Source organism: Scomber japonicus, chromosome 21 (genome assembly GCF_027409825.1).
Source record: "Scomber japonicus isolate fScoJap1 chromosome 21, fScoJap1.pri, whole genome shotgun sequence".
Taxonomy (NCBI): Eukaryota; Metazoa; Chordata; class Actinopteri; order Scombriformes; family Scombridae; genus Scomber; species Scomber japonicus.
In genome coordinates, this window is record NC_070598.1 from 27,630,356 (window position 1) to 27,702,444 (window position 72,089).

General features: G+C 41.8%; 1 protein-coding gene and 1 pseudogene across 1 annotated transcript; one reads left to right on the top strand and one right to left on the bottom strand.

Annotated features, from left to right (window-relative positions):
• Window positions 1-17,808: 17,808 nt before the first annotated feature.
• On the bottom strand, window positions 17,809-19,511 carry LOC128382522 (putative nuclease HARBI1; annotated as a pseudogene).
• An 841-nt stretch (window positions 19,512-20,352) lies between these two features.
• On the top strand, window positions 20,353-26,523 carry LOC128382382 (neurogenic differentiation factor 6-A-like). The gene is made up of 2 exons (XM_053342374.1): window positions 20,353-20,573; window positions 25,545-26,523. The coding sequence occupies exons 1-2, from the start codon at window positions 20,353-20,355 to the stop codon at window positions 26,521-26,523; spliced, it is 1,200 nt and encodes a 399-aa protein (XP_053198349.1).
• The last annotated feature ends 45,566 nt before the right edge of the window (window positions 26,524-72,089 follow it).

Sequence of the window (72,089 nt, forward strand, 5' to 3'; positions counted from 1 at the left end):
GTAGTAGTCCAACCACTTGCATTTTCGCGATTTGTTTTTAATGATTTTTTTTTTATTTTTATGATTTTTCCCTCCATCCTGTTTCCTACTCGCGCCCGCCCCCCCCCCCCCCCCCCCCGGAGAGTGTTCGCGCCCCCCCCCCCACCGATTGAGAAACACTGCTTTAGGTTATTTATTGCTGTATATATAGTTTTACCAATTTGTTTTTGATTTGTTTAAGTTTGTAATGAAAATTTCTCATTTTTTCAATAAAATATGTTTATTCAGAGAAACAGTGCACTGCTTTTTACCATAAAATAGCATATTAGGAATGCTAAAATAAGTAGGTAGTATTCTGGCAATATTTATTTATCAAGAAGCACAAAGCCGATACATTGTCTTTCTCTAGTTTCAGTCATCTGCAGACGGACTCCGTGCTGTCTCAAGCGTGAGATGGCACAGCGAGCCCAGAGCAGAGGAAATAGTCAGATTATATACATTATCTAGTGAAAGCATGACCTTGTTCAATCATTACAACAATAGAAGCACAATAGTCACGTCATAATGTGTGTACAATCAGGACAATGTTGGTCAGCAGATTATGACACACACATACACATAATCATATGACATAGTTGCTCATTTGTATCAGAGAAGATGAATAATAAGATTTCTCATTACAGTAGAAAAACAATACCAAACCAAAATATGGTATAGTGGTAAAGGTTTATTTATAAGACATATAAATATATAACTTGACTAAGCTGCTCTGTACTTTTCAGTCTTTTAGTCTGTAAATGATGAGAAGCAGCTTGTGACACAAAATGTCACATGACAACGACCATGGTCATGGTTGCGAGGCTCTGGAAACTGGACTTCACTGGTCTTCAGTGTGGAATGCTGGAACTGAGGAGAGCATTATATATATAAAAAAAATAATTAGTGTATTTCAACCTTAATCTAACTTGGAGTGTAGCATGTAGCCCACAGGGAAAAATAAATAAACTGGCATTGTACTTACCAAGACCTCTCCTGACTTGGGTGTGCAGGAGCTCCTCAATAGTTGGTGCCGGCACAGGGGGAAGCAGGCCGTACCTTCTGGGGTCATTGGGTCGAAGTGTCCTCTGTCTGGGCATCCCCTTGCCAGCTAATCTCTTGCGAAGAATCATAGTTTGCAGTTCTGGGATGTAGCCATATGTCTTAGATGCCTTCACAGTGTACAGCATATACCTTCGAGCATTTTTCTTGTACAGTCTCCTGTACCTGAAATGGTTAGAAGTGGTGAGGGGAGTGAAGAAGACATTTACATTACAAGGGCCATGTTTCATAGTGTTGTAATGAGGATGTAACCTGGTAAATGTTACAAACAATATTATGTAGAAATTATCAAGTGACTTACTGTTTGCTCCCATCATATTTGCACAACTCCGGCCGGTCCTTGTGATAATTATAGTCCATTGCTGCAAGGAGCGTCCTGGCCTCAAAGACAGGAGGGCTAAATGCTGTACGCTTGTTGGCATTGTTGTAACTTTGATCGATTACCTAAACTCAGTAATCTAAAATATGAGACGGAGAACAGAAGTCGTCGAACAGCCAACTGGGATCTTTATTGCAGATTCTCGATACAAACAACAAGATAGACCACGAACGGTAAAACAGCAAAACAGCCCCGAGGCGCGCCCTTACAGACCCTTTATACCATTGATTGCGTATGGTGTCGTGCGTCATTGTGTTCGTGCATCAGGTCAAGTTGACCTGGCATGTTCAGGCTAATTCTCAGTTTCCTGGAATTCTATTCTTAAGTGTTGGTGGCCAGATTTCCCTGGAATATTAGATATGGTGAAAAACAACTCCTTATTAGGAGTTTGATGGAATAAACATAATGGCCTGTTGAGCAATGTTGAGCAATCTCCTAACCTTTCGCCTCTGCTGGTGTTTTCCACGTTCTCCTTTCTTGATACACACAAATGTAGGATTTGCTCCTACATAATTCCTCCTCTTTATGATTTTATCATAAATGTTCGCCTGAGGTTATATATGATAAATGTGGTTATATATGTGTGGATATTACGGATATATGGTGATGTGAGTACAACCTGTGTTCCTCACTAATGTAGATATATGATGTGAATTTCCTAACATGAACATGGTACACATAAAAACACATATATGAAGTATAATAATATATGGCTTAGCATGATTATATGGCACACATGAAATACTGGAACACATTTCAACATCTGTCCCACATGATGAAGGCGAAAAACCTGATCGGCTGTCGAATCAGGAAAATTCCCCCATCGCTCCCGTCCCAAGGGCAGCCTATACTTTGACAGATGTTCAAATATGCTATTAATGAATTAGCAACATAACTTCAACTGAACTGTAACATGAATCCTTGTAGCTTTAGTGGGGTTGCCGGGCTCATTTGTTATTGTGCAGCCCAAGGCACACATTCAATATACCAAATACAACTCAAAAATGTAAAAATGAATATGGGATGTAGAACATAAATCACACACAGTTGATTACATGACATCATGATAGTGACAATGACAATGATATTGTATACTAATCATAGTCTCTTGTTATATGTGTGGTATGTGGTTATAGTGTATCTCTTTTCGTCCAAAGAGTACGTCAGCCATTGTCCATTTTCCTCATTTTACCTCACGGTTCATCCTCCTCATCCGAAGCGTCCTTCATATAGTCAGGAGTTGGGAATAAGTCCGGTATTCCCTCCCCCCTTTGCGTCAGAAGGATTCTGCGCACAAGTTGTTCAGGCGGCAACATACTTAGCATTTTTGCTCCATGCATGTCCGCTGCGAGGTTCAGCTTCTCGTCCATAGCTCTCATACACCATCTCTTCAGGATAGGCACGATGCAACATGTCAATAAGAAAACCAGAATCAGTACTATCAGGGCACTCATCCCTATTTTAGCCAAAACGGCTCCCCATTTTCCAAATAGGTTGTCTAGCCCATCCCACTTAATGCTTCCACCCTTACCAGCATTGTCAGTCACCTCAGATTTTAGCATTTCAAGCTTTTTCATAGCAACAGAAAATGTTCCGTCAGCTGCAGTGTTATTTTAAATATATGTACAGCATATGCGTCTGAAAATGTTGGCATGGGTTTCAACACAGTGTGGATTGGGAATTTTGTGGTTGCATCATACTTATCTTGGGCATGGTCATGCGTAGTCTCCTGGACCGGCTGTAACTCCGGTGGACGTTTGTTCAGCCATGCCTCCAGAGTCGGGCTTTGGCTCCTTGGTGCAGTTTCCTTTGTCCCCAGGTTGCCTGGTGATTGCAACACTAGGCTGCACATTACTCTCGCAAATAACCACATCATTTTCGTCATTGTTTTTCAGTTTTATACTGCCCTTTGTCTCTTGCTGGACCTTGGTGCAGTGGTTCAGATGATACCACGTCGTGCTTCCTTCGATCTGGACCGCTGTCGGAGTTGCTCTCACCACGGTGTATGGCCCTTCCCTTTCTTGGCTCGTGCCCCTTCCTCCGGAAGACCTTTATGTACACCTGGTCGCCTGGAATCACTTGTCTCTCGACCACCTGGTCCTCTGGCTCTTTTGCTTTTTCCTGCAAGTATATAGATCTATGGATGGCAGTTAATTGGTTCACATAGTCAGACATTTCAATTTGCAGTTGTTCAAGGTTTGGTCCCTTGAAAGGAGTTCTCAGGTTTGAACAGGGCATAGCCCGCCCTGTTAGCATTTCATGCGGTGTTAGATGCGTGTTTCTGTGAGTTTGCATGCGGTAGCTCATTAGTGCGAGTGGCAATGCATCCACCCAGTTAAGCTTTGTGCTAGCACAGATCTTACTGATTTTTGCTTTCAGGGTTCCGTTGATTCTTTCAACGATACATTAAAATATGATTTTGGAAGGCCTCCAGATCAGAAGTGGACCTGTGGGTGGTGGGTGACAAGAGATATTTTTGGGGATTTTGAAAAACTATTGTAGCTACAGTATGTATACATACTCAGTAGAAAGTCTCATCAAATTACCTAAATTTCAGGTATTTGTGGACCTCATTAAGCCACCTCTTGTTTCTGACAATGGTCTTCAGAGCCTCATGTGCCATCGAGCCTCTCACGAGCCACTGTTGACTTCCATCACATTCTAAGTCTGCATGCTGGCAGCCTCCCAGCACCGACTTGTGCTCATTTGCAACATGGTGTAGAAGTCCAAGCCAAAGCTCCTACAAATAATATATAACTATAATGTACAGACAAAATCATGCACATTGTACATAATCCAGTGCTGATGATGGTATTTGTAAGTATTGTATTCTTAGTGGGTTCACCTCATTGACCACAATGACATCTCAGGCTACCTGTGGTAAACTTTAATCAATAAGGTAATATCTAACATCAAGGAGCCATTATTGTCATTATTCCCTTTGCCAACAAGCTGTGTGTAATTAAACAGCATGTTAGTGTCATACATTATTGTTTTTCGATTGAGTTGACATAAAGCATGGCAAATATTTTCAAAACAATGACAACTTACAAGGAACTCTTGGTAAACGTCAGCCGTTTTGCAGCACCACCAAAAGTGGTTGACAACATCTTTGAGCCAAAAGCTCAAACTGGACTGACCCTTGACCTGTGCAGCCTGGGATAGACATAACAGTCATTATTACATACCTCAAACTAGGGTAGGTTGTCATGCAGAAAATAAAGCCATAATAATGACAGCTGAACTTACAGCATGGATCCTTTTTGCCAAATTCTTGGCCCCATGCCACATATCAAGGCTGTGCTGCAGCCCAAGGTCCTTGTACTTTCCTTTGTCTGATTTAGAGAAATAAAATGTACAGAACAATAAATACAACTTCCCAATACAAACTAATTCTAAGAGTAACAATCCTAACATACAATTTCAGTGCCAACTTACTCATTAGGGCGGAAATCTGGACATGGGCATCAGTGCAGACCTCCACTAGCTTCACCTCACTCAGAAGACTGTCGACTGTCCGCACAAATGCCTCTCTTTCCATGATCACAGAATTTCGCCCCGTCTCCCTTTTGTCCACAGTGATGACAGAGATTATTTCCCTGGAATCATTCTCCATTGCTGTATATGTACAGTACTGGGCGCAATGTCCAGGGCTGTCCATTCTTCCATCCGCTATTTAAATAGTTAAGAAGAATCAATGATTTTCACAGAACATCAAATTTGCGTATGGACATATTACTGTAGCCTAAAAGAACAACAAATGTGTACATTACCTACTATCACCACATCTCTGTCTTTTAGGCGATGTATAGCCTCAGCCCTCCTCTCCTCCCAACACTCCTTTATGGTGTCAACACAGTATGCGTCCTGAATCATGAAGAAGGAACTACGGTCCACCATCCCCATGTTCATAAATTGAAACAAAAGAGATACTTTTCCGTAGTTGTTTCCTGAGAGCAGGATGTTGCTGGCCAACATGAAGTCCCCTGCCAGCATCCCATATTTCACAGTGGGCTGTGAGCACCATCTCCACACAGCATGGCCAACAGGACAAGTCTGACAATAAAGGGGACACAACTTACTTTGCATGATCAAATACAAACATAGAATTGCTCCCAATAAGTACATCAACTACTTTAGAAGCTTAATTGAGTGTCACAAAACCATTGTCAATGCATTAGCACTGCCTCCAACTCAAATCTACACTTGTTTGCAATGTAGTGCGATTACAACACCTACCCATTCTATGATGCTTGCTGTACCCCTGTGAGTAATGGAGACGTCAAAGGGAGGACGGCACTGACACTCCACTTGGCTGACACCACATGTGTATGGGCACTTTTGGACTGGCAGCACAAGGAATGTTGCTAGCTGCTTCAGACAGACCTCATATGTGATGGAGGCATGTTTCCCAATTAGGTCATCTTCCGTTATGACCTCCAATGTATCAGGAAAATGAGGTTGTTGAGGTGGAGGTAGGTCAACTGATGAATGCTCTATATCCGGGATGTCATGCACTGTGTCACTGGCATCTATTACAGGCAGACTGTCTAGGCATGGTGGTGCCTGCAATGCTCCACCCATCCTAAAGACATGACAGATATATTTCTGATTTATACATTACCTATTAATACTAAACTTATATGACACACATGGTGCTGCAGCAGTCATAAGTAGATAGTAGTTTACCCATGTAGATGCATTTAGTGGCTATTCTCTGTGGATGTCTTTCTTTATGTGTGTATGTATTTCAAATGAATTAATGTCCAAGGAAGTATTGTGAGTAATCTGTGAAGCAGTAGCTATGAGAGCGAAATGGTAACATACCAAATACAAATACGAGGGACATAGTCCTCATCTTGACTGTCATCAGCTTCAATCTCCTCATCATTGCTAACACCTCCACCATCATCCCAATCAATTCTGTAAAATTTGATAGAAAACAATGTTGGTTAATACACATCAGCACATCTTGTTACACACTATACAGTGAAACCCAGTGGAACTTACACACTATTCATCAGGTCATTTATCTCCTGCTCATCCATGATCTGGTTTCCAGCATCCTGGATGCTCATGTCCTGTAGCCTAAAAGAAAACAATTTGGCTGTCACACTATAGACTGGTGTACATCAGTACATGTTCAACATCATTTCTTGTCTTTAATCAAATTAGGAACCTTTAGAGGCTTTATCTACCTTTCCTCTAGAACCTCAGTGGCATCCATGGTGGTCTCACTCTCCAGTCTTTCCTCGATAGGCGGCATGTCCTCTCTATGAATAGTGCAGGTGTTTTAGACTACAAGAAATGTTTCAAAATAATGGAAATTAAACAATATGACACTGATCACTGACCGAATTGAAAGTGTTTCAGATGATGGAATACTAGAAAGTGAGGGCGCCGTGAAGTAATGCTTCTTCCACTTTTTCTTACTGGGGGTTGAGGTGCTGGGACCATCATAGCTGAAGAAACAAGCATTTTTTCATACCTACAAAATCTACAACAACCAACACATTTACCACAGAGAGTATATATCGCGGGGTAAATCATTCCTTTTTCTTTTTGACCAGGAAATAGAAAATAGTTTGTATTTAAATTTATTTTAATTCTATTATTATTTCTATTGAAATAACCACTCCTTTTTTTACATTAATGTTAAGCATTATTCTTGTTTTTTTACTCTGATACATTTTATTACACTTACAGTATCATAACCAGTGTAGCTGTCACAGTTGTCACCTTGTTCACTGCCTCTGTTGGACATTGTGTACTCTTTAAAACAGTTTTATCTGTGCTGTTGAACGTAACTGCTGTGGAATAATCCAAACATAACGTATTATTGATCTGATTCACTGGCTTCTTACTGTCACCGCTCCTTCCCTCTTCATCCTCTCTACCTCACTCACCGCTCTCTCCCTCTTCATCCTCTCTACCTCACTCACCGCTCCCTCCCTCTTCATCCTCTCTACCTCACTCACCGCTCCCTCCCTCTTCATCCTCTCTACCTCACTCACCGCTCCCTCCCTCTTCATTCTCTCTACCTCACTCACCGCTCCTTCCCTCTTCATCCTCTCTACCTCACTCACCGCTCCCTCCCTCTTCATTCTCTCTACCTCACTCACCGCTCCTTCCCTCTTCATCCTCTCTACCTCACTCACCGCTCCCTCCCTCTTCATTCTCTCTACCTCACTCACCGCTCCCTCCCTCTTCATCCTCTCTACCTCACTCACCGCTCCTTCCCTCTTCATCCTCTCTACCTCACTCACCGCTCCCTCCCTCTTCATCCTCTCTACCTCACTCACCGCTCCCTCCCTCTTCATTCTCTCTACCTCACTCCACCACAGTTAACACAACATCGTCTTGTAGCCGCTCTCTAACGGAGCTACTCTGTCCTCCATTCAGTGTTTTGAACTTATAAATAACACGGAGAGCAAAGGACAGCGTAACCGTCACTCACACACACACACACACACACTCTCTCTCTCTCTCTCTCTCTCTCTCTCTAACACACACACACAGGAGTTGTCTGACTCCGTAATTTAGATGCAGTAATGGCCTGCTTGTTTCCAGCATCATTTTAATTAGGCTATGTATAGATATTTGGAAATTGACAGTCCAATTGAAGGAAATCCGTGGTAGCGACGGAGAACTTGAATACCTGCACAATTACCTGGTCAACTCATATAACATACTATCAAAGATACTTTATAATCCAACTGTCTCGGGTATTAAATGAACGAGCATGCTTATAACGTTATTTGACTACAGAGAATATTTGAAATGTCCGTGCCTACATTGAGTAGCATTAAGTTAGCCAAACTTAGCTTACCTGTCCAGGAGAAAATTAGTAACTTCAGCGTCGTTCTCCACCTTTCAAACGAATCTCCTATACATACTCTTGTTTTATTTCTCGCCTTGTCCCGACGAATTTCGGAGTCGTGGCGAGGCTTTTTTGGTTTTATATCACACATTTTCTGCTCCTATCTGCAAGGCTGCGACTCAATGGCAACTGGCAATTGGCAACCTGGCTGCTGAAACACTACTGACTTGGTGATTGGTAGCTAGGTGGTGGGTGGCGTATCAGGCCAAAACACAGAATGACAACATAAACATGACTTGAGGGCTGCAACTGAGCTTTTCAAATGTGAATATTCTGGCTGGACTACTACTGTCAGTGATATCAGTGTTTGAAATGAACATGATTCCTTAATGTCTGGTGACATTTTAGGGCCATTTTATGATTACTTGGAATATATTTGTTACATACTGCTACTTTAACCTTGTTGCAGCTTCTACCTGTTGAGAAGATCTCAGAAGTATGAGATGAGGAGAGGACCAGGCAGGGGCGCAACTACCTACTTTCTGAGGGGTATGCAGATACATTGCAGGCGCCCCCCCGGCACCCCCGGCACCCCCGCCTGAATTTTTTTTTAATGGTTATGTAACCCAGCTGTAATTTCAGTCACTTTATGTTATTGTATTAGTATTATTTGTGTTTGTATTATTTGTATGATTTGAGTGAAATGCCCCTTTAAGGGTTAAGACGACATCACAGTCATGAGATTTACGATAGTGCCCCTAGTGAGCATCGCCAGCTCAGATGTGTGTCCTGAGTCTTTCTCTCCATCCTCACACCTGAATGACATGAACTTTGTGTTAAGGAGGTTTCAAAAATACAGCAGTCAAACCACATGGACCTAACCCTAACCCTGTCCTTATTGGATATCAGTTACTGATTGGACGCTGCATCTGATCTGACTTATCAGATACATCACAACAGCACTGTAGTGTTATATCCGAGTGAAGACATTAAACTCAAGTGTATCACTCCCAAGTTCTATAATTTATCTGTTTTATGATTCACCATCTAGTTAAAAAAAAGATAACTGTCTGAACAACAAAATAACCACAAACCAGTTCCTTTATTTTTCTTGTCATGATCTGTTATATTATAAATACTGATCAGTACACAGTAACCTGTTGTTTTACTAGTAGTAGCTTTAGCTAACCTGAATGTTTACAAGCCTCCTCTTGATACACTGACATAACTTACATACTGTCTTTCAACCACTTTGAAAAGCTTTTTTTCATCCCTGCAAAATCTTTCTCTTTCTCCCTCTTCCGTTTTCCGTTTTCCGTTGTGTGCCCCCGAGAGCTTTATTTTCTGTCTCTCCATGTCATTAGGTCCTGCTGTCATCAAATGAAAACACTCCTGCTCTAGCGCGTGCTCGAGGGGGCGCGCACCGGCGCGCATAGTGTGGAGGCGCTCCGGTGCCTTCACCTCTCTCCCCGGAGGGGAGGCGATTATCGGAGGGGCAGGGGAGGGAGGCGGAGGGGCGCCTAATCAGTGACGTGCCTCTGTTATTGATCATATCATTTACTACACATGCACAAACGCTGTTAAATACAGAAAATGCAGACTCGAAATAATTTTACCCCCATCGCTTTGGCGCCCCCTCCATTGTGGCGCCCCTATGCGCCGCATATAGTGCATACCCACTTTTTGCGCCACTGGGACCAGGTTAACCTCAGGTCTCTACACTGAGACTGAAGTAGGAGGAGCGGAGGAATCTAGCGCAGCTGTGGAAGCCTAATGATGCCAAAAGTAAAATAAATCTCACTACCAAATTATAACACAATTTATATGTTGTTCTACTTGTGTATTTATGTGATACAGGATTTGTGCAATTTACTTTTATTTCTGTTTTTTTATTAGCAATATGTTATAATTTGATAATTAGATTCTTTATTTAATTTATATTTATATATTAGAATTGTTTCTACTCTTTATAATTTACTTTTTAGTATTTGTGATTGTATCTAACCTTTGTATTTATGGTTGTTATTTCCATAAATACCAAAATGATCCATCTGTAAAATATCTATAAACCTTTTACAGTGCTGCATACTGCATATGATAATTATATATTTAGAAAATAGAACTAAAGTGATTCATTACAAGATGATTAGTTAAAACATTTCAATTCAATTTCAATTTTGTGAATTTCAAATAAAAGAACAGTCATTTATTTCCTCATTGAAGTTTTCTTAAAAATAGAGTTAAAATCTCGTCTCGTCTCGTGAACCCAATATTGTGTCTCGTCTCGTGAGCTGAGTAGTAATCACAGATAAGAGTGGAAGGTCATTGTTCTGTCTCTGACAGCAGTACACTGAGACAATATGTTTGTGGATTTAAATTTCTCATGTTTATTGAGTTAATTTGTGTTTATTGATATTGTGTTACAGAGTTCTATTCATCTAGGCCACCTACTATCTGTACATCATAACTAAAACAAAAAAGAAGACTCTGGCCACCAGAGGGTACCGGGCACCCTAGGAACCCCCCTAAACTTTGCCACTGTCTAGGAAGTAAAACATCTAGATTATAGGCCATAATAATGTCATTAACTAACAGTGATTTGTTGACTAGTGATCTGATATTGAGTAGAGCTAACCTTGTGGAGATAACAGGAGACACTGGTATACTTTGAGGTTGACAAGCTATACTCAAAAAAATCATACAATAAATTGGCAGATTTACTTGAACCCTTTTTATTTTTCACCAGTTTAACCATTTTTCTGTTACCTGTCATCACAGGGACTGAACTCCATAGGGCCCCGATTTCTCATTAGTCATATCAGTGTTGCAGCTTGGACCGGCACATATCAGTCAGACTCACAGATGTGATGATTCAAGGGAGGTGGGGGGGCTCACCGACTTTTGGTTGATGGTTGTTTCCGGCTATATGGAATGGGAAAGTTAAGGTGAGAAAATATGGGATTTGGCGTGGTGTGAGCTGGATTCCTTTATCGACAAGGTTCTTCATCCTGTCCAGTAGAGGGGAGTCCAGACTGAATCGAGAGAGTGAGGGACTGGGTGTGCTCTTGGGGGGGGGGGGGGGGGGACTCCAATCAAAATCCATCTGCCTTAAAGAGGTGCCTGCATTCCCAAAAAATGTAGAGATAGTCAATAAAGTTCACTGATTGAGCAGCACACGTATCTTTCAGCCATCTGTTGAGCATCATCAGCCTGCTGAATCTCCTCGCTGAACTGTCGGTAGAGGTCCACACTGAAAAACACCTCAGTTGTTGACTATAAAACGGGACATTATTTCAATGCAGGAGCCATGTAGAATCTTCATACTGACATGTTATTCTCCAGGTCAGAACCTTTCCAACTACAGTATGTATTTGGTTTAGTGCTATGACAAACTTTTCATTTTCTCATTTCACATGCCATGGTAGTTTCTTTGAAGGGCCGAATATATAAAATGAAACTTTTTTTCTTTGTTTTAGTGGAAATAATGACCAAAATGAGCTTCAGAGATTACAATACTGCTGACAACAGAGGGCATAAAACAAGCTTGGAGGAAGTCCTGAAGTGTTTGGGTTAGGGTTGAAAAGAACAATCTGTTCTCATTCCCATTAAATATTGATTAATGTACAGGGAAGACAGTTTAACATTCAGGAGTTACTTTCATTACTGACTTGAGAGAAACTTCAAACAGAGGAGCTTTGCTTTCACCTCCAACAGCAGCAGCAGCTATTTGAGTGCTTTGGAAAGCATGTGTACACAGTGGTGTAAAACGTTATTGTACAGTATATTACAGTTTTAGAGGCTAGATAACCGGGGGTTGCACAGTTAGCAGCTTTGTTACTTCCAGCTGACATCCGGCTAATTTGAGCACCAAATACAACATTGGGCCTTACAGTATTCTTAATGGTAGCGCAACAAAATGCACACACACTCCAACCAAAATTGGCACAGAAAAATCAGGATCTGTGAATGAATGGTGATTCTTGCAGGAGCTGTTGTCCACAGCTGCTTTATAATGTATGAAAAGCTTCTCCTATAGTTCATTAAATCCCTGAAGCACATGAATCAAGGACTGACATGATAATATATATGGAGCATTATAGATGCAACTTCACTTTACTTAAAGCATACATTGATAACAATATGATCCTTCATGGAGTATTATAGCATCCTATGGGTCCTTATAACAGTTGATTGTTGAGGTGTGTGTATAGAGGGGTATAATAGTCATAATGTATTATAAGGCCCATCAGTCAGCCTGTAGTTTATAAACAGTCAAGAGCACTCATAAGACCCTTGGATTTATACGTCATTATAAGCTAGATTTATAGTTATTCATAACTGTTGGGGGAAAGAATCCAGGAAATCACATTGTTGCATTTTTAATGAATTAATTGGTAAATTCCTCGGTAAAATAAGTATTTGGTCACCTACAAATAAGCAAGATTTCTGGCTCATACAGACCTGTAACTTCTTCTTTAAGAGGCTCCTCTGTCCTCCACTCGTTACCTGTATTAATGGCACCTGTTTGAACTCGTTATCAGTATAAAAGACACCTGTCCACAACCTCAAACAGTCACACTCCAAACTCCACTATGGCCAAGACCAAAGAGCTGTCAAAGGACACCAGAAACAAAATTGCAGACCTGCACCAGGCTGGGAAGCCTGAATGTGCAATAGGTAAGCAGCTTGGTGTGAAGAAATCAACTGTGGGAGCAATTATTAGAAAATGGAAGACATACAAGACCACTGATAATCTCCCTCGATCTGGGGCTCCACGCAAGATCTCACCCCGTGGGGTCAAAATGATCACAAGAACGGTGAGCAAAAATCCCAGAACCACACGGGGGGACCTAGTGAATGACCTGCAGAGAGCTGGGACCAAAGTAACAAAGGCTACCATCAGTAACACACTACGCCGCCAGGGACTCAAATCCTGCAGTGCCAGACGTGTCCCCCCTGCTTAAGCCAGTACATGTCCAGGCCCATCTGAAGTTTGCTAGAGAGCATTTGGGTGATCCAGAAGAGGATTGGGAGAATGTCATATGGTCAGATGAAACCAAAATAGAACTTTTTGGTAAAAACTCAACTTGTCGTGTTTGGAGGAGAAAGAATGCTGAGTTACATCCAAAGAACACCATACCTACTGTGATGCATGGGGGTGGAAACATCATGCTTTGGGGCTGTTTTTCTGCAAAGGGACCAGGACGACTGATCCGTGTAAAGGAAAGAATGAATGGGGCCATGTATCGTGAGATTGAGTGAAAACCTCCTTCCATCAGCAAGGGCATTGAAGATGAAAAGTGGCTGGGTCTTTCAGCATGACAATGATCCCAAACACACCGCCCGGGCAACGAAGGAGTGACTTCGTAAGAAGCATTTCAAGGTCCTGGAGTGGCCTAGCCAGTCTCCAGATCTCAACCCCATAGAAAATCTTTGGAGAGAGTTGAAAGTCCTTGTTGCCCAGCGACAGCCCCAAAACATCACTGCTCTAGAGGAGATCTGCATGGAGGAATGGGCCAAAATACCAGCAACAGTGTGTGAAAACCTTGTGAAGACTTACAGAAAACGTTTGTCCTCTGTCATTGCCAACAAAGGGTTTATAAGTATTGAGATGAACTTTTGTTATTGACCAAATACTTATTTTCCAAAGCAAATAAATTCTTTAAAAATTAGACAATGTGATTTTCTGGATTTTTTTTTTCTCATTTTGTCTCTCTAGTTGACGTATACCTACAGTATGATGAAAATTACAGGCCTGTCATCTTTTTAAGTGGGAGAACTTGCACAATTGGTGGCTGACTAAATACTTTTTTGCCCCACTGTAGAACATATGAAAATGAAAGGACATAATATTCACATTGTGGTGATCCATTTCAGCATGGCTGTGCCTGCATGCTGACATTCAGAGTCTTCCAGCTGATACTCTGACTTGAATGAATTCAGATGCTGAACTTTATCCCTGCTTCGCATTGTTCCAGACTGTGGCTAAAGGCTTCTCAGAGGAGGCTGCCATGTGCACAGCTTGTATGTGGGTGGCATGTACAGGCGTCCATGGGAATCTGTACGAGAGTGGGCAGGGTGCAGGGGGCCAAGTCCATGACTAATCAGCACCCTGAACAGGCTGCCAGATGGGCATTTTGGATCATCTGTAAAGCAGGAAGACAGCCAATGGCCAACCAATAGCACCAAGAGCAAAGAACAACAAAGAAAAAACTGTGGAATTTTTTGTTGGTTTTTAATTGATAAGATGTTGGTATTTCTTGAATAAATGCAGTAATTAACAATTATTGTTAAAATAAGTGTTAAAATATCATTTTAAATTCAAAGTACAAAAATAATTTAGCTTTCCACAAAGGAAAATAAATCACGTCTATGAGAAATGATGCTGTGTTAAGGAGGCAAGTGCAACATAAGATGGTGGGCAGTGGCGCAAAAAGTGGGTATGCACTATATGCGGCGCATAGGGGCGCCACAATGGAGGGGGCGCCAAAGCGATGGGGGTAAAATTATTTCGAGTCTGCATTTTCTGTATTTAACAGCGTTTGTGCATGTATAGTAAATGATATGATCAATAACAGAGGCACGTCACTGATTAGGCGCCCCTCCGGTAATCCCCTCCCCTCCGGGGAGAGAGGTGAAGGCACCGGAGCGCCTCTCCACACTATGCGCGCCGGTGCGCGCCCCCTCGAGTACGCGCTAGAGCAGGAGTGTTTTCATTTGATGACAGGGACCTAATGACATGGAGAGACAGAAAATAAAGCTCTCGGGGGCACAAAACAGAAAACGGAAAACGGAAGAGGGAGAAAGAGAAAGATTTTGCAGGGATGAAAAAAAGCTTTTCAAAGTGGTTGAAAGACAGTAGGTAAGTTATGTCAGTGTATCAAGAGGAGGCTTATAAACATTCAGGTTAGCTAAAGCTACTACTAGTAAAACAACAGGTTACTGTTGTCTGATCAGTATTTACAATATAACAGATCATGACAAGAAAAATAAAGGAACTGGTTTGTGGTTATTTTGTTGTTCAGACAGTTATCTTTTTTTTTAACTAGATGGTGAACCATAAAACAGATAAATTATAGAACTTGGGATACACTTGGGTTTAATGTCTTCACTCTGATATAACACTACAGTGCTGTTGTGATGTATTTGATAAGTCAGATCAGATGCAGCGTCCAATCAGTAACTGATATCCAATAAGGACAGGGTTAGGGTTAGGTCCATGTGGTTTGACTGCTTGCTGTATTTTTGAAACCTCCTTAACACAAAGTTCATGTCATTCAGGTGTGAGGATGGAGAGAAAGAATCAGGACACACATCTGAACTGGCGATGCTCACTAGGGGCACTATCGTAAATCTCATGACTGTGATGTCGTCTTAAGGGGCATTTCACTCAAATCATACAAATAATACAAACACAAATAATAGTAATACAATAACATAAAGTGACTGAAATTACAGCTGGGTTACATAACCATTAAAAAAAAAAATTCAGGCAGGGGTGCGGGGGGGGGGGGGGGGGGGGGGGGGGGGCGCCTGCAATGTATCTGCATACCCCTCAGAAAGTAGGTAGTTGCGCCCCTGATGGTGGGACTTGAGCTTTAGCCAATCTGAATGTAAATTTGGGTTTAGTGTTATGGTTACTGATAGAGATTTTAATTATGCAGCCCATACATCAATGGAGAGAGTAGATAGGAGTCCAGGATGTCTTGTATTGAAAAGGTTACTTGATCAAGGAGAAGTGAATGAATGATCAGTACATGTTATGTTCTGATGCTTCCTTCAATTCTGAAGTTTCTCTCCTGCGGGGATAGACTTTAAACCACACAGATAATGCCCAAGGTTGAGCCATGCCCCTATATGGGCAGATCCAACACATCTACAATATACAGAATTTAGTGTACTGGTCTATAGACAAAACATTGCTTAGACCTCACTCAGGACCTTTGTCCTACATCCAACACTATATCAAACCTCTGACTCCAGTTGCCTCTACCCCGTTCAGGGAAAACAGTCAAACACATATCTGACCTCGGCCGCTAAAGCAACACTATCAGAATGCCTCCTGTTTTCCCCAAAAGGAGCAGACTCACTGCTTACCACTATCTCAAAGGGAGACAGTGTCTAACCCTATCATTTGGTGAGGACTTGCTATGACCGCAAAGCCTAGTTTGACCCAGTGCATATTAATGATGGAAAAGTCCCTAACAGTTACTTTCTGGATTAGGTCAGAAACTAAGATGATACCACTGGTTTTCACTGGTTCATAACACTAGTTCAGGTATTTTACCTACTGCTACTACCTATGAATGGCTTGTATATGATACAACATAGCACTCCCCTGCCTGTACAAAAACATGGCAGTTAACATAATCCAGGTTGCAATTATGGTTGCTTAAAAATGTGTTTAGCAACACCATTGTCTTGTATGGAAATATTATTTTAGTGAGACAGGGCGCTTTTAGACATAGTGTAAAGAATTATTTATTGCTACCATACAGGGAAGTGTGGTTGTGTATGGTATATAAATTGACCCTAAAAATAACTCAATGGACGATAATAAAGTTAATGCAGCACCCCATCCCAACCCCGGTCTTATGCAATCTAGCCAATGTCACAACAGCGATCCTAAATCAGTAAAATCAATCTGTCATATATTTCAGCTGTGGTTAGTGACAATACATTTAAACTTGTCTTCCACATCTTATGTAGCCCTTTCAGGTGGAGGCCGTTGACGAAGAAACACTGTCTGTGTGCTCGGAAAGACCATCACTGGTACAACGTGGTCCTTATTTTCTAATGTTATGCACTTAACAATTTGCCTTTCTTGACACAGGTGGAGGACAATGTGGTGGATGCTGGTGTATCTGTCTCACTAATGGTGGCAGCCTGCTTGTTGTATTAAGAAGTGTGCCATAGTGCTCCCTGTCCTAATAAGCAATTGCTATGCTTATTTTACAGGAAGAGGGAAACCCTCCTGAGCCTGTGGCCTCCACCTCCAGACAAGCCACCTCGAGACCATCAAGAGATGTAATGAACTTTAATTTAATGAGGGTAGTCTGTGTGACATTGGCATTAGTGTAAAGCGAGCCATGAAAAGTGGCTATGCATATATGCTGAAGCAACTGTATGTATTTAATTTGTTACAGGTCGGAGCAGACTCTGTGAGAGGGCTTTACAAGCGCAAATTGGAGCTCAACATTGAATATGAAAAAATAAAAATAAAAATCGCAAATCAAGAGCTGGAGAAACTTGAACATGAAAAGAAGGTAATTCAGTGATGTAAGCTCATTTATTTTCAGGCATGATGAAACAATTGGGTTCGTACACATTTACAATGTCACATTCAAGCACTTTTCAGACCTTGAGAACACAAGATTTAAATTCAAGCATTTTCAAGGATTTCAAGGATTTTCACCTGAATGAAACTAAAATGTATCCTCTTTTTCAGGAACGGGAGAAAAGGAAATTAATATAACCTATATTTCCCTGAAATAAATATAAATAACTGAAATACAAAAGACCACGTCCTTCTTCAAATAAAAAACTGCCTTATAATGGCCTCTTTCACGGCCACACCTGCAGGATAATCAAGGGTGATGGGGTCCACCACATCAGGGGGAGGAGGGGGGTCAACGGGAGGGCTCCTCTCCTTCGTCAAGGCAGCAATGTTGTGCAGCACAACGCATGCTGAACTGATTTTGTATGCCCTGTCAGGGGCCCTCTAAGGCAGTTAAACCGGGCTTTAATTATCCCAAAGGTCATCTCTATCCTGACCCTGGTTTTTGCAAGGGCCACATTGAACCGTGTTTGTGGCCCTGCACCAGGGTCAGGATAGGGGGTCATTAAAAAGGGCTGGCAGGCATAGCCCCTGTCGCCCAATAGCACTCTACTGCACAGCGCTACAGATAAAAAGGAATAGCCTTGATAAGTACCACAAATTATGAACATGATTAAAATATTAAATGTACAGTTGTCTTACCCTGCTCAAGTTTGTGGCACAGTGCAGACTCCCTGAAGATCTGGGAGTCATGTACAGACCCTGGCCACTTGGCCACAAGGCTGGTGACCATCATCAGATAGTCACATGTCATCTGCAGAAGCATTTAGGGTTAGTCAATGTACACTTGAAAAGACTTGAATACAGTTCAACAGTGACAACAGTATTGTGTGGGCCTCTTTGTATATGTGGACTGTTTAATTATGGTTCAAAATGATAAGACATATTATTGATAATGAAGTAACTGAATGTGAAATGTTGGTACATTACAAATAGTTCTTTATTGTGTGATCTACCTGAATGTTGAGGCTGTGAATGTTTTTTCGATTCACGAAGTCCGCCTCATTTTCCCCCAGAGGTGCACAAATAGGTAATAGGTGCCATAGATTGCACACACATCCCCAATGTGTGTGCAATCTATGGCACCTATTACCCTAGGGAACCCTGTGAAAGGGACATGCTGCATTCAGTATACAGCTGAATAAGTGTACATTATGTGTATTTTACATAGCTTATATTATCTTACCTGCTATCGCATAAAACCCCTCTTTGATGGATTGTAAGGGCAGGTGGCTGGGGAACACAACAAAAGAATCCAACAGTTTGGTCAGGGCACCTGCCACTTTATGTATGGCAGCGCAACATGTGTTTTTGCCGAGGTTTTCGGCATCACTAAAGGCGTGCATATAAGTACCTACGACAGAAAGAATGAATGAATGAATGAATGAATGAATTTCGTGTCTCATTTTACGACCTATCCCAGGTGGGATTATAAAAACTATAAGCATAATTAAACGAAAAGGCTAAATCAGTACAACCACTTTTCGTCACCCGGGGTGAGGGTATGAGGACAGAGGATGTCACGTGCAGTTTGTTAGGCCAACTGAAACGTGCTGTTAATTGTGATGTTGGCCTATGAAAAATACATTTGATTGATTGATTGATTAATTGATTGATTGATTGATTAGCCTACCTGTGGCAAAAAACCTCAGTGCAATGCAGACAGTCTGAGGTACGGTCAGCACCCGACTACGATGAGTGACATTCGTCACATATGGCTCCAGCAGTTCACAAATGTAGCGCAGGCCAGCTGACGTGAATCTGTACCTTTCGTACAGGATGTCATCGGGGACATCAAAGGGATCACATCTGTCCCTGAACACTCTCTCTCTCCTGAGCACTCCTCTCACGATCCGCGCACCAACGTCCACAGGATCTTCTAAGAATGGGCAGGTCATTTTCTAAGAGAGCTGATTGGTCAGGAGGTGGTGCTTTTGTACTCATTGATCTCTTATCCAGAACATAACCTGCTCCGGAGCAGGTTAGCCGTTCAGCATAAGTTACCATGGTGATTTTCCCCCGGTAAGAAGTGAACCAGCTTCGTAGTACGGAAAACCCAGAGTTAACCCTGAAGTTACCTCGATAAGAGAAAATCCAGCTTTGTAGTACAGGCCTCAGATCAGCACTACACGCACACCACCCACATCCAACAACAACAACAACAACACACACACACACACACACACACACACACACACACACACACACACACACACACACACTCCTATACTAATTGCCACTGTTTGGCGTCCACTTCTCAATCCCAACTCTGGCACTAAACATTTATGTTGGTAATTTGTAGATATTACAGTACAATCTTCCAATCTACAAATTAAAAGCAGTGCATGTGGTTTGGCAGAGGCATATTTTGAGTTATGGTATTGTGCTGGTTTTGTGTCACATCCTGTTGTAGCTCATGTCTTATTTTGAAGTTGTTCTCCCTTTGTGTATGTTGTTAGTTTTACTTTCTGTATTTCCCTGCCTTAGTTGATTACCTCATGTGTTTCACCTGTCTTGTTTCACTCACCTGTGTGTCCTGTTTAGTTATTACCCCATGTCGAAATAGGTTTTGGTTTTCAGTTCAGTCTTTGTCCGAGTCTCTGTTTGTGCTGTGTTTTGTCCTGTGTTTTGCTAGTGTTTATCTGTTGAGTTGTTTTTTCCTGGTTTGGTCAATAAAGTGCCCATTTTGTCTCGAGACTATCTGTGGTACTCACTGTGACAGAAGACTTGGACCTTATTATGGACCCAGCGGACAAGAACCCATTCTGGGGAACCCGCCTGGCTCTGGGAGGACCTCGGAGCTTTATGAAGGGGACCAGAGCAAGTCCCCAGCTACCTCGCTGCCGGGCCAAGCCTCAGCCAGAGCCTCACCCCCAGACACCTCACTACTGGGTCTTTTCCCGACAGATGTGCAACCACCTCCTGCTCCTGCTGATATGCAGCTATCCCCTGTCCCAGCTGTATTGTGGTCAATACCTTATCAATTTAAACCAATATGTTTCTTGGATTCTTTGTTCTTTATAATATACTGTATAAAAAAGATCTCTGTACCCTCAGTCAGTACTGAAGTGATGACTCCCAGTGTTTACTACACAGACAAAAAGTCTTGTTAGATTCCTGTCTTCTCATGTTGAGCGTCCAGCCTGCCTGGATCACCTGAGCAAAACTTAACACAGACAAACAGATATGTAAAGTATTATCATTATTATGTGTTACCACCTCCTTCACAGACTTCTTTTAAAATGTATTTTAGCGATTTAAAAAAATAAATAAATAAATAAAAATAAAAAAAGGTGGTGGACATCAAAGTCTTCATACTTATATTGTCTGTTGTAGTTATCAGTTTCATGTCGCAATCAAGAGTTTTTCCATGCCATAATTTCTCGTGCAGCTAACACACGAGACATATTTAGGAAGTTATGTTAGTGTAAAAGTACAAAAAATAAATAAATGCAACAGACAAGCTTAGTTTGACTGAAGTCTCATAATTAAATTAATGCTTTCAACATAGTCTTAGTAAATGCTAAGCTACATTGCACATTCCTTCTGAAATGCAGGTGTAAGATTGTGTCAATATTTCAGTCCACAGCGATCACAGTCAGTTTGTTTTAGTAACTATTTTTACAAGTTTATGTTCCTGGGCTGTCATGTAATTTCTGGAATCAGGCTGAAATAATAAGTTATACACACTTTATCATAATTGCACACAGTTCTCCTGTTTTTAATTTTTACTTATCCAAGTCTTAACTTTAAGCCTTAATAAAATTGGAATACCCATACAGTTGTCATGAAAGGGTAAATTACCTGTAGAGACCAAAACCATTTTGACATGAGTCTGTGGGAATTGACTCACTTTTGCAGCCATCCTACTCAAGGCTACTCGAGGAACAGCAGTTTTAGACACTTCTACATTGGCTTCCCTTTTTGGTCAAATCCTGCATAAGTGATTATATTGAAATTATACTAGTTTCTTGAATGTCAACAGATCCATCTCTATGACAAGTAAACAACCTCCATCCACCAATAAACCAAAACCATAATTTTACTTGTCATCTTTATCAAGTGTTAACCTAGGCCTACAGGACATGAACTATGGTCTCTCATGAAAAAAGCTCACATCCATTCAATGTTTTAGGTTGTGTTGTAAGACCTGAGTAGGCTTCCAACAATCATACAATGTCATTTAACCACATCTTCAACTAAAGGCATTCAAAGGTGGGGTAAAAACATTTTTCAAGTTATGGCGGAGCCAGCGGGGGCTTAGGTTCTCTGAAAGATACTTAAATACAGTGTAAAGTGAATTCAGACATTTTTGTCTAAACACATTAAATAGGTCATAAATGTATTTCTAAAAAAGGTGTAAAAAGCATTTCAACCATTTAGATTTGAATTGTGGAGCTAGGCTTCACAAACTGTGTTTCAACATTTCTGTGTTCAGGATTTAGTGGGTGGGTCTGAAAATCACCGCGTTACGTAACACGGCAGTGATTAGCATAAAGTCGCCCCTGCTGCTGTAGAGGTATAAATACATTCAGCACACACGACTAACACTACAGTCTACAGTTAGCCAGTTAGCTGAGCTAGCAGCAGAAAGCTCTCAGACGTAGCGTCTATGTTTCTGGTAGAGGTGGTGACTTTGATTGACAGGTGACACTTGGTAGGGGGCGGGGTTTCAGTGAACCCGGCGGGCACTCCCACAGCGTTTGGGAGCAGAGAAAGAGGCTGATTTTTACACAACTTTGAAGCCTAATTTCATATATTTGGCGATTTTTTGAATCATTCAAATTTGGCAGGGTGGTTAACAACACACTTTTCTGTGGTATGTCAAACTCAGAACACATATTTATCCTCCCTAACCCTAACCCAAAAAACTAAAGGAATCTCAAAAACGAGTCTCAAAAATTATTAACTTATGCATATTGTTTGGATAATTATGATCTTATCTATCTTAATGTATTTAACATGCTGGATCTGGACATGACTGTAAACTGCTCCAGTGGTCTGCAATCTGGTAGTCTATGCAGTGTTTGCTATTGGTCCATAAAAATGTTATCCCCAATTTTAAAAGTTATGACTGATTACATCTTAGTCTGCTAGGTTATTAGACAAGAATGGACAGTCTCCTCACCACTTACACACTGTCATCTCCTGCCAGTGCCAGCCGTGAGCAAACTGACGGACTGATTGAAACCCCACATATGTGTAATTCAAGAATCTGCTGTCATAGCCTCCTCTTGGCTGATTCACATTGCCTCCTCACTCTCTCTCCATGAATTATCTCTCTGCTGTCAATTCTGATGATTTACAGGTAGTTTAAGAAGCTATTAGAGGCTGCAACTTTATAACATATGCTTCAAAATTATGGCCCTGTGGATGGGATTTAAGTCTGACAAGACTGTCAAAGACGTGGGATTTGTACATAACCTGAGAGGAAGGTCTACCAAGGAGCTGAAACTCAAGACCCTTGGTCACATGGTAGTGATAGTGGGCTTCATGAAAGGGGGGCCCCGTGGCTAAATATCTAGCTAGCTACCCAGAGGAAAAGAAAGTCAGAGAAAAGATTTCAATAGTTTCTCATTCATTTCTCCTAGACAACTTTGAGATCTATGTGAGACCAAAGTGAGACTGTGGCTGATTTCTCAAAGTTTCAAAGGAGAGCTCATCAAGGTCCCAATTAAGTCTCAGAGTTTCTCTTTTTGTTCTCAGGCAGAGAAAGTAGTGGTACTTTTACTTGCGTAGAATTTCAGTACGCTTTCCACCTCTGGATAACGCCGACAAAGCCGCACTGGAACTGAGAAAAAGAGGGATTGACTTGGAGGACTCCAGCTACAAAACTACCGCAGCGCCCGTGGAAGGATGAATACAGTATGAGCAGCCGTGGCAGCACGCTGGAAGGAGAAGGGATGCAAACAGAGAGGTCTGCGACATAGCCCGGTTATGATGAGCTAAAAACTTGTTAAATACTTGTTTATTCACAACGTGACACTGATGGCTCACTGTTAATTTGTATTCCACTTTTATAGTTCAGTTAAACTATGTCAGAGACGTGTATACTGGACTGGGCAATGGACAAATGAGAACTGAATAATTTTACAACCCAAATGTCCCAACCTTAGTGCCTTATAAATAATTATAAGGCACCCCCGGCATTAAAGGCAGAGGACAAGCGATTACCTTCAGTTGGAAGTAAATTGTTATCTATGTTAATAAAACTGTGTCTAAACTGTATAACAACTTAGTGAAAGCCAGAATAACTCAACAGGATACATTTTTAACAAATTGGGGAAAAATAATTAAACATTGTAATCACTGAAGATGAATGAGAACACAATGCAGTTCAACTAACTCAAAAATCTGGAGAGAATATTGCTGGAAGAACTTAGTTAGATTCTTCATTATCCACAAAATAAAATTGCGGCAGCTGGCTAGAAGAGAACAGTTGTGTTGGAGGCAGTGCAGCCACAAGCAGGCAGACCACTCTCATATCTCTTGGACATGTCCAAATATTCAACAGTATTGGCAGGAAATCCACTCCACTATGGAAGCTATACTCTGTTTTAAGAGACCTCAAACCTTCACCTTTCTATATTTGGGAAACATACGTGAAGAAACGGACGGAAGGGGATAGATACTCGATTAAAATCTTTCTAGCAGCAAGCAAGAAAGTGATCATTCGTCGCTGATACAGTATCAACCTGACCAAAGAAAGTTGGATTAACATTATAAATGAAATCTTTGTAAAGGAAACAACTTACATTCATTCTCTGACTACAAAGAGACACATTTTTTAAATACTGGCAAAAGTGAAATATGGTGCAACAGCCTATGGAAGATGTATCACTCTAATCATTGCCACAACTTCATAAGCAGAGAAATACTGTTTTTCAATAGGACAACTATTGAAAAACAAAAAAAATTGAGTCATTTGGTGTGAACAAACCAGTATCATCTTCACAAGATCATCTCAATATACAAGCTGCACTGCTCAGACTTTCATCTAGAAACTCAAATTAGTCTGTAGGGAAGGGACTGGTTCTGCATCCACAGTAGCCAGAATGGAAGGACTGGAAAAGAAGCATGGGGAGACAGCTACAGACAGAAAGACAGAGAGAGAGAGAAGAGAGAATGAGAGACATAGATCCACTGAGAGAGAGCATCTCTGGCCCCCTGCTTGGTGACGTCAGCAGCAGATGGCATCAATGTCTTTACTGCTGGAAGAAGAAGAGAAACAGAGGAGAGGAGAGGACAGAAGGAAGAAGGGAGGAGGAAGACATACATTTGCTACTGAAAGCCTGTCTGAGTGTCTGAAGGCTTCAGGAAGATGCTCTTTGGAATTTAACACCAAAACTGGGTGAGAAGCTCATCATACAATCAACTGACAGACGGACATTTGGATTAAAATGGATGATAATTTGTGATTAATTTGTGATTTTGTATGGAGGGTGAAGTTAACTCGAAAAATAATAGTAATAGTAATAGTAGTTTGTTGAACAGCCTGGCGGGGGCTGCTAATACAGCTTCATGATAGTTATTATATATATGTAGTCATTTATTTGACTGACTTATTACTTATTTTACTGTAACTGTGTTTTCTTATTTGGATTTATATGATATGATAGATTTCCCCAGAGTATCTGGGGTATTAGTTTTATCTCATGTAATGCTATGCAATGTTATGTTATGCACACAGACTTTGATGTCAACAAATAGCCTTCTACTAATAATACAACAAATAATTATAATAGCAATAATAGTGAATTTTGGCCTTTTTGGTAAAGATGCTTAAATGGTAGATAAACTGTTGAGATGAAACTCATTTGCTTATTTTATCTTTTACAATTTTCTGGAGGATTAATAAAGTTTTATTTAATCTCATGCTTGTCCTCTCCTACAGTGTTTAATATATTTAATATTCTTTTCACCCCTCCCAGCCACCACCACCAGCACCACCACCACACACTGCAGGATGACATGTTGACTTTGCCATTTGACGAGCTGTCCTCTAACCAGACCAGTAGTCCTTTCAGGACCAGCTGGGCCACCAACCAAATAATTAAATCAGTGAAGCCAGATCCTGGCAGAGCCTTGCAGGACACGCTTAAATCCGGGAGAGAGGATGGAGAAAGGCACGGCACAGAGGAGGAGCAGGAGGAGGAGGAGGAGGAGGAGGTAAGAGGTGATCTGAGAAGAAGGGGTTCTTGTAAGAAGAAACTGAGCCAGACCCGGCAGGACCGGGTTCGACTGCGGCGCATTGAGGCCAATGCAAGGGAAAGGAACCGGATGCATGGTCTGAACAATGCACTGGACAGCTTGAGGAAAGTGGTTCCATGCTACTCAAAGACACAGAAGCTGTCTAAAATAGAAACACTCCGTTTGGCCAAGAATTACATCTGGGCCCTCGGTGAGATCCTGAGCACTGGGAAAAGGCCAGACCTGTTCACTTTCGCCCACACACTGTGCAAGGGCCTCTCCCAGCCCACCACTAACCTGGTGGCCGGTTATCTGCAGCTCAACACCCATAGCTTCATCTCAGAGTCTGGTGCTGAGTCTTTTTCCCTCTACCCAGCCTATCGCCACTACAGAGCTGAAGGAGTGGGGGCCAGCTCGGCGGAAAATGGCAGGCCCCTACGGCCTTTCAGCTCCTTCTGTGGCCCCTACGAAGCTCTGTATGACCCTTCTCCAGACTGCTCCAGCCCTCTGGATGCAGGCCCCCTCAGCCCCCCCATCAACTTTAATGGCATTTTCTCCCTGAAACACGAGGAGCCAGTGGACTACCGGAGCTGTCACTATGGTCTGCGCTACCGCTCTATCAGCCAGAGCTCCTCCGCTGACATCAACCCATATGACATCCATCTCTGTGGCAAGTTTTATCAGGTGCAGGAGGATTTAAACAAGCCTTTCCCTAATTAATGAACCATACTGAGATGTTTATAAAAAAAGAAATCCTATTACCGAATGGAAAATGGAAAAATAATTGTTTAATTATTTAGAATGTACATTTTGGGGGAACACTTGGCTACGATCCATCTAATGATTATTAATTTATATTAATTGAATGCTCATGTGTTTATTCAAGGAACACTGTGGACCTGAATGACAACACATACAACACAGTGTATGGCAACACACATACACATACATGTTTTGTTTTGATTTGGTTGTTTCTTTAAATGTTGTTGTTTTTTTGTTTATTTAGTTTTTTGTATTTTTTAACTCCAGCAAGCATTGCTATAAAAGAAGACAAAGAGGCAAAGGAAACTATGCAAAACTGAGCAGTGTCTCATCTCGAGAAGAGGCTGAAACACAATGCTTATTATTATAATTATCATTAGTATTACTATTATTAGTAGTAGTAGTAGTAGTAGTAGTAGTTGTATTATTATTATTATTATTATTATTATTATTATTATGTAATGAACGTGGAGGAAAATGAATATCCATGTTTGTCTGTTCTTCTGCAGTGTCTCTTTGATTTAGTTTAAAATGTATAAATAACTTTCCAAATGATATGTTTGTATATAAAAGGAAGCTGGAATTATTCCTGATTGTATTTAAGCATTTCATGGAACTACAGCCATTAGGTCCACAATGATTTTGATAGTATTGATTGTAAAGGGGCGGTATACTCAGGCCTCGAAATGTATGAGAGTCATCATAATTAAAGCAAAAAAATGAGGCTATTCCCTACCGAAGCATCACAAACAAATTCATTTAATCACAATTGTTTGATTTTTAATCTGCTGTCAAATTCAAAGTTTGGAGAGCACAAAACAGCACTAAACAGTCAATAGAAAATGACTATTAACAAACTATAAAGGTTATTATAATTTGCTATATATTTGTGTCAAATTAAAAATTATGAATAAATAGCAGAGTAATTATTTGCTATTTATTTCAACATGAAATGAAATATTGAAACCTAGCCTTTATCTCATGGAAATATCTTTGATGATTTCCATCATTTTACAATCATTTTTCCAGTATTCAGTTAAACAAGACTTCACAGTGCTTTTTCACACTATTCTCATCCGTATACACTTCACTCCTCACACCTTTAATATCTCCCTTATGCCAGCATTAACAGCTGGGTGTCCACTTCTGAACCGTCAAATGAAATTAACACATTCTGTGAAATAAAGCTGCTCTGTGCCGTTAGTGCTGGACTTTTTTGTTCACTTCAGGTTAAAGGGAAATAACCAGATTCTCTTCATTGTTTGATGTCTGTATAACTGCCATGCTCCCTGCATTCAAACAGCAATATTTATTTCTAGATGAAAGCAATGTTTGAATAGATTATAGGATAATTCAATAAGAATATACCTAAATGCTAGCCGCAATTTACTTAAATCAATTAACAAATTAATTAATTTTGAAGGATGATTCCACTTAATTACCACATATATCTTATATTCATAGCTCTGGCCAGTTTTTAATTAAGATCTATTTTAGGAAATAAGTGACATCGAAGCAAAACGATGGTGTAAATAATCTAGATGAATTATTGATTTGTGTACAGATAACTGTCTGTGTTTGGTGAATATTGTACTGTATGTATGTTTAGTTGTTTTTAACAACAAAACAAAAACAAAAACTTCTATTCCAATTATTGTGAATATGTAATGCAGATAATAAAGTTAAATGTAATGTTAAGCTGTGGAAAAAAGTATTTAATGCCTGATCTGACCAAAATGTTACATTTTTAATCAAGACAACACAGGGTTCAGTTTTTATTTCCAATTATCATCACAAAGTCACTGAGTTGAAGTGATGGACTCAGAGTGTAAAATCATCTACGATGTCAACAAGCACTCCAGGACTGAAAGAACAAATATGACCTGCAGTCATGTGCTTAGTGTTGTTAAATATTACTTCATAAAACCAGAGTTGAAATGGAAGGTGTGAACAATAAATGAGTCTTTTTACTTTTTTTACTCTTTTGTTATAAACTAAGGATTTTTGTCCATGCCAGGATTCTGTACAAATCATAACTTGTTTCCAGTGATATGATTGGTCAGTGGTTGGGTTTTTGGGAGGTTTTGATCCGATCCTCTGAACTTGAATCTGGACCAGCTGTTCAGCCTAGGTTACCTTGGTGATTAACCCAGTTAAGAAGTGCATCATGCAAATGCTACTAAGTAAGCTGTGCCTTTGGAGGCTACAGACTAGATTAGCTAAGACAGACTGCATGTTAGCTTCAGCTGATCTTGGTATTTTTACACAGAGTGATTTTGTCACATTCTAGGGAAGTAGTAGCTTCTAGGTCAGTATTGAGTAGGGACAGTAAGTCTCTTAATTGCAGCCACGTTTCCCTCACTTGCATCTTTTTCTTGTGTCTCAGTCCCTCCCACTGTGGATGCACACAGAGACAAAAGTAAACCATGTGAAGAAAGAAGAAATGAGGAAATATGTTTTTAGAGAAAGGAGACGTCCCTTCCTCGGAACTGTCATGTGGAGAACAGTTAGTTTTTGACGACGGCTGCAGCTGATCACAGCCGTTAGTTGGATGATAGTCACTTGATGGTTTGTGTCTGCATACATGTACACTGTTCTAATACTAATAAAGGCACAGCTATCACTGCCAGAGCAGCTGTTTTCTCTCTGTAGCCTGCTACCTGATTGTCAAACACCTACACATGAATAAAAACCTGCATTCTCTATTTATACTATGTACTGTGTTATGCTCAGAGGCACAGGAACCATTTCTACTGCCAGAATCTGTATTTATTCATTATTTGCATCTGTATTTATTAATATTCTGATTATTTGACAATCCAGAATATGGTCGGAATTTCTTTTGAACACTGGAAATTATTCACTTGGCTAAATGTTTCAGGTAAAATGGAAATTTTAAAACTCATATCAAACCCAATGCTCACATGTGACTGAATGGAAATGATGATAAATTATGTGGAAATATAAATGTGTTTAAAATATGTTTCTTGATAAAAGACAGACTTTCCCTGACTCTAATTTCACACATGACAGAGGTTCATGCAGGAAATAAGAGATAAATAGAAGATAGAAAGAAAAATCTTCTTATTTTTATTCCTTGGCTTTCAACCGTGCATGAGACCCTGCTCCTGTTTTAGTGTTTTATGGTTTTATGGTTTATTTTAATTATTGTTTTTTTTTAAAGATTTTGTTGGCACAGACGCCTTTATTTAACAGTAGACCGACAGGAAACATGGGAGTGAGAGGGGGGTGTGACATGCAGCAAAGGACCTCCGATCGGGATTCGAACCGGGGTCGGCTGCGTATATGTCATGCGCTCTAACCACTCGACCACCTGCGCGCCTAAATATTGTTTTATTGTTTTTAATTTGTTTTAAAAACAATAAACAATTATCTTAGTATTTATTTCCTGTTAATTGTTTTATGTTCCTGTGTTGTTTTTATGTATTTATGTACAGCACTTTGTTTCAGCTGTGGTTGTTTTAAAGTGCTATATAAATAAAGTTGAGTTGAGTTGAGTTGAGTATTGTTCTTTTGTTGATCAAACAGACAATTAACAGATTTTTAATTAAATGCTGAATCAGAAAACAAAAACTTGGGAGCAGCATCCAATCAATAACTGATTTCCAAAAATGTCAGCTGGTAAAAGACTTGTGTGATGGTTTACTTTGGTGAATCCTCCTGACTCCTTAATACTTACAAATGGATGTTTTTCAGAGTGCAGTTGCGCTGGCTGCATTGTCTATTTACTGGATTATGTTCACAGTTTATGCTTTTTTAAATGAATGAAGGGTAAATGTGTATATTGCTCTGAAGTCACTGGGAGGAGGTCAGGATGGAAGGGAGGTGTATGAGATCTACGTAGGACTAGGACATCACAGACCCAGGTCCATATTCTGAGTCCCACATGTGTTTAGGGTTAGACAACAAAAACACTTTAGTTCAGAGTACTGAAATATGTTTCCAGTCACTGCAGACTTTTTTCTGTATTAAACACAGACCATAAACTAGCCTTTAAGTTAAGTGCTGTACCAACAACAGTACAACACTAACACCATTTTTGCAACTTGCCAAATATGCTGATGATTTGATAAGAACATACTGTCATTATGTTCACTGAAAATGTAATTCATCCAGCATTACATTTCCTGCACAGTATTTGCTGTTGCAATTTAGCAGTACAGTCTATGAACTATTATAATATTTCAGTGGCAGGTGAAACAATACAAGTGATGGGAAGAAGCATATGGAAAATTAAGATAACATAAAAAATAATTCACATCAATTTTCTAAATCTTTTAATGAATTTAACCAAAAACATACTATTTGTATGTTCAAAATCCTGCTACAGGTACTGGGTCACAGATGGCGTGGGACATAGAATTTATCCCATTAAAATCTTAATAACCTGATTTTGGATGAGGATGTATTGTGGAACCTGGTGGAGGGATTATAGTTATAATTAGAGGATTTAGGATGCTAAATCTCTGAGAACAGCAGCCCTCAAGAAAAGTGAGTGCAGGTGATGCTCAAAAACTGAAGTCACACCCTGGTAGCAGCCAACATGTCATTTACATATTAGACTGGAGTCAGTTTGGCTTTCACCATACATGAGTGTGTGTTTGTGTGTCTCTGCAGTGATCTTAGAAAAAGTTAATGGTTATAGTATAATTTGCCATTTCCAATCCTTTATAAGAAATTCAATATCTCATGGATTCAGATTCAGTTGTAAATTACTGACACATTCACCTATTATTAAAAAACCCTCAAAGAAATACATAGACTGCACCAGACTAAAGACATACACCATAAGAGTCATTTAAATGTATACTGTACTAATCAATAGTTTTATATTAACAATGGATCAAATAGAATACAGCCTGCAACTTTAGTGTTTGGGTCACTCTAAATGAATCTCATTCCCAGCAGCAGTGAAAAAGCTCTGATACACCCACTGTACACATTTATTTTATCTAAACAAGGAACAGTCAAATCATATCATATGTTTCGGTGTCCATCTAAAGACCACTCCAACTTCACATGTGCCTTGTGGAATGAGAATAATTGAGCTCATATATCTGCCAGCCCATTAGCTATGAAGAGAGTACTGGATATTAAATATGTATGAACTGATCCTATCTGGACAAATTACATGAAGTTTGTCTGTTCTTGACTCAGGCTAATCAGAGCCACATTAAGGACTATTTGAAACGCCATGTCACACAATGAGGCCATTTATATTACCAGCTAATAGTGACATCCACTAACTGCTAATGACCCCCATCAAAGTCCCTAAAAATACCATTAGTTTCTTCCTCCCCATTTAAAATAAAAATAGGTATTTAAGTTTGAAGTCATTATGATATTAGAATATCTCTTTTTCTACATTACTTGGAATATATGGAAGACTTAGCTGTAGAGGACATAACATATCCACTCAAGTTTTGTGGCACTTGGGAGTCTTTGTGGATCCTTTCCAGGTGTTTCCTCCATGTTAGCATGTTTAGTCCAGATGTGAATGTTAGACATGATGAATAATACCAACCCACAGTGCCTGAGAAAATAAAACGGCACTATAAATTTTCCATCATATACAAATGAACAAACTTATTAGAAATCATATTTATTTATATGCTATGTGCTCATCAGAAACTGGTTAGTTATATTAGCTGTCTTACAACACCAAAACAAGGTTCATAACATCAGTTGAAGAGAGTTAACTGTCTGACTGAAACAAAACAGATCATAATTTCAGAAATGGGTATAGCTGGAGAAATACCACAACAGCAAGAAAAGAAGTCACACAGTGCTGTAATACATTATGTTACATCCGAAGATGCTGGGAGTCTCGGTTCATCTAGATAAATATAACGTTACCAAAAGAAACAACTGAAATGTTGACTGATAAATGTGAAATTGAAGTTTTGTTAGAAATGACATGTTGCTCAACATAGAAACAGGGAAAATGTGTTGTGTACTTGTGTTTGAGTAGCTTCTAAAGCTTCTAGTGATTCTAAATGACAAAAACATCAGCATACTGTACAAATCGAGGAGGAAAGCTACTCAAACAAGTACACAACACATTTTCCCTCACAAATATTCACGCAAGTTATTAACTGTGATGAGCAGACTTCTCCTCAGTTTATCTTTCACACTAAGTGCCACAGAAAATAAATTGATCTTTGGTTTATTAGCACGACTTCACCTCTCTGTTGTCTTCTGTCAGACTTGCTAACGTTAACATTACCAGCAGCTCTGAGAGACTCAAACTGAGGTTACAGTGATAAAACTAATGTTATCCATAATGTAAGGTTAACAAGAATAAACATTGTACACTATCAGGTTTTGAAGCAGCAGCAGAGAGAGAGATGCGGAGAGTTATTACAGTAGTAATCTTTAACGTAACTCTTACCTGTCCAGCAGAAAACAGACGTGTTATATTACATCGTTATATACAATGTTATATTCCATTTTTACCAAGTCCTTTGTTCTAGAAATCACCTATACTGTATTTTACACACTGCACCTTTAAATGTGTGTTCTCCTCCTTGGTTTGTCTGAACTTTGAGCCAGGTCATGACAATACAAAAAAGAAACCAAAAGGAGAACTTGCCATACAAAGGTTTAGGGATTGCTGACAGAATATGTACATGTTAAAATAGAATTGATATAATACATGCAATTATTTGTGTCCCAAGGGAAGATAACAGCAGTGCAGGAAATGCAGACTAAATCCATGTGAGGTGTGTCAAATGGAAGTGCATGTTTGACTCTTAAGTGTTGATTCCTCTTTCTGGTCGTGTCTGTTGTTTTCCACTGCTGAGCTGCCATTCCTAGTTGACCTTAAAAGTCAGAATGTTGTCTGGTATTAGTTATACATAACCTGGAGCCACGTGTTGGTTATGGGCAAATGTCTGAAAGGGTTAATAGGTAAGTATGAGTACCTGTAGCTGCAGGTGTCTCCAATGATCTCTTCAGTCTCATTTGCTGCTGACTGTCCTCACAGCGCTCAGCTGAAAAGTAAATATTTCAAATGCGTTTTTTATGCTGTTGACTGAAATGATCATTTATGAGTGTAGTAGAGTCCGTTAGTAATTTGAAATGAAATCCACACAACCAAGATTAGTTAGGCCATGTGTGAATGAGATTGTGTACGTAAAGCAGAAAGTATGAGTACCTGTAACCGAGGTGGCTCCAATGACCTCTTTTGTCTCTTTCACTGGCGATCATTCTCACGTCGTTCAGCTGAAAAGTAAATATCAGTGCATGTTTTATGCCGTTGAATAAATTATAATCTATGAGTGTAATTGAATGAGATAGTTGTTTGAAATTAGATCCACATAACAAAGGCCATGTTAGGCCATGTTTGAATAAGATTGTGCATTATCATCATTAATTTTGTCAGCTGGGCTAATCAGAAAGTATGAGTATCTGTAACCTGAGGTGGCTCCAGTGTCTTTTTCAGTCTCTTTGGCTGGCGATCGTTCTCACTGCGCTCAGCTGAAAAGTAAATATTTCAAATGTTTTTTATGCTGTTGAGTAAATTATAATCCATGAGTGTACAGTAGTTGCGTCAGATAGTTGTTTGAAATGAGATCCACATAACCAATGACATGTTAGGACATGGGTGAATGAGAATTGTTATTGAGTTGCTGTGGGATAAATTAGTTAGCTAGGTAGGTATTTTATTAGCATGGTAATGCTAGCAGGTAGGTAAGAATGTGAAGCAGCAATATGTTTATTTGTACATTAATTGAAATATATGCATATATAGGCATGAAAGGGTTAATCAGAAGGTATGAGTACCTGTAGCCTCAGGTGGCTCTGATGAACTCTGCTGTCTCATTCTGTAGCAATTGTCCTCACAGCACACTGCTGAAAAGTCAAGACAGTTTGTTTAAATGAGATAATGAATGATGACAAGGTCAATATATATTAATAATGGGATTTCTGAAAAATGTTTATATAGGCTATGACACACAGACTAAATTATAATATAGTGGACACAATGTCTTTACATGCATAATCACATAGTGAAGTATGATCTAGTTGCTAATGAAAACAGTTATATGTTAAAAACTAAATCTAAGTAATAATTTCTATATCTTGGTAAGGATGGGTAATGATAGAAGAAAATGTGAATACTCATTACCTCAGAAAAATGTAATATATTATGTAAGTATTGTCTAAAATATATATATTTTCTCTTGTTTTAACCAGTGTTACACCAAAATCTGTGACTGTCAGAAATGGTGACCTGTGTTGTTGGCTCTCTGCTGAAGAAGTTTATATACCTAAACTTCACTTTAACCTGAGTGGAGACCTCACGTCCCTCCCTAATCTAAAAGACAATTGAACAGGAAATGTGTTGATTATATGAAAAAAAAAACTGACTTGTGTCTTTCAGGAGATCTGTGCCCAAGATGATGAGTCCTTGACAGAATCCAGTGCTGATCTGGAAAGTGACTATATACCATCATCAGATTCCTCTGAAGAAGAAGTAGAGGGAAACGCAAAGACAACATTCAAAACAAGCAATCATCTCCAAGCACATGGCACAACTTCCCTCACCAAGAACTTGGATGAAGAACTCAAGGACAGCGACAGCAGTGACAAAGGCACCGATTATGATGCTGACTTTGAGGATGAGAATGAGAACAAAGATCAAGATGAGGGTAGGTCACATATTACGGTGAAAACCTGCATCAAGGGAAGAAAACAAAAGTGGGGCAAGAAACATTTTTGTGTGTACTGCAAAACACCACAAAGTAAAATGGCACGGCATCTAATACGGAAACATAACACTGAAAAGAAGTGGCCCAGGTGTATGTCTTCCAATCAAATCAAAGAAACGTAGCCAAATATTGGAGCAACTTCGCAGGAAGGGTGATTGTTTTCATAACATTAATGTGCTGCAGAAGGGAAAAGGAGAGTCAAGAGTCCAAGAAAAGAAGGAGAGTGCAAACTGCTGCCTCAGCTCTTCTTCCATATAGAGGACAGGCATCACAAAGGTGCTCCAAAATTGTTAACAGGATGATTATGGATAAGGTCTCCAAGTAAAATCTCTGAATAAGATGACAGACTCCTAGAAAAACATGGTAGCGATCCATCAAAAGACGGCTATATGGGTCAAAAGATGAGGGAATTGGGCAGATTCGTAGTTGCTGTGAAGTATGTTTTGCTGATCTTGTCAGTTGTGGTCGCATGGTGAAATTTGGTACTTGTAATCTGACCAGCTCTATAGGTGTGCCACTCCCTTGACTTTGACTGTTGACGTGTTACAAGTTCCAGTTTCTCACATTGATGAGGTTGTAGTTTATTTTTTAGTCTGTGAACCTGGAACCTAGTTCCTCTGGCTACTGCTGTTGTTGCCCTTTTACAAATGTACAGTTGCAAGAAAAAGTATGTGAACCCTTTGGGATTACTTGGATTTCTGCATAAATTGGCCATAAAATGTGTTCTCAACAATAGACAAACATTGCTTAAACTAATACTGCACAAAAAATTATATGTTTTCATTTTTTCTATTGAACACAACATGTAAACTTTCACAGTACAGGAAGGAAAAAGTATGTGAACCTTTGGATTTAATAACTGGTTGACCCTCCTTTGGCAACAATAACCTCAAACAAACGTTTCCTGTAGTTGCAGATCAGACCTGCACAACGGTCAGGAGGAATTTTGGACCATTCCTCTTTACAAAACTGTTTCAGTTCAGCAATATTCTTGGGATGTCTGGTGTGAATTCCTCTCTTTAGGTCATGCCACAGCATCTCAATCGGGTTGAGGTCAGGACTCTGACTGGGCCACTCCAGAAGGTGTATTTTCTTCTGTTTAAGCCATTCTGTTGTTGACTTACTTTTATGCTTTGGGTTGTTGTCCTGTTGCATCACTCATCCTCTGTTGAGCTTCAGTTGGCAGACAGATGGTCTTACGTTTTCCTGCAAAATGTCTTGATACAATTGGGAATTCATTTGTCTGTCGATGACAGCAATCCGTCCAGGCCCTGAGGCAGCAAAGCAGCCCCAAACCATGATGCCGCCTCCTCCATATTTCACAGTTAGGATGAGGTTTTGATGTTGGTGTGCTGTGCCTTTATTTTCTCCACACATGCACTGTGTGTTCCTTCCAAACAACTTAATTTTGGTTTCATCTGTCCACAGAATATTTTGCCAGTAGTGCTGTGGAACATCCAGGTGCTCTTTTGCAAACTTCAAACTTGCAGCAATGTTTTGACAGCAGTGGCTTCCTCTGTGGTGTCCTCCCATGAACTCCATTATTTAATGTTTTACTTATTGTAGATTTGTCAACAAAAATGTTAGCATGTGCCAGAGATTTTTGTAAGTCTTTAGCTGACACTCTAGGGCTCTGTTTATACGTACCCAGTTATTTTTAAAAACGGGGACATTAACCATCGTTTGCACCCTCCGTTTAGACGCAAACAGAGAATTCGCCCCTGAAAACGATGCTTTTTAAAAACACCGGCCAGAGTGGGGATTTTGGAAAACTCTGTTTGCACGTTTGCATGTAAACAGAGAAAAACAGAGATTTGGGGAGCCGGAAACTGCTCCTGGGTTAAATGCGACAGTTTATAATCTACAGTTTATGTTTATAATCTATGGTCATCATGGACGCATGCAGAATAGCAGTCACATTTATGCTGGTGCAATCCCTTTATATTAGTTTGCATTTGTGAATATAAGTGTTGTATTATGTGGAGGAATGAAGTGACATTGTTATTGTTGCTATGCAGGATTCTGATTGGCTAACATGGGCTTGAAACGGAAACTTTTCTGAAAACAGACTGGTGTGCACGCTGTTCTATTTCATATCTGGTCAACACGCCACCGTATGGGTCACTCTCTCCGAGGGTGAGCTGTTTCAGGAGACAATGTAGCAAATTAACACCTCCGCCCAGCGGGCGCAATCAGAGCCTATTAATACAGCTGTGCGATCACCTGCTCACTCTCTTTTTCTCCTCCTGGAGTGCGTGAGTATTTGTTCGGACTCAGACATTTTATGTGGCTTATCAATATACATACTTATCTGCCTTCTTCCTACAGGAACAGCTTGTTGCTCGCAGTAAGGAAGAGTGTGCAGATCTTTGGAGTTTTGTCTGGAATAGTGTGGCGCTGCGGGGAGCCTCTTTTCCCGTGAGGGAGAACGCTACCTCACGTGGCTGGGTTACTGTTGTGGTCTTCGGCCAGGTGAGTACTGAATGTACTGCCTGAGTACTGATTGTGTTTCGTGCTGAGAGGAGCCGCTGCGGCCGGGACGTTGTACGCTACCTGAGGCTTTTATCCACACCTGTTGCCTGCGTCTTTCCGCGGAATCCGAGTGGCAGTCTTGGCTTGCCAGACCATGTCACAGGACGGCGATGGCAGGGTTTTTCCCTCTCCAGCTATTGCCCTGGGCCAAGCTGGTCTGCGGGCAGAGAATGAGCTGGACACAGAGGCACGTGATCGACCGCTCGCCGGTAAGCGGCGCACGCGGAAGAGGAAGCGTTCAGAGGCGGAGATTGAACAGCTACAGCTTCAGGTGGAGGCTATGCAGAATACCCTGCAGGGGCTTGTTCATGCTCAGTGTCCTGCAGGGCTGCCTGGCATGGGCAGGCCAGCTCCTGATGTCTGGGATAAAGATCCAGATGTGCTTTCTGTCGCAGCCTCTGACAGTTTGGAGGGTCTGCACGACCCCCAGTTCGAGGAGGATGTCCAGTCGCTCTCAGATTTGGGGGATGGCTCTTCACAGGCTTCAGAGCCTGAGCCGATGGACCCTTCTGATAGGGCTGTGATTACAAGGGTGGCAGCACGTGCACAGCTGGTCTGCCAAGCTCCGCCTCCAGCTGCTTCAGTGTTTGACAGGGGCTCACGGCGACGCAGGTCAGTCGGGCTCCCTGTCCTTCCTGATTTTATGTCTGAGCTGCAGTCCTCTTGGAGGGCTCCTAGTTCTGCAGCCCTTCCAAGGACCCAGCTGGCTAACATTGCAGGGGCTGAAACACATGGGGTGGCCACGTCCCACCTTTGCTATGTTGGCAGGAGCTGTGGCAAGGGCTGGCAGGGATGCCAATCACCCTAACAGGTGCTGCAGGGCCACTGATAACCAGCTCCGCAGAGCTTATCATGCCTCAGCGTTGGCGGCCAGGCTGGCGTGCACCAATTCTTTGTTGCTACTTTATTTGGAGGGTCTGCTTCAGGATTTGGCTTCAGCAGCCCCAAGTGATGAAATGAGGGAGATGCTCCATGTGGCGGACATGTTGCTGTGGGGCACCAGTGTGCATGCCCAAGCCCTTGGCCAATAAATGGCCTCCATGGTCCAGGCACGCCGCCAAGTCTGGCTGTCACAATCCAATCTGTCTGACCAGGATTGCATTGCTGTGCTGGCATCTCCAATGGTGCCAGGAGAGGTCTTTGGTCCACCCTGTGAGGCAGCCTTGGAGCAGTCTCGTAGGGCGAGGGAGCTGACGCGCTCTGTGAGGAATGTGCCGGCCTCACGCTTGCGTTGGGGTCGTGGATCCTTTGAAGTCAGCTCTACAGCCTCCAAGGCGCAGCAGCCTGCCGCCCAGGGGTTCCCAGTCCGGGGCGGCCCGGCTCGCCAGCGTTCCTTTCGCTATGACCGCAGTGGAAACTCTGGTCGTGGGTGTGCCAGGCCGGGGTCAGCTGGTGGCCGGCGCTGACGGTTGTCAGCCTCCGGCTTCACGCTTCACTCCTCAGCACCTTGCTCACTGGCGCCAGTGTACTCGGAACCCTTGGGTACTAAATACACTGGAGTCAGGATACAGACTCCAGTTCAGAACCAGACCACCGCCGTTTCCCGGCATTGTTCCTACCCTCCTCAGCGACAGGGCAGATTGTCAGTCCCTTGTGACAGAGGTTTCGGCCCTTCTGAAGAAGGGGGCAATAACACCGGTCCCCAGTGGCGAGCTGCACCAAGGGTTTTATTCAACCTACTTCTTGGTTCCGAAAAAGGACGGTGGCCTCCGTCCTATCTTGAACCTGAAGGGGTTCAATGGCTTCCTAAAACGCCTGCCCTTCCGTATGCTTCATCTGTCGCGCCTTCTGTCAGCTATAAGGCATAGAGACTGGTTCACTATGGTGGATCTGCGCGATGCGTACTTCCACATTCCTATTCACAGACGTCACAGGAAGTACCTCCGTTTCTTCTTTCAAGGCACCGCATACGAGTACGCCGTCCTCCCGTTCGGCCTGTCCTTGTCTCCTCGCACCTTCACAAAGTGCATGGAGGCAGCGCTGGCCCCTCTCCGTCGCCAGGGCATTCATATTTTGAATTACCTGGACGATTGGCAGGTGTGCTCCCCGTCAGAGCGTCAGGCCCAGCTCGACACCTTGACGGTGTTGAACCACCTCAAGAACCTGGGGCTGGCCTTGAACAGGGAGAAGAGTTGCCTTGTTCCATCAAGGAGGGTGGAGTATCTGGGTTTGGTTCTGGATTCGACCTTAATGAGAGCTGTCCTCACCTTGAAGAGGACAGCGGTGCTGATGGACAGCTTGTGACAGTTGACTGTGGGCAAGCACATCTTGGTGAAGTGTGGCCGGAGGCTGTTGGGCCTCATGGCGGCGGCGTCCCAGGTGGTGCCCCTGGGGTTGCTTCACATGCGGCCGCTGCAGCGTTGGCTTGCCAGGCACAAAGTGTGGCCCCACGAGGATGGCCTGAGGGCTATCCTGGTGTCTGCAATTTGCCTTCCAGCACTTGCATGGTGGACCACAGCCCTAGGCCTCAGGGAGGGAGTTCCGCTGGGGCCGGTGTGCTCAAGGGTGACCATCACTACCGACGCCTCAGAAGCAGGCTGGGGGGCCCTATGGGAGACCCACCCGGTCCGGGGCCTGTGGGGTCCCTTTTGGAGAGGGGCTCACATCAACCTGCTCGAACTGGAGGCAGTGTATCGAGCCTTGGTGTATTTCCTTCCTGCAATTCGGGGGAAGCATGTGTTGGTTCGGACCGACAATTCGACTGTGGTCGCTTACAGATGAAGCCATTTCAAATTTCCCGTGTTTCCTTGATGGCTCCTTGATGGCTCCTTGACCGGTCCTTGGCTGGCCGATAATGGAAGCAGGGGGGAAATGCGATCCCCCCGCGATGACGTGGTCAATGAGGCCCCGACTGGGAACGCCCCTAAGCTGCCCGAGTGAAAACCAGCTGCAATGCCTCATTTATCCACGGGGAGGAGCAGTGTGTTTAGACCCACTGCTCATAGAAAAGACTAGGCTGTCCAACGATTAAAAAAAATTAAACCTGATGAAAATACTAGGCTAAATATTATATACACTAATATTACTTGTTTTACTTCTATTCTTCTGTATAAAGTCGCCGAATGAAGCATACAATATAGTTAATCCATTAGAAAGATGCAATTGAAGCTGCCGTACATCTGACAGGACACCGTGTGTCACAGGAAACACTCGCGGACACTTAATAATTCCTCTGACTGATCACTGATCACTGTCACTGTCAAACCAAGAAATAGCCCATGAGACAAACCCAGTCTACTGATTTAAAACAGGACGCGCTATTTAATACGTAGTGTTAATATTATATGGGTTCCCAATCCAACCATTTTTTTGTGTATTATTTTATCATTATTAAGGCAAAATAACTCAATTTATGTCCATGGACATTATAATGAATAGGGTATAGGCTTAATATTAGTTACATCCAGCATGCTGCGTGGACTTCATTACATCTGCTGCACCGCTGTTACCACAATTATGAAATGCTAAGTTTATACAGTCTGTGACTGTGACCCTCATAAAAGTAATATTTTACAAATCTGCATTATATAAACTAACGAAATTCGTTAAAGCAAGTCATTTGGAGACTTCTAAGTCATTCAGTTAAACTAAGTCTGTTCAGCTGCTGCTGGAGGGGCTGCGAGCATGAATGAAATCAGTACGTCTTTTTTACACAAGTATCTGTAGTAGGCTACTGCATGACTCAGCCATGACTCAGAAGAATATGCTTGTACTATTTAATCATAGTGCGTTGTGTTAATTGATCGGTTGTGTTGTGTGTTACCGGCGCAGCACGCGTTATGTGCGCCTTTTGCGCAACACATGTGCCGGAGGCAATTGTGCTTGAGTACACTTGGGTTTTGAGGTAATGTGAGTGCGGGCCAGCGGGGGACGGGGGGCATTCGCTTTGAAAGACAATGGGACAGCACTGTAACCATCCCCCTCAACCCATCACCTTCGTGCTGGACACCTCCCCCACCGAAAATCAAGATCAAGACACTGTTTGTGCCCCCACTATATCCAGCACATATGCTACTGTATGTGTGGTTGGGTTTTCAGTTTTACATCTTTTCTAAGTGAGTGAGGTGTGTAGTTGTAGATGTGTGTAGTGCCCCCACTCTGTCCAGCACACGTGTGGTTGAGTTTTCAGTTTTACACCAATACTTAATTAACTAGTTAGCTACTGTAATAATAATAATAATAACAAATCTGAATGTAAACTCAATTTGACTGACTTATATTTATCTTTTTCATATAATTAATGCTCATTCAACTCTGTCTGGCCCATATCTGTCGCGGCATCTGAGCGCTCTTTCTCAGCCTTGTGCAGGCTGAAAACCTGACGCAAGAGAGATTTGACTATTATGAAAGCTAACAGTGACTCCTCTCAGAAAATAGTTCCGACGTCCATGAACACTATTCTGATCTCTGTGCGTGATTTGTGTGACCATTGAACCAAATGGCCCATTAAGCCCAAACAAAAGGTTGAACAATGATAATGCTAATACGGTGGTTGGGTTTACCTGGCTTAACGCATGCACTGAATAGACCGGGGTTGGCTGGCACAAATGCGCTGTATAATTGCCTAAAATCAAATACAGTCCTGTGGTCCGTTTTTGTCATTTCGTATTATTTATCTGAGCCTAAAATTAAAATATGAAAAGGCTTTTTTTTTTTCGTTTTTTGTGTTAGATTCAAAACAAATAACAAAATAATCAGCAGTCAGTAGGTTATTTAATTTTTTGATTTGATTCGATGAATCTGGATGACCTGACAGTAACAATTCCTAAAACATCAGAATATGGGCTAGTTTGTGACAGAAGCGCCATCTTCTGGTCAAACCCTGTATTACAATGAATAGGCGGGTTTACAGGAAAAGATAGACACGCCCAGGAGAAGGAGGGGGTCTCTCCAGCTGCTGGAACTCAGCTGGAACTTGGCTAGAACTTGGCTGGGAGTCAGCTGCCATTCAGCTGGCATTCAGCTTGGAGGGGAACTTTGGAGTGGCTACTACTGTACATCAACCGGCAGGGCGGACTCGGTCGGGGTCCCTGCACGACTTGGCACACAAGCTCCTCCTCTGGGCTCATGCACAGGGCGTGTCCCTAAAGGCCATCTACTTGCCAGGGGCAGTGAACGTTGCAGCAGACCTCCTGTCTAGGGGCGGCCCCAGGCCAGGGGAGTGGCGGCTTCACCCACAGATTGTGGAAGCCATTTGGTCTCGCTTCGGAGAGGCCCAGGTGGACCTCTTTGCCTCACGGGAGACCACCCATTGCCCACTATGGTACTCCATAGCAGGTCCAACAGGAACATTGGGGGTGGACGCTCTTGTGGGCCAGTGGCCCCAGGACCTGCTGTATGCATTTCCTCCCTTTCCCCTCATGCCAGCTGTTCTGGCCAGGGTGGGGATGATGGAGGCCAGGGTTCTGCTTGTGGCCCCAGATTGGCCACATCAACCATGGATGGCAACTTTGCAGAGGCTGCTGGCAGGAACCCCATGGTGCTTCCCAGTCAGGCCGGACATGCTGTCACAGGCTCAAGGACAGCTCTGGCACCAGAATCCGGGGATTTACAGGCTGCATGTCTGGCCTCTAGATGGGAGCCGCTCAGCAGTTTGAGTCCTGCTGTTATGGCTACCCTGCAGGCAGCCAGAGCTCCCTCTACCAGGGTGCTTTATGCCGGCAGATGGAAACGGTTTTGCCAGTGGTGTGCAGAGAAGGTCTGGGACCCAGTCTCTTGTGGGACACGGGCAGTCCTCTTATTTTTGCAGTCCCTGATGGAGAAGGGATTGACAGAGTCCACCTTACGGGGCTATGTGGCGGCTGTATCTGACCATCACATCCCTATTGAGGGTAGGACAATGGGCTCGCAGCCCCTTATTAGCCAGTTTTTGAGGGGGGCTAGGCGTATCCGGCCACCGCGGGCCCGCATGGTCCCATCATGGGATTTGCAGGTGGTGTTGCAGGCTCTGTCGGAGCCTCCTTTTGAGCCTTTGACCAGTTTGGGGCTGGAGCTTCTTTCCCTCAAGACGGCTTTTCTTCTTGCCCTGGCCTCGGCAAAGCGGGTCTCTGAACTACATGCCCTGTCTGTGCATCCGTCTTGTTTGAGGTTGGGAGAGGAGGGCTCTGCCGTCTCTCTCCTGCCAAATCCAGCCTTCTTACCTAAGGTGCTCCCTCGGTCTTTTGTTTTAAGGCCCTTGGTTCTGGAGCCCTTCCATCCTCCACCCCAGGCATCTGTGGAGGAGGCCCGGTTACACTTGGTCTGTCCAGTCCGGTCCCTGAGGGTTACATCGCCTGTACGAGCCCCGTTAGACAGACTGATCAGCTCTTTGTCTGTTATGGGGGTGCTAAGGTGGGCCAAGCGCTATCCAAGCAGCGTTTGGCCCGCTGGGTTGTCCAGGCCGTAGCTCTGGCCTATGATAGTGCTGGGGTCCCTCCACCTATGGGGGTGGTGGCCCACTCCACCAGAGGGATGGCTACCTCTTGGGCGCTCTTCAAGGGGGGCTCCCTTGGAGGACATTTGTGCAGCGGCTGGTTGGGCCTCTTCTGGGACCTTTGCAAGGTTCTACAGGCTAAATGTTGCTTCATCCATGGCCTCTGCTGTTCTGCAAGCAGGCCTGTGAGATTTGTGGTCCCTGCCATGCTGGACAATGGCTTCAGGGTTGATATTCACCCGGTGGTTGTGTTCATTTATTAAGGATGTTCTGTTATGGGGACCTTTTTCCTTTTCAATGGAAAGTGTTTTCGTTCACGAAGGTGGCCTTCGTCGGCCTTTGGCTATTGTGCCACGAACCTGGAACCACAAACCTGGAGATTAATTATTCTCATTAAAATGTGTTCTGATCTGTGAACTGGTTGTCCTGAGTGTTTTTTGCCTCACTACACCTCCTGCCTGACCTTATTTGCTATACTGTTGACCCATACGGTGGCGTGTTGACCAGATATGAAATAGAACGGATGGTTACAGAAGTAACCGTGGTTCTATGAATGAAGGTCAACACGCCAGCTTGCTCTGTCATTCAGAAGGCTAGTTCGGCCTCAGTCGAGAAAAAGAGAGTGAGCAGGTGATCGCATGATTGATTGGACTCCAGGTTGGCTGACTCCTGGCCCCAATTAGCTCTTGGAGAAGTCATTAGCCTACGGGTTCACATACTTTTTCCTTCCTGCACTGTGAATGTTTACATGTTGTGTTCAATAGAAAAAATGAAAACATATCATTTTTTGTGCAGTATTAGTTTAAGCAGTGTTTGTCTATTGTTGTGACTCAGATGAAGATCAGAACACATTTTATGGCCAATTTATGCAGAAATCCAAGTAATCCCAAAGGGTTCACATACTTTTTCTTGCAACTGTATTTATTGTATATGGTTACTGTCAGACCTGGACGAAATCAGGACTCCCCCCGCTTTCCTCTCACTCCTGTAGGCCTCCTTGACAGCCCCCCTCCCTCTTGGACTGGTAATCATCTCCCTGTAGTGGCATCTATTTAGTGAATTTTGTAAATATATTTTTCATAATAAATCCTAGATTTTAACCTGTCCCAAATTCATTAATTATTTGAGTCTGAAATTAAATTTGTATAAATAAACTTAGCAGTTGAAACTGGAAATTCACATCTCTGCTCCTTTTTCTCTGTACCATAAGAACCTGTGAAAGTCCCAGAGTGGCGTTGTCCCACTTGCTGCCCTGGTCACATCTGTAAAAAAGTCAGACCTCACAATCGCCTGGCATTATTTTCCCTCCCTTTGTATCACTGCACGCTGCCGCCTGTTGACAGCTGCGCACCTTACCCTCGGCTGTTTCACGGTGTTTACATCCTCGGATGGTAAACGTAAATATGTCTGACTATGAAACGAGTGATGTAGACGTTCCTTTTACCACAGAGCCAAAGGGATACCTTTATGAACCCGAATATGCAGTGCTTAAAGAAAGCACAAACACGTTTTGTCTGGGCAGAGTTTATTAATGTGTGTGTATAATACTAGCTTAGTATTATTTTGTATTGCTTTTGTTTAGGCTTGCCATCTAAGCCCTGCGTGCCCTCACTGGCTTTGCTTTGTTTACAGTTGTTAAACTGTTTATTTTAGTCCGCTACAGGCCCCACTGTGGCTCGTTAATATCTGTTGTCAGACCAGCTGCTGTATTCCTTCCTACCTGTGTTAGCAAGTTAGCTTGCTCGTGGGTTAGCGTCATTTTGAGCGAGAGAAACAACAAGCTTAGTCAGCCAGTATCAGGTGACACATGTCCATAGCCTTTGGGCTGTGCACGTTTATGTATACCAAGCTTTGCTACTTTCTCTCTCTCTTTTGATTGCTGTTTCTTTCTTTCCCTCTTACTAACCACGCACACACGTACACATATTCACATCCCACAACACTCAGGTGTTAGTGAGGCAGCATAGGATACAAGCTAAGCTACATCCTAGCCCCATTCATTCCCCACATGGGTGCTGTTGAGCCGGTGTGTTTGGGAGCTTTGACCACGAGTTGGTGCTGTTGCACCACTTTGTTCAGTGGAAACGGTCCCCCGGATCAACTTCCTGTTATGTGATGAGACTACGGAGTCCGTCAACTCGAACCCGCTACGCTCCTGAACACCTACCTTTCACACACCCCTTCTCTCCCTGTGCCCACAAGCACATAGACACATACACACCCCTCTTCTCTCCTACACACACACCTGTTTATTTGTACAGTCATACACATCTGTTTGTCTATAAGTTATAGTGGTGGGACAATTTATAACTGTTGATTGAACTTGTTGATGATTTGTTAATATGTTATAGCTTTAAAGAGAAGCATTTTTGTGATAATTGTGTATATGTTATTGTGATAAGTGGCTGATCAAAATACAGTGCTTGGAGTTTCACACCTTCACCTTTTCTACTTTTATGACTGATTGAGACTAATCAGACAGTTTGGTTATTGTTCTGAATGAATTTTTAGAAGTGATTCTTTAATTTCTTAATAAATTATTATTATTTAGTTAGATAGTTATTAGTCATTAATAATAACCAAACGTATTCCTTTCTACTCTTACATGTATGGTTGGCTTGTAGTCTATCACCTGCATTATAGTAGTCCCTCCTTAGTGGAGCTACTTCCGCAGTGAGTTCATTAGTTCTAGTGATTACTAAATCCCTACTAGTTTACTGTTCTCTTAGTGAGACCCTGATTTTCAAGCACAACAATGAGACTACATCAACTCCCCTAAATAATGGCTTCCCCATTATTACCATGAGTTCTAAGTCTATTTACCATTTGTTACAATGTGTGACATGTGTCCTGTGTTTATCTGACAAGGACCTCTGGTGGCAGTAAATTTAGAGCTGACCATTCAACCTTGAACATCCATCCATTTGTCAGACATCATTTATCAGGCCACTTTTGACTGCTAATCCTCAGTTTGTAAGAAAATGTGTTGTCTTCTTGAATGTAAAAATCATACAAAATATGGTCATTTGACATTTAATGGGGATGGAGATGGCATCTTTCTGAAAGTATGTGTGCAGTTGCAAATATGCTCACTGGCATTTGCCCAAATGGGCACACACATGCAGCACTCACAACCCACACAAAGACCAAATGGTGTGTTGGCAGTCAACTTGCATATCAGATCTGCTTCTTACTGTGGAGAGCAGGTTGTGTAAGAACAGCCTGGAAGAAGAAAACAATACAGAGAAAGAACATCGTAAAAAATAGTGTATAAGACGCAGTCTATTTTGGGGGATCTCATGCTGTGAAAAACACTTTTCTATTAAAGACTGGTTTATAACTATTAATTTATAAACACATGTTTATACTCCAAAACTTTCTCAGTTTACATGTACAGTATTAGAAACACAAATAAAACACACATATTATGCCTGAAACAGTGTGTCAGGTTAATGGTTAATGGTCCAGTAATGATTTGCTTAACTGAGCTGGATCGGTATATTAACTCAGACTGGGTTCAGGTTAGGCTGAGTTTCAATCAGAGCTGTCACTGTGTGCAATTAGACTACTGCACCTGAGTCACACTTTTGCACATGGTGCTTCAACATCAGTTTGGTCAGTAAATACTGAAACATCACAGAAACTAGTGTCTAAAATACTTCTGATCAACACACAATCAATTTTCCACACAACATACAGCATTAACAGGTCATCAATGGTCTATTTTCATGAGCTGCTTACACAGCTGGAGTGTGCAGCGTGTGCTTGACACCGGTGTTTATAGGACGTTATACAGGTCCTTCTCAAAAAATTAGCATATTGTGATAAAGTTCATCCTTTTCCATAATGTAATGATAAAAATTAAACTTTCATATATTTTAGATTCATTACACACAACTGAAGTAGTTCAAGCCTTTTATTGTTTTAATATTGATGATTTTGGGAAAAAAAGTAAAGAAAAACTCAAAATCCCTATCTCAAAAAATTAGCATATTTCATCCGACCAATAAAAGAAAAGTGTTTTTAATACAAAAAAAAGTCAACCTTCAAATAATTATGTTCAGTTATGCACTCAATACTTGGTCGGGAATCCTTTTGCAGAAATGACTGCTTCAATGCGGTGTGGCATGGAGGCAATCAGCCTGTGGCACTGCTGAGGTGTTATGGAGGCCCAGGATGCTTCGATGGCGGCCTTAAGCTCATCCAGAGTGTTGGGTCTTGCGTCTCTCAACTTTCTCTTCACAATATCCCACAGATTCTCTATGGGGTTCAGGTCAGGAGAGTTGGCAGGCCAATTGAGCACAGTAATACCATGGTCAGTAAACCATTTACCAGTGGTTTTGGCACTGTGAGCAGGTGCCAGGTCGTGCTGAAAAATGAAATCTTCATCTCCATAAAGCTTTTCAGCAGATGGAAGCATGAAGTGCTCCAAAATCTCCTGATAGCTAGCTGCATTTACCCTGCCCTTGATAAAACACAGCGGACCAACACCAGCAGCTGACATGGCACCCCAGACCATCGCTGAATGTGGGTACTTGACACTGGACTTCAGGCATTTTGGCATTTCCTTCTCCCCAGTCTTCCTCCAGACTCTTGCACCTTGATTTCCGAATGACATGCAAAATTTGCGCTCATCCGAAAAAAGTACTGTGGACCACTGAGCAACAGTCCAGTGCTGCTTCTCTGTAGCCCAGGTCAGGCGCTTCTGCCGCTGTTTCTGGTTCAAAAGTGGCTTGACCTGGGGAATGCGGCACCTGTAGCCCATTTCCTGCACACACCTGTGCACGGTGGCTCTGGATGTTTCTACTCCAGACTCAGTCCACTGCTTCCGCAGGTCCCCCAAGGTCTGGAATCGGCCCTTCTCCACAATCTTCCTCAGGGTCCGGTCACCTCTTCTTGTTGTGCAGCGTTTTCTGCCACACTTTTTCCTTCCCACAGACTTCCCACTGAGGTGCCTTCATACAGCACTCTGGGAACAGCCTATTCGTTCAGAAATTTCTTTCTGTGTCTTACCCTCTTGCTTGAGGGTGTCAATGATGGCCTTCTGGACAGCAGTCAGGTCGGCAGTCTTACCCATGATTGCGGTTTTGAGTAATGAATCAGGCTGGGAGTTTTTAAAAGCCTCAGGAATCTTTTGCAGGTGTTTAGAGTTACTTCGTTGATTCAGATGATTAGGTTAATAGCTCGTTTAGAGAACCTTTTCATGATATGCTAATTTTTTGAGATAGGGATTTTGAGTTTTTCTTTACTTTTTTTCCCAAAATCATCAATATTAAAACAATAAAAGGCTTAAACTACTTCAGTTGTGTGTAATGAATCTAAAATATATGAAAGTTAAATTTTTATCATTACATTATGGAAAAGGATGAACTTTATCACAATATGCTAATTTTTTGAGAAGGACCTGTATTTCATAAGTGTGGACACTCACAATGTTATCTTTACAGTTCTAGTTATCATTCTTAGTATGGACAGCCTTTACATACCTATAATCATATCCAGATCCAACCTCTTTCTGTATTCTACTGGTGAATAGGACACGCTAGTGTATAAGACACACCCCACTTTTAAATTAAAAAATATTGCGCTAAAGGTGCATCGTATACACCGTTTTTTAAGATACTTCTTTTTATCTAATGCTCTATAATGTGCCTAAAGGTGATACCATTAAGATATGATGTAAGAGCTGGACCTGAAACATAATGTGCACCTTTGTCCAGTAAACTGTCAAATGTATTAGTGTTATTTCTAATATATGATAAAAAGCTTAAAATAATATAATCCTTCTGGTTACTTTGGCAACACATGTGCTTACTGGTGTTAAGGGTAATAGTTTACAGGTCGCAGAGATCTTTTGGAAATGCGCGTAGGAGTAACCTGAGGCTATGTGTAAATGACAGTCATTGGAGGTGTCACATGAGGCCAAGTGTGAATGGTTGTTAAATCTTATGAGAAGCGATGAAAGGATGGTATTCTGAGTGGGAGATAAGTGGTGTTGTAGACCTCCTCCCCTGTTGAGGGATGGTTTTACATAGGTAGTGAAGAAGAAATGCATGTATGGCCAGAGATGTAATGTCACAGCCCTTGGTCATTGCTGCCCCCCTGATCTATGGCTTTTGTCTGAATGTTTTATTGTGTTTGGATGCGCTGCCTTTAAGGTGGACCAGTTTCTGTCTAAATGTGTTGCTGTATAAAGAATGGTTAAAAAACAAACAAGTGAGTGGAATAAGCAGGCGGGCAGTGTCACGACTGAACTAGGACTCAAACCCAAATGCACGACTCGCAGACAAAGTACAACTGAAAAATAATTTAATAACAAGTAGAAAAAAAAGTCACTCTTACAGAGAAATATATAATCAAAGTACACAAATCAAAATCACTCACAAAGAGGAAAAACTGGAACCAAAAATCACTCTGTTGAGGAAAACTTACTACAATACAGCACAAAGACAAAGTATCAAAATAAAGCAAGATAAGAGCAAAAAGCGTAACACAAAATACAAAAAACCTGACTTGGAACAATATAGCTGGTGTGGTTCTCTGGTAACATGACAAGACAAACTGGCACACAGGGATTAAAGTTTTCCGGCCCCGTGCCGGAATTCCGGCGTGCGGAGCTTGACTGCGGGCGCGTCAAAACAAAATAAATAAAATAATATATTTTTTAAATGTGAAAGAGAGTGTAATCGTTCGTCTGCCAATGATATGAGAGAAGCACAACTCTCCCGCTCTGAAACTAACATTATTATCCAATCAGAGGTGAAATAAGGCGGGTCTTGAGGAAACGTGCCTCCACCAAGTTACGTATGAAGCCTAATCGCCAGAGTAGAGAGAGAGAGACATTGCATGGAGTGGAAAGATGGCTCAGTTCATGACTCCAGGGGAAAATGCCCTGATAATCGACCAAGGGTTGAAAAATAAATGGCGTTGGGCATGGCTAGATGAGCTAGGGAAGCACGGCAAGCCGTTTAGTAGTTGGTGCAAAAAGATGAGAGAGCCAGGTGCCTGTTTCTGCACACTGTGCTCCAGAAAGATTAAACGCATCCAGCGGCAACATTTTTTTATTATTACTATTTATTTTAAAGAAAGTTCAAAGTTGTTGAAATGGTGAAACCGTTTTAAATCTAACTATCTGATTTAACTACCGTAAATTCCGGACTATAAACTGTACAATGACAGAACGAGGTAGATTACTCCAGTAAAAGTAAGACTTAGTTTAATGACTTAGAAGTCTCCAAATGACTTACTTTAACAAATTTCGTTAGTTTATATAATGCAGATTAGTAAAACATTTATTTTATGAGGGTCACAGTCACAGACAATAAACTTACCATTTGATAATTGTGGTAGCAGCGGTGCAGCAGATGTAATGAAGTCCACGCAGCATGCTGGATGTAAACTAATATTAAACCTATAGCCTATTCATTATCATGTCCATGGACATAAATTGAGTTCTTTTGCCTTAATAATGACAAAATAATACACATTAAATGGTCGTATTGGGAACCCATATGCATAATGTCTCCACGTTGCATTTAGTGTTGCTTGAAATGACCAGGGCTCAGCTAATGTTGCCTTTTGAAACATCGTTGATTTCCCGGGATTCCCGGGAAAATTGCCTCCCTCAAGCAGGGTACACTTAGCCAAATAATCCGGACTTTAGGGGGCAAACGTGCTTGGGCATGGTATGATTGCCTAGTGTGCCCTAAATGTCTGAGAGGGGGGGGGGGGGGGTGCGTGATGGCTGTCAGGCATCGCCGATCGGACCAACCCTCGCTAATATCTCATATTACAACGTGGGACACCTGCGGCTTAAAATCCGGTGCGGCTTGTACAAGTATAAAATTGATTTCCTTTCTAAAATTAGAGCATGCAGCTTTTAATCAGGTGCGCTCTGTAGTCCGGAATTTACGGAAATTGTACCTGATTTGTTACTACTTCATGTAGAAGTTGATATTTTTTATGTTATTTATAGACGTCTAGTAATTTCTTAGTATTTAATTTGCCACTATTTATTTTAAAGAAAGTTCAAATATGTTGAAACTGTTGAATTAAAACTCTTTAAAAGAGAATCATTGTCCTTTTTTGAATACCTTAAATTAAATGGTTGCAAATAAATCTTATTCTTCAGATGCTTGCCTTCCAATTTCACATATCCTTATAACATGTCACCTTGTGATTGTAGGCCATTTTGTAACCTGTCAAAGACAAAGATTAGCAGCGAAACTTGATATCAAAAGAAATCCTAAATGCTACATGTAGCATATTGTAGTGTGTTGGACTACTATTGCCACCTATTGGCCTTTCTTGGTTTTGCAGTTTAGTCAAACCTTAGTCTGCAATCATTTTGACCTTGCGAATGTGTACACGCCACAGATTACCACCAACATCAAAAACAAGGCCTGTGTCGTGTGCAAACACTCCAAAAAGTATACCGGTTTCCAATCGATCAACCAACGTAGTGGCGTGTAGAGTCAAGTGCACAAGTCTAAAAAAGTTCAGGCTCAGGATTTTTTTTTGCTTTAATCCCTGGGCACAGGACAAAGGGAAACGCAGACTATGTACACACACACACACACAAGGTAATGGGAAACAGGTAGAAACAATCAGGGCAGGGCAGACAATCAGACCAGGAAAGAGGAAACACAAGGGGAAGGGAGGAAGTTACCTGAAACGAGAGGAGAGTAAGATTTCAAAATAAAACAGGAAGTCACAAGACAGACAAAACTGAACACAACCTAACAGTTGGACATGACAGGCAGGTGTTGAGGATGCAAATGATGGCAGCACAGATGGCACCAGGCTCCATCACTCACTCTGGATAACTCAGAGGAAATATCTATACCTCTGTGGCTCCCAGCCCTGCACTCCAGCAGACAGGACTTTTTTTTGTTCCTATTGTTGGGATACCAACACAGTAAAACACTGTACAGCTCCCAATTTTACCACAAAGTTTTGGATAACACTATGACAAAAACTCAAATTATTGCACGCAGGAGAATTCTGTTGCAGTGGAAATCATCCTTACCACCATCTTTTAATGCCTGGATAGGTGATGTTATGTCCTTCCTAAAATTGGAAAAAATGAATTCTCTTTGAGGGGGCCATGAGATAGATTTTACTCTGATTGTTAACCATTAATTAGTTATTTAGATCGGCTTCCAGCAGGGGAACTTTTTCAGTAGTGTTATGTTCTGACTATTTGATGCATTTGTCGCCCGTACCATCCCCCACCTTCACTTCAGGTGGGTGCTATAAAAGGTGGTGTACCAGTAGTCCTGGCCTTTACAGTAATTTAAATATTTGCTCATTTATCTATTTATTTATTCTAAGACTACTCTACTTTTAAGCTGTGCTTGAAGCTGTTGTCCTGTGAGCAGCCTATCACGCAAGCTGTTGACTCTCAGAGACTTGTCTTCTGACTCTGTTGTGGCTTTGGGTCTGCCAGACCTCTTCCTTTCAGAGTTTCCCCCAGTTTCTGAGTGAAACTGTACTCACTGACACCTTGACTTTCTTCGCAATTTCTCTGAAGGAAAGACCTACATTCATACAAGTGTTTTTGTAGAATTTTCAGTTTTGGGTGACGTTACCTTTTTTTTAAAACCTCTGGCAGTTCACCACTTACCTTTGTACCATTTCAAGCCACACCACTGCTCCCACCTTGCTCTATTCAACTCGTCTCTACACCCTGTGATATCCACAGACGCAAGCTATTCCTGCCTGCAGGTATGCAATCACACTGCAACAGACTATTATTCCGAGTGGCCGGAGCTTGCTTTTTCACGTACTGCCACCACTGAGGACGTTATCCACTTTCTGACCTCTGTCTTCAGTCGTCATGGCAACCCAGAGACAGTCGTCACAGACAACGGTCCACAGTTCGCGTCTGCAGCTTTCGCCTCATTCCTGCACAACTGAGGTATATCTCACAGCAGAAGCACATCAGTTTACTATACAGCTCCTCATGGCGCTATTGAGAGATTTCATCGTGCCCTCACAAGCTGCATTCAATCTGCAATCCAACAGTTACAACCTCTGAAAGAGACTGTTATGAACTGGCCTCAGGTGTACCATGCAACACCACATCCTACAACTTCTACCTCGCCACATGAACTTCTGTATGGCAGAAAAATGTGTACCAAACTGGACATTGTACCCATGCTGCCTGCCATGTCTCCACTGGATGCCTCTGCGCAACATGTAGTTCAGAAACAACAGTTCAGAATGCAGTGTTATGCTGATGCCAAACATCGTGCACGCACCCCTTCTTTTCAACCAGGAGAGAGAGAGTGAGGATAAGGAAGCCTCACCATGTCCCTAAAGCACAGCCCAGATTCACTTCCCCAGAAACTGTAAGAAAGAGAGTTGGCCCAAACTCTTTGTTACTGAGTGAAGGAAAGACTTGGAATGCTTCTCACCTTGACCACTTTCCCTCTGTGGCTGGACAAGACCGTGACACGTTGAGATCGCAACACAGCCATGCCGATCACCACATCTCTCACAAACAGCCACATGCCAAATACACGCTCAAGTGGCATAAGGACTATGTTATGCCATAACTAGCACTATTGGGAAAACTCAGATGATTATTTGACTTGATTGTTACAGTTGAATTTGTTACCAAGGTTCAAAATATTACTGCTAATGCACTAGAGACAGTGGCGTGCACAGACTTTTTGAAGGGCAGGGGCGAAAAGAAAAAAAACGCATACAGCACATTCTTGCCACTGAAGAGGGCATTTTAGCGCACCCAACACGTTTTGGCTCCCAAGAGGGCACTTTACCGCCCCCTTGTGCACACCACTGATATATAGCGTAATTAATTAAAAGCTGCAATGTAATTTAGGCAACAAACAAATAACTACATCAGCCCATCATTAAACCTGTCTGTAGCCAAAACCACACACCCAACAACTGAAACACAAGTTTAGTCAATGTATCTGAACACCAAAAGGGTTAATTTCTCTGAGTCAGTCTTTGCAAAGCATTTATCTATCATCAGATAGACTCCAAGGCGTGTCTGTAAGTTTATCCAGACCTTTCTGTCTGTTTTACAATCTCAGTCCGCACAATCTACAAGACACAAATGACATGCCGTATGTGTCAATATAGGCAAAGCAATAGTATTACATATTTTCTCTTATACAATAAATGAATAAATACAGCTCACATGAATGCTATATAACAGAGATTTCACAACTGTGAGTGCTGAATGGAGTAGGCTACTCCAAATGGTGCGCAATTACGCAAGGTGCAGCTTCGGTGGAAGCAATGATGGTGCTGGGACTTGAATCTGAAAATGGACTTGTAGTTTTGGTTTGCCAAGAACCCGAATATATCTTCCAGAAATTTAAAGGTTGCACGACAACGCCACCCTTGGAATTTCACTCAGAGAGTAGACACATTTACATGGTCAAGCATACCAACAGCAGTGTGGGGGTGCAATACCACATCAGTGGAGTCAACATTCAGGATGGGTATGTAGACAGTGCCCCTGATTACTCGCACCAAGGCGGGGGAGACAAACAACCCATCAGGCAAGCCAGAGTCAGAGGGCTCAAACAGCACTGTAGAGCTACAACCTTGGTGACGCCGCCAGGGATCCTCCAGGCCTTCTTACCCCTGACTTTTGCCAGACCAGGATGGTCCCGAGGGGTTTGAAGGCTAGCACGATGACACTGTTGCAGTGCCACAAGGACTTGCGTAGGGCCCTTGGAGACACAAGGCTGAGAAAATAAGGCAGCACCATGCTGTACAAAAAGCTCGCTGTAGCATTTTCGGATGACATTCATCCCTAAAACACCAGGCACTAAAGCAGGCACCCCACCAGGGAGGTCCCTCACGACCAAGATGCCACAACGGGGCACCCGCTTGCCACAAAGTTGCACATCAAGCTCAAGGTAAAGGCTCAAAATGCTGATGGAAGAAGCTCTCAGAAATTGTAGACACCATGGACCCAGTATCTACCAAACATGGAACCTTCACCCCACCCATGTCCACATCTAAATGGGGACAAGATGAAATCAGCTCAGAAGCATCCATGCTACTTGAAGTAGCCTGTGAGCCAGTAGCGGCCCCACCCAAACCGTGGCTCCGCAGTTCGGTGGGCTCTAGTTTTCCGACACAGAAGCGGAACGGGCCTGATAACTAGCATTAGAGGGTAGATGTGAAGGAACCTGGGAGTGAGGAGGGACACGTACTCGACACTCTCGTGCAAACTGTCCAGGCTGGTTACAACGCCTGCAGATTATGGGACCAGTAAGAGGTGGACGATAGTCCCGTTGAGAGTTCTGCAGCTGGGCAATGCTGGCCACAAGCCGATCAAGCTGCTCTTGCTGACGTGACAACATCTCTCTCATCTGACTCATCTCAGACACTGAAACCTCGGCCTGAGGGACACCGTGAACACCATACTGGACACAACATACTAAAGGGAGGGATTGACTGCCATTACGCACACCACTGGGTAGACCTTCCCGCTCCCATCGGATAGCCTCTGCCCTAACCATCAAGCAAAGTGGAGTTAGGCTGACGACGCACAAATTGACGCAAAGAACTATCCAGGACATGCTCAACAAACTGGTCTCGTAGGAGGGCCTCAGCATTTGGCATTGCGACAGGTGCGCATTGCTTCACCCTCTCCATCAGATCAATCAGCGAGAGAGAGAACTCTAAAAGAGTCTCGCTCTCCTGCTGATTCCTAGCAAAGAAGGCCGCCTGCAGAGCAGCATATGACTCTGCGCACCCATACAGCTCCCTTAGAATAGCAAGTATACTAGCCGGGTCCCCTCTCTCTGCATCAGAGCGATACTTAATCTCATCCCTGGCCTCTCCTTCTAGGTGGTCAAACAGGAAAAATGCTTGATCCGACGGCGAGAGCCGCCGAGCCCTCATACATGCCTGAACATCCTCCATCTACTCACTCAGCCCTATACCTGTCCTTCCCCTAAAGATGGAACACTTCCTATCTCTAGGCACAAAAGTTAGCCTCTCTGCTACAGGAAGACTAGAGATGGAAGGGGCAGCTGGAGGCACTACAGAAGTAGATGGTTGAGCACTAGAGCTAGCCTGTCCCTGACGCAACCGCTCATTATCAGCAGTCAACTGTGCAATCAACTCTCTAAGTTCCTGCACTTCTTGCTCCATGATTACTGCGAGGTCACAACACTACAAGAAATTACCACTATGGGGCAACAGCACCACACAAGGTTCACTGTAGTAATTACCTCACCAAAACACTCAAAAGGGGGGATGGAACCACTAGGAACCACTGCTGCTTTGTCTCAGTCTCACCAACCTGGATACAAAAGAAGAACACGCGATAAGAACACAGCAAAAAAACAAAAAGAAACCAAGAAACACACGTCTCAGCCGTTTATAAAGAATACATCCTGCCGACAACGCCAAGTTTGTGGCGAGGGTAGGGTAAATTTCTATCAGGTGTCAAATATCTTCCAGAAATTTAAAGGTTGCACGACAACGCCACCCTGGGAATTTCACCCAGAGAGTAGACACACAGGTTCGCTCTATTCAATTGGGTTTGAGACGTGGTTCAAGGTATAAGAGTTTTTTTTATTACAATCTTTTAAAACAATAAAATGGTCAAAGTCACTCACACCAGGGAAAGGAAACTAGTTCGGGTTAGAGGCTTACCGGGTGGATAAGTGTTAGACGGGGAGTAGTTCATCCAAAATAACTAAATAGAAAAAGGGTCACCCACACACACACACACACACTGAAGTAACCATCATCAGGGAGGACAGCACACCAAACGAGGGGGAGACACCACCACCAGTCACCGCCACCACCACCGACACTGAAACAAAGATAAAATAATTAATGGGGGGTTGCAACTCAAACAAAAGACATAAAACAATTAATGAACAGATTAAATTTAGGAACAGAAATGAACAAATATAACTAAACCCTTTCAAATAACCAGAAACTAAATCAATACACTTAATTCAAAGAAAATACACAATTTACAATCTAATTGAACACAAAAACAAGAAAATAAATCAAAAGAGTCCAAAGAAAAGAAATAAAAAATAAACCTATACAAATAATCCAAATTAATTCATACAACCCACACTCATACAACTAAACCATTAAAAAGGACGTCACTTAGCCCAAGCATGCGTGGCTATGCCATGCAAAGCTGCTGTGGCAACTAGACTGCAGTGAGAGTCTTATTGTGGAGAGCCACCAGCTTAATTGTCCGTTGAGAGAAGGCCGCAGTCAAAACGCCACCCTAGCAGGCAACACAGCAGAGCAGCAGCCAAGCAGACAGAGCAACAGCAAGCAGGCAAAGCGAAAGGCGAGCTGGCAAAAAGAGCCGAGACAAAGCAGCAGCAGTCCGATCTGTGGTTCCACCTGATCAAAACATAATGTTAGCACTACTCAATTAAACTGAAAATGATACGGTTGCGGGAGAGACAAACATACCTTTAGCAGAAATGGAGGTGCACACACACACACTCATACAGGCAGGAGGAGGAGCGCAACAGATCCAGACATCAGCATTTCCTATGACCACACTAGCATTAGCTGCCTGAACACAAACACCACCACGCCGAGAGAGAGGACACTTACCACACCAAAGGAGAGCTCATGAGTAACACAGAGCAACACGTGCAGCAGCACACATGCTGTAGCGGAGAGGAAGACCGACCTCTTACCCGGAAGTGATGTAGCAGCTGGAGAGCAAGAGAGAGAGCCGTCCTAAATACGGGCCTCTGCTCTGGGATAGGCTAACAGGCCATCTGGGTGCGTTCAAGATCATGTGCAATGCATAGGCTCAGCTATGCTGCCACAATCTGATAGTCACATATATAGTCAGTCAGAACAGAATAGCCTACCTATTATTTGGTGCACTCTCTTGCAGGATCTCATTGAGCATATCAGACAACAAGGGTGCATGCCCCTCATCTGGATCAGAGAGACGAGTCCTTGTTTCTGTGCTCTGCCCTCTTTCTCCTGCACTGTGCGCTTCTCTGTCTCCAAGCGGACTCTCCGCATCCATCGCAGCCTCTGATCTTTATAACGTGGATCAAGTACAATCCCGATGAAGTGCAGAGGATCCGAATAGATCTCAGTGTGCTGACAGACTCTAAGAGTGTGCTTTTCATTGTTTTCACTCCGTGGTCTGTCTCAGCCTCTTTGCTTAGAAGACGCTTTAGTGCTGCAATTAAAGGAATAACGTCTGCTACAGATGCATCAGAGGAGCTGATCTCTTTAGGTAGCTGCTCAAAGGGGGCAAGAAGAGAGAGAATGTTCTCTACTATGACCCACTGGTGTGAAGTGAATGTCGCGGGGAGCTCATGATCTGCGCTATATGCAGCCAAAACTCGCTTTTGCGCAGAGGCTTTCCAGCATGTAATAAGTGCTGTTCCACCGTGTACTCACGTCTTGCTGGAACCGTTTTATTGGTATTCCAAACTGATCTTGCTGACTGTAAACGGGAATAGGCCAGCTGAGAGTGGCCAACAATTCTTCTGCCTACAGCCAATACGTCTTTTACGTTGTGTTGAGACAACACTCCCTCATTCACAGCCAGATGTAGTGTGTGGGCCATGCACCGTATTCCTTTCAGCTGGCTTTCTTCTATCGCTTTTGCCATATTTCTTGCATTGCCACTGACTAAGGCATGCACTTTAGATGGGTCAATATGCCAGGTGTCAAACATATTGGCGAATGCATCAGAAATGGCTGCTGCTGTACATGACCCTCTAAACTCTTGTGAATGGAGCAAAATCTTTTGCAGCCTGAAATCTGTGTCGACCCACTGTGCGGTTAGACTGAGCATACTGGTGGGGCTGACGTCTGAGCTCCATATGTTGGTCATGAAACTGATTAAACAGCTCAGGTAAACACACGTCTGAGAAATGTCGTCTGCTCGGCATGGCTTAACGGGGCTCAATATGCCTATTGATCAGCCTAAGAAATCCCACATCCTCTACGACAGTGAATGGCTGACCATCTGAGGCAATGAATTCCATAATTTTTTGTGTCATGCCCTTTGCCTTTGCACCATCACTGGAAAACTTTCTTGCCTTTTCAAAAACGTCCGCCACAGACGGAGTAGGCATGCTCGGATTGATTTTCCTTTTCTGTGCCACATTCTTCTCATATTCAGAATGGCATTCAGGATGTTTGGATTTCAGGTGATAAATTAAACCCAACATGGAGAAAGTCTTTGCAGATGCACCCTCTCTTGAAATTTCAGCATTACACGTTTTGCAAATCGCTATCCGTGGGTCCTTTTCAGATATAGTCTATTGAAATACGTCCACACCGCAGACATGTTGAAATTTCTGGGTCACTCTCTTTTCCTCCATCCAAAACCCTGCCATTTCTATCATCTGACATTTTCCTTACTTCACCAGCTGACTTTGCTATGAGCTGATTGGCTGTTGATACAGGTGATCCGACCATGGCAATTTTTCCCTGCAGCATTCTCAAACTATTTAATCTCATTGTGAATCTTTGACATTATAGACATATAGACATTATATTTGAAAACATCAATTTTAATAATGAAATCAGTTTTGAAATTACTGCAAATTAATTTAAATGCCATGCAGTTTATCCACATCCTAAAAATATGTCCTCTGGTGCGCAGGTGGTCAAGTGGTTAGAGCGCATGCCACATACGCAGCTGACCCTGGGCTCCAATCCTGGCCGGAGGTCCTTTGCTGTATGTCACTCCCCTCCTGTCTGTCTGTTAAAATCTGTTAAAATAAAAGGTATCTATGCCAGACAACAAAAAAAACAGTCCTCTCATGACATTGATTTACATTCATCCATTTTCTAAACTGTCATGGTGGGGCTGGACCCAATCCCAGCTGTCATTGGACGAGAGGCAAGCTACACCCTGGACAGGTCACCAGTCCATCACAGAGCTAACATACAGAGACAACCATTCACACCCCCCATGCAGGTTTGAGGAGAGCATGCAAACTCTACACAGAAGGACCCCAGCCAGCCATCGGGATCGAACCCAGAACCTTCTTGTTGTGAGGCAACAGTGATAACCACTGCACCCTCTCATTGTGAACAGCCTAATCCAAACCCTAACCATAACAAATTCATTCCTTAAAATAACCTTAACTTAACCTCAATTCACACCTTACCACTAACCGTAACCAGGCCAGAAAAAAATGTTTGCCTCATTAAGACCGGGCTTTGTTTTCCATGAAGACAATTAACTCTGACAAGGTTGGTGTGTATATGGGAAAGGATCCCAGTGATGTAACAAAAAGCACACAGGCTAAATAATGTATGATTACAAGAATGTAGTTGTATCCTTGTGTGTGTTTTCACGGCACACGATAGAGAGCTAGCATTGGGGGTTTGGGCAGGCAGCGCCACTCATCCTCCTTTCACTAAATATTTCTGTATTTTCAAGGTAATCCATGATGCTATAGATGCTGGCTAACCAATTACTTTTTTGTCTTACTTTTTCTCTCTTTTTTCCAAATTCATCCCATCTTCATTGACAAATTGTGGTGGATGGCAAGATGTAAATGAGATCCTTATTACAGCAGTGTTCATCAAGCTGGTGCTGGAGTGACTTCAGTGATTAAATGAATATGCATGCAAATTTGTTAATTAAGTTAATTATTCTGCTGAAAATGAATTTGTCTCCCTGAAATCTATCCTGCAATAGCTTTTAGCATGTTTCGGTCATTAGTCACTTGCCATACTATTTAAGAACACATTGGTTCATTCTTTTTTAAGAAGGAAAAGAAAGAGGAAAGTTAAAATGGGGCCAGGAGTGGAGGTCATCTCTGGATAAGACATTATAATAGAGGTTTATATTTTTATTCTGGGACTCTACTGGAATGTCTTTGCATGTTTTAAGCAATCTGACATCATAATTCAAAAGGAGCATTTTACATGTTAACCCAGTTTTGAAACTTTAACCTTGTTAATGACTCCTGACATATACAATTCCAATTCTGACCAGTTGTAGTAATTAATTGTATTGAAATTGTAAATTGATTGACAGCCCCAATGTTTTAACTTTTAGATGTATTTTCCTTTCCTATTTTCTGCTTGATTACAGTTTGGAAGGCGGAAGAGGACTCATTCTAAGGCTTATACAAAAGTGATTGGGGCTTCACCTAATTTTAATTCAGCTAGCACATATTATATATAATATTATTACAGACCAGTGGAGGATGTAAATGACTGCATTGGCTGATAGTGAATATGTCAATTATAGTAACAATAATCACAGTCTGGTTTTGCTGCAAGCCAAAGTTCAGACAGAATATATATAAATATATAATATATATAATGTGTTAATCGCGATATAAGGGCATAACCTGTTATTTTATGTATTTTTCAATTGCATTAATCTCTCCTCACTGACTCACTGACTGTCACAGATTACTGTTATAATGGAGTAAACTGCACAGTGCTCAGCATGTGTTCATATGTCAGGAGTCTTACTGCTGCCGTCATTGTTGGACTTTCTTTGTCCGAGGATTTTGATATGAGCCAGCATCAGCCAGGGAGGTACGGAGCGGCACACACCAAAAGAAAAAAAAGATAGTTTTTCTATCACTTCTTTGCATGAAGACATGAGTCTTCTTTTTATAAAGTCACAGAGGTTGAAACAAGTAATGAGCCTGTTTTGATAATGTAAGGAGTAGAAAGTACACATATTTGTGTTAAAATGTAGGGAGGAAAAGTAAATAGTTGTCAGAAAATACTCAAATAAAGTAGAAATACCTGGAAAATCTACTTAGTACAGTAACTAAGTATGTACTTGTACTTCCTACCTTTGTTAATTTTTTTTTCCGTTTGGAAACGAGGTGCAGCTATGACTGGAAAATAATCTGATGATGGAGTCGCCAAAAAAAGTCACTTCTGGAAGAAATATAAATGAAATATAAAATATATGGAATGAAATGTATAATTTTATCCACAATTCAGTGCCTCCACACCCAAAATTACAAGTAGATAATTTTTACCCATTTGTTTCAGGTTGCTCTCTCACCGCTGCAACCGCGAGTTTAGCAGTTTTTGCGGATTGAGACCAGCTATTTTTGATCAGGCTGCTTTCACACCAACAGCAGTTGGCGCGCACTATTTCAATTCAGTTCACTGTAATTGTCATCCTTATGCAGGTACATAAAAATGAAATACTGTTTCACAACTTAAAAACACTTTAAAAAAGAGAACAGTGTAATAATTAACATTAAAATTGCCAGTTAAAAAATAAGTGCTCAGTTATTTTTAAAATTAAGTGCATAGTGGGGACAGAGAGCAGTGGTGTGCACAAGGGGGGGGGCATTGTGTCCCAATTGTTGACAAACGTAGGCTAAAGTGCCCTCCTGGTTGGCAAAATACAACTACCCACTTTGGTGGCAAAAACAGCGCCCTCTTCAGTGGTACAATGTGCTGTATGTGCCCTTTTTTTCTTTTCGCCCCTGCCCTTCAAAAAGCCCTATTTATTTATTTTGTGTGAATGCTATGACATATCATTTCGGGATTTCTGAATTGTATTATTTGCCTTTTTTACTGAATGGATCCTGTAACGTATTGGTGGAGATATAATGTTTCGATCACTGTTTGAGAACTTTGTTGTGAACTGAGTTGATTTTTCTTTTTGTTATTTAAGTTAATTTAGAAATATGTTACGTTAAAGCTGTTATGAGAACGAAAAATAAATTAATTCAAATGTTGAAGTGACGAGACAAAGTTCTTGAAAGCGCGTGAAGCCGGCAGCTGCAGTGGCCGACAGCGGCTTTCAATGTGGAAAAGCTGTCTCTTCAGCCGTGTCGTTTCAGTCTCAGTGTCAGATTGACCATAAGCGGCTGGATGATGCAGCAAAGATGCAGACACAGGCGATAGTAGTTTCACCAAATAGTGGGTGTTTATTCACCACAAAAGACAAAAGTACATACAGCGGTACATCACAGCAGCATGCATGACTGAGAGACCTGACCAGCAACAAGGGCAGATGGAAGATGGCGCCTTTTATCCCCTATGACTAGTCTAGTCTAATTGGAGGCATCCACTCATGGGTTTCTTTAAACAATATGATTTCCCAACTAACCCCAGAAACAATATTATTCCATCACACTGATCCCTACTGCTGTACTGCTGTTCCGCTATTTACACCCCCCAGAATAAACAAACCCACTACAATAAATATAAATATATATACACACACACACACCAACTACCAAACCCCCCTCTTCCTATCCCCACTTAGTCTCTCCCGGAACCTTTAAATTTGTGTTTGTACACCTGGGGACTCTTTTGGCTGAACACTCTGGAGGAGACATAAGACAAATGACAGGTAAGAATATACAAACAACTTAAAACACAGGCTGCAACTCTAACACAGTAAAACACTCACTGAAATATTCTGCACATTTATGTCCTCGTTCCCACCGTTTATCAATTATACACTGGAGATGTGCACACAATCCTATCTAAACTCCCTCTCTCCCTCAGATGAAGCAGATAATCCACACCTCCGCCTGGCAGAAGACACATAATCACATTTCAATAAAAGCTCAATGTGCAAATATGCAATGTGCAAACTGTGAATAAAGTGCAAATATTACAATGAAAGTGCCGTGTGCTATTATTAAAGTGCCTCATTAAGTTGTCTGTTTAAAAAGTGCTATTAAAACCCAGACCCAGTTGTGCCATATTCCCATAGTCTCTTGTAATGAAGGGCTCTTCGTTACACTCAGACAATCCCATAAACTGAATAAAATAAAATAATTAAAATAAATAAGACCCTATCCATCCCACACTGGTCCAGCAGAAAACAAACTGCCCACAGTCAGCACGACCAAAGTAAATGATTGTGCATGCGCAATGCGTAACGGGTTACATCAACTGGATCATACAGACCTCTGTGTTAAAGCCTAATTATAGCTGCAGTATAGGTTTATTTTGCTATTATGGCGAGTTCTGCTGCCAAAGTCATCCATTGGTCATATTAGTTATGAAAACACACCTGCAGTAGCTTGTATATTATCCTGATCAATCTTCATATATGAATCCTTGTGTTGCAGCCTATAGCTATACATTACATTTCTCAACCTTAAAGTTCAAACTTCGCCTATGGGTGGGACATGAGGTCACCAGGTTAAAGTGAACTTTAGGTTTATAAACTTCTTCAGCAGAGAGCCAACAACACAGGTCACCATTTCTGACAGTCACAGATTTTGGTGTAACACCGGTTAAAACAAGAGAAAATATATATATTTTAGACAATACTTACATAATATATTACATTTTTCTGAGGTAATGAGTATTCACATTTTCTTCTATCATTACCCATCCTTACCAAGATATAGAAATTATTACTTAGATTTAGTTTTTAACATATAACTGTTTTCATTAGCAACTAGATCATACTTCACTATGTGATTATGCATGTAAAGACATTGTGTCCACTATATTATAATTTAGTCTGTGTGTCATAGCCTATATAAACATTTTTCAGAAATCCCATTATTAATATATATTGACCTTGTCATCATTCATTATCTCATTTCAACAAACTGTCTTGACTTTTCAGCAGTGTGCTGTGAGGACAATTGCTACAGAATGAGACAGCAGAGTTCATCAGAGCCACCTGAGGCTACAGGTACTCATACCTTCTGATTAACCCTTTCATGCCTATATATGCATATATTTCAATTAATGTACAAATAAACATATTGCTGCTTCACATTCTTACCTACCTGCTAGCATTACCATGCTAATAAAATACCTACCTAGCTAACTAATTTATCCCACAGCAACTCAATAACAATTCTCATTCACCCATGTCCTAACATGTCATTGGTTATGTGGATCTCATTTCAAACAACTATCTGACGCAACTACTGTACACTCATGGATTATAATTTACTCAACAGCATAAAAAACATTTGAAATATTTACTTTTCAGCTGAGCGCAGTGAGAACGATCGCCAGCCAAAGAGACTGAAAAAGACACTGGAGCCACCTCAGGTTACAGATACTCATACTTTCTGATTAGCCCAGCTGATTCATTCCACAGTAACAACATTAACAATGATCATTTACGTACACAATCTCATTCACAGATGACCTATAACTAACCTTGGTTGTGTGGATCTCATTTCAAACTACTAACTGACTCTACTGCACTCATAAATTATCATTTAGTCAACTACATAAAAGCCACATTTGAAATACACTGCCTGGCCAAAAAAAAAGGTCACACTCTAATATTTCGTTGGACCGCCTTTAGCTTTGATTACGGAATCCATTGATGGAATAACCTGGTCATTCAGTATATTCAGGTAGTCAGCTGACCTCATTCTTTGGGCTCAAAATGTTGCTGAACCTAGACCTGACCAACTGCAGCAACCCCAGATCATAGCACTGCCCCCACAGACTTGTACAGTAGACACTAGGCATGATGGGTGCATCACTTCATCTGCCTCTCTTCTTACCCTGATGCAACCATCACTCTGGAACAGGGTCAATCTGGACTCATCAGACCACATGACCTTCTCCAATCTTTATGCTCCCTAGAAAATTGAAGCCTTTTTTCCCGATTAGCCTCCCTGATTAGTGGTTTTCTTAAGGCTGCACAGCTGTTCAGTCCCAAAAGCTTGATCCCTTCGCATTGTGCGTGTGGAAATGCTCTTACTTTCACTATTAAACATAGCCCTGAGTTCTACTGTTGTTTTTCTACCATTTGATTTCATTCATTTAAGTTTGGTGAAATAAAATCGTAGAAAAACAACAGTAGAACTCAGGGCTTTGTTTAATACGGGCACACACGGACATATTCCAAGATGACAATGCCAGGATTCATGGGGCTCAAATAGTGAAAGAGTGGTTCAGGGAGCATGAGACTTCATTTTCACACATGGATTGTCCACCACAGAGTCCGGAACTTAACCCCATGGAGAATCTTTGGGATGTGCTGGAGAAGCCTTTGCGCAGTGGTTCCACTCTCCCATCATCAATACAAGATCTTGGTGAAAAATGAATGCAACACTGGATGGAAATAAATGTTGTGACATTGCAGAAGCTTATTGAAACAATGCCACAGCGAATGCGTTCTGTAATCAAAGCTAAAGGCGGTGTGACCTTTTTCTTTTGGTGGTGACTTTTTTTTGGTGGCGACTTTTTTTCGGCAAGGCAGTGTATTTACTTTTCAGCTGAGTGCTGTGAGGACAGTCAGCAGCAAATGAGACTGAAGAGATCATTGGAGACACCTGCAGCTACAGGTACTCATACTTACCTATTAACCCTTTCAGACATTTGCCCATAACCAACACGTGGCTCCAGGTTATGTATAACTAATACCAGACAACATTCTGACTTTTAAGGTCAACTAGGAATGGCAGCTCAGCAGTGGAAAACAACAGACACGACCAGAAAGAGGAATCAACACTTAAGAGTCAAACATGCACTTCCATTTGACACACCTCACATGGATTTAGTCTGCATTTCCTGCACTGCTGTTATCTTCCCTTGGGACACAAATAATTGCATGTATTATATCAATTCTATTTTAACATGTACATATTCTGTCAGCAATCCCTAAACCTTTGTATGGCAAGTTCTCCTTTTGGTTTCTTTTTTGTATTGTCATGACCTGGCTCAAAGTTCAGACAAACCAAGGAGGAGAACACACATTTAAAGGTGCAGTGTGTAAAATACAGTATAGGTGATTTCTAGAACAAAGGACTTGGTAAAAATGGAATATAACATTCAAAACTATGTTTCAATTCCTGTTTAATCAAATGAAAATACGGGCCGTTGTGTTCGTATTATTTATTATTATTTATCATTTGAGTCAAACATGCACTTTCATTTGACACACCTCACATGGATTTAGTCTGCATTTCCTGCACTGCTGTTATCTTCCCTTGGGACACAAAAAATTGCATGTATTATATCAATTCTATTTTAACATGTACATATATTCTGGGGGGGGGGGGGGGGGGGGGCATGCATGTTCCTCCTGTCCACCAGAGTAATAAGTGAAGATATAAACCTGTAGGTAAATAGTGCAAATATGAATAGATGAAGGATTTTTTTTTTAAATTAACTATAAGCCCTTACCAGCTAAAGCTGAGGTGACTGGGTTGTCAACAACAATGACTGCAGGATGACAACATTTGAATTGAATGATTTTATCTCACAGTTTGATAAAACTGTAGAATTAATGTCTGGAATTTGGACCTTTTTTTTTCTTTCTTGTTTGAGTACATGCATACATATTAGTAATCATATGGTAGAAGAAAAACAGAGCAAATAGTCATTCATATAGCAGCATGTGATACTGATTATACTAGTTGAGGAAAAACAGTACAAAACAAGAAATGACAATACCAGTGAATTGTTTCATATTAAGCTAAACGCAGGGGAGTACAATCACAATGACTATGATGACTGATGATAATGATATCACCTGCTAGCACACAGCTCCACTGCACTGGTAGTCTATGTGACTAAAGATGGCATGACACACTTCTCATCTGAGCAACTTAATAAAGTCAAATTTTGATATACAGTTTCTGTTAGATCTCTAACAGTTTCTGTAGTGTAGTGGTTATCACGTCTGCCCACGCGAAAGGTCCCCGGTTCGAAACCGGGCGGAAACATTTCTTTGATTTCTTTGTGTTTTCATTGTAGAATAAATAAAACCTCACAGCTGATAAACTTTGTTTAAAACAAATTTGATAACACTTCACCATGCCTAATAAACTCCATTATTAAAGCATTTTAAATACAGTTTCTATTTTTATTGCTTTAAACCTTAATATATTTCTTTTTACAATGTACACCATTAGTTAAAACTGTAGAAAACAGCATAGAAAATCATACAACACAAGTTAACAACATACTCACAAATTAATTTAAAAAATCATATATGTATTTTAATTAGAGTAAATGTACTTATTTGTGTGTGTGAATGATACAGGTTGGACAGGGAGGATCAAGCATGATGTTGTTGATATGTTGGTAAACAGCTGGTAGAAAAGTGAAACCTCCCCATCGGGGAATCGAAACCAGAGGCCTGTACTATGAAGCTGGATTAACATACCCAGGATATCTCTCCGTTACCTGGGTTGATTTATCCAGACATTCGCAATCCTGATAAGCGGTACTACGAAGCTGGTTATCAACTCGGTAATTGAACCCAGGGTTTTCCAATCTGGATCACTGCACGCTCATATAAAGGGGAGGTGTTTGCAGCATCTGACCAATCGCAAACATGGAGAAACCCTGCAGAGCAGCCTACTTTACCATGGAGGAGCAGACAATTATTATTCAACAATATGAAGAATTCAAACACATCATCCAGGCCAAAAGCAACACTGATGCAGCAGCAAAGGCCAGGAGGGAATGCTGGCAGAAAATAGCTGACTCTGTTTATGCGTAAATTTGTGAGATTATAGCTACAATATTAATAAATTGGACAATATAAACGGACAGCACTCTGATCACACAATGTCACTTTATTACAGCACAGACGTTTCGGGCAGAGCGCTTCCTCAGTGCCCTTCCTCTCATAAGAGACATTAAGTTAGTTTAATATTCAACATTCAAAATACAAACCTATGACTCATTAGACACGTCAATCATTTAGTCTACTATTTATTTAAGTACTGATTAATATGATTGCTGATAATATTTGAATTCAGGACAGTTCTTCATCCCTTGTATGAATGCTTTATGAATAACGTTTTATTATTATTATTGTTGTTGTTATTATTGCTATTTTGTGTAGGTTTTCATGCTCTATGGAAACACAGTGCTGTGATAGGCCTACTGATTTTTTTCTTTTTAAGTATATTTTTTCAGGCTTTTTGCCTTTAATGTACAGTGGAGATAGACAGGAAACAGGAGGCAGAGAGAGGGGGAATGACACGCAGGACACATGGGGCGGGCGCTCTACCCACTGAGCTATTCTCAACCCCGGCCTACTGATTTTTAAAATTATTGAATGATTGACATGTTATTTTACTTTGAGATTCAATGAAAATATGATTCTTATTTTCTCTATGAATCACATGTTTAGATATTATCAAACACATTTCCTGAAAATACTATTGTTCTGTACACTGTAAAAATGACAACTAGCGATTGCTGATCTCATTACAGTTTTGAAATTAAACTGACTCGGAAATATGGCTTTGCAATAAGCAATCTATAAACTCTTGTCTGCCCAGCACATTTCTCCCATTGTTGACTTAAGTACTATTTTTAAATCAGCTCAACAAGAATTTGTAAATCTTTGAGCAGATTTTTGAGTTAAGTTGGGCCAACTCCATCGATTGCTCATGTGCGCATGCGCACGCAAGCCTGACCCAGTTTGAACCGGTTTTAACAGCTCTTAGCACCTGTGAAGGTGTGCGCCCGTCTGACATTTTGTGGAGCAAAAACCATGTGGTGGGAGCTGACAAAACCTTCGCTCTAGCAGGTAAGCTAAGTGTGTTTTTACTTTCATCATGCTGAATTTGGTCAGAATGACTTTTTTACTTTTCATCTGAAAAGATATATGATTGGTCAGATGGAGTAAGTCCCACCCTCTGCACGCTAGGGTTTGAGTGAGTCAAAACAGCAGAGTCAGTGTTGCCAGGTGTATGATAATTATAGTATTTGTACGATAATTTGGCCCTCTGTACGATATACGATCAATAATCCCAAAAAAGGCCAAAAATACGATAATTTGACCATTCAGTGAATGTGTGGTTGTAATCGGTTGTAATCAGCCTGTTGCAACTGTCTGTCGGATTTTTTTTTTTTATGAACCCTGAAGGCATCTCTTTCCATGTGACAAATTTCAAGCCAATCGTGCTTTTCTAAATGTGAGCTTGCCTCAGAACAACGGCAATGATTGGCTGAATAGTACGCTGCGCAGAAGCAGAGACGGCTCGGCCCGGTCTGGAGAAGCGCGGAAATGAAAATGAAAGAACCTGGAGGAGGAGGAGGAGGAGGAGAAGGAGGAGGAGGAGGAGGAGAAGGAGAAGGAGGAGGAGGAGAGGCTAAAAAAACGGCGGGGAGTCGAAGTAAGCAGCATCGCCTACAAACTTACAGAAAAGAGTGGGAGAGCCAATTTGCCGGGTGGTTAAGACCTGTTGCAGGCTCGGAAAGCAAAGCTTTTTGTCGGTGCTGCAAGACAGAGATGGTGGCCGAAATAACTATTAAAAAACCACAACAAATCAAAAAAACACAAAGAGAAAGAAAAGATATTAGCTCCAATACAAAAATCCATAACACAATGCCTGCAAAGAACATCTGAAAAGGAGAAGCTGGAAACAGCGGTAAAGACTGCTGAGGTCAAGCTGGCGGGGTTTTTAGCAGAGCACAACATCGCAATGAGGGCCACAGACCATCTGGTGGATTTTATCAAGGACATATTTAGTGACTCAAAAAGTCACTTGGCCGCACAAAGGCAACTGCCATAGCAAAGCATGTTATTGGTGACTGCTATTTTGAGAGTCTGTCTGAAATCCTGATGAGAAAAAAATTCAGCATCCTCATTGATGAATCAACTGACATTGGAAATGTCAAAACGCTATGTGTTGTGGTTCGTTTTTTTGATGAGGGTACAAACAGGGTTCAGACCCGCTTTTGGAAGCTGGTGCAGATCTTTTCAGAAGAAAACAGACATCTTGTCAGAGAAGGAACCACTGCAGAAAGGCTGTATGAAGAAATGATGAAATCATTCACAGAGGCAGGCGTGCGTCCCACTTAAAAACATTGTGGGGTTTGGGTCGGATGGCTGTAATACCATGATGGGACGACACAACTCTGTCTCCAGTCGTCTAAGAAACGATTTGCCAGGAATCACCATAAAATCGCTGCATCTGTCA

Coding starts and splice junctions, on each gene's coding strand:
- LOC128382382 (XM_053342374.1), top strand. CDS start 20,353: ATGGACCCAGCGGACAAGAACCCATTCTGGGGAACCCGCCTGGCTCTG. Junction 20,574..25,544: donor AGCTATCCCCTGTCCCAGCT/GTATTGTGGTCA, acceptor CACCCCTCCCAG/CCACCACCACCAGCACCACC.